The following is a 62,576-nucleotide window of genomic DNA, read 5'->3' as shown; positions in this document are numbered from 1 at the left end:
ACTTGTCGTGGTTTAACCCGGCCGGCAGCTAAACACCACGCAGCCGTTCTCTCACCCTTCCCCCTCCCTCTCTGGGACGGGGGAGAGAAATGGAAAGTGAAGCCCGTGAGTTGTGATAAAGACAGTTTAATAAGACAGGAAAATAATAATAACAATAACAATAACAATAACAATAACAATAACAATAATAATAATAATAATAATAATACAATGATGATAATAGGAAAGTAATAATAATATGTACAAACAAGTGATGCACAATGCAATTGCTCACCACTCGCTGACCAATGCCCAGCCTAACCCTGAGCAGTCCGGCCCCCTCCCCCCGGCTAGCCACCCCTTTATATTGTTTAGCATGACGTCAGATGGTATGGAATACCCCTTTGGCTAGTTTGGGTCACCTGTCCTGGGTCTGTCCCCTCCCAGCTCTTACTGCACCCCCAGCCTGCCCATTGGCAGGACAGAGCAAAAGGCTGAGATGACCTTGGCTTGGTATAAGCACTGCTCTGCAACAATTAAAGCATCGGGGTGTTATCAGAACTCTTCTCATCCTAAACCAAAACACAGCATTCCACCAGCTACTAGGAAGAAAATTAATTCTGTTCTAACTGAAACCAGGACAAGACTGCAGACATCTCATTTGCCTGTAGAATCCGAGATACCAAAAAGACACTATGAGAGAGTCAGCTCAGTCCCAGTGGCACACATATTTTATCAAGGCTACAGAGAAAGAGAGCAGGTTGATGTTTCAGATGAAATGAGACAAAACCAAATGTGTGTCAGAACATCACAATGGTACTTAACAACAACAACAACAATATAATAATAATAATAATAATAATAATAATAATAATAATAATAATAATAAATAAAAAATGAACAGGACTGTCATGAGTATACTGTGAGTCATTTGTGGAGACAGATGAGAAGTTTACTAGCAGTGAAAAATGTCAATGAAATCACTTTGTTCAGTGCAAATTTCAGCTCCTTGTTTCTCATGCTGTAGATGAAGGGGTTCACTGCTGGGGGCACCACTGAGTACAGAATTGCCACAACCAGGTCATGGGATGGGGATGAGATAGACAGGGGCTTCATGTAGGTAAACGTGACAGTGCTAATAAAGAGGGAGACAACAGCCAGGTGAGGGAGGCAAGTGGAAAAGGCTTTGTGCCGTCCCTGCTCAGAGGGCATCCTCAGTACAGCCCTGATAATCTGAACATAGGAGAGCACAATGAATACAAAACACCCAAAGTCAACAAAAATATTACCCACAAGAGCCCAAACTTCCCTGAGGTAGGAGTCTGTACAGGAGAGCTTGAGGATCTGGGGGATTTCACAGAAGAACTGGTTCACAGCATTGCCTTGACAGAGGGGCAGGGAAAATGTATTGGCAGTGTGCAGCAGAGCAGTGAGAATCCCACTGCCCCAGGCAGCTGCTGCCATCTGGGCACAAGCTCTGCTGCCCAGGAGGCTCCCGTAGTGCAGGGGCTTGCAGATGGCAACGTAACGATCATAGGCCATGATGGTGAGAAGAGAATACTCTGCTGAAAACAAGAAGACAATGAGAAAGACCTGTGCAGCACATCCTGAATAGGAAATGGCCCTGGTGTCCCAGAGGGAATTGGCCATGGCTTTGGGGATAGTGGTGGAGATGCATCCCAGGTCAAGGAGGGCGAGGTTGAGGAGGAAGAAGTACATGGGAGTGTGGAGGCGGTGGTCACAGGCTACGGCGGTGAGGATGAGGCCGTTGCCCAGGAGGGCAGCCAGGTAGATGCCCAGGAAGAGCGTGAAGTGCAGGATCTGCAGCTCCCGTGTGTCTGCGAATGCCAGCAGGAGGAACTCAGTGATGGAGCTGCTGTTGGGCATTTGCTAGTTCTAGGCATGGGGTCCTGGCCACAGAGGTAAAAGGCAGTAAGGAAGTACAACAGAATTATCTGATAAGAACTAATTCAATTTCAGAGTATTAATCATATATTTTGCAGGTCCCTTTCTTGAGTTGTGACTGATGCTGCCTGAGGGTGACCCTGGGAGTAGGACATTCTACTGTGGGCAGTGTTGTAGTCAGTCCTCACCTATAATAATAAGGAAAGGGGAATGTGGTAATCACAAATAAAATTCACTCCTCATATCAGGTTATTATCCATGTTGCCTTTCCAAATTCACCCAACTGCAGAGCAGGGCTCTCTGGATTTAATTTCTGTATACGGTCATTCCTGCTCCACTCCAAGTGAAACCTTGTGGCTCCACAGAAACAAATGGACTGTCCCTTTAGTGCAGAGTGTTCCTTCAGAGGGGACAGCAAGTCTGTCCATAAAGGCTGCTCTCTTCTGCTGGCATTTCTATGAGCTGTGGGATAATTACACTCACATGTTCACCTGAAAAGGAGCAGGGCACTGCTGAATCCATGCACAAAATGAACATCTCCAGACCCCTCAGCCTGTCCCCATACTCCCCTTCCCCCAAGCACACTGAGGGCTCACTCCATATCCATGTGAAACCCTCATCCCCAGCCAGCCTGGAAACAAGAACAGCAGCAGCACAGCCACGTGGAGAAGCCAGAAGGAACGGCACCATGGTGCTGTCAGAGGAGGCAAGGCTAGGGAGGGACAGGCATTAACATGACATTACCTGACAACCCATTACCATGAAGCCTGCCTGCCTTCCACTGCAAGAATCTGCAAGCACAGACTACAGAAAAATTCTTACCCTTCGGGTAGCCCCTGCTTTGGTCTTCCTCTTGAAAAATCCAATCATCAATGTCCTTCTCTACAGCATCTTCTACTCTGTGCTGGAGAAACAGAAAGAGCCATCCTGAGAGAAGCTATCAGCCATCAGATGTGCCAGCTGTAGAAAACCCATCTGGCAACCCCATCTGCATTACCCTGCTGCCAGAGACTCACGGTGTCAAGAGTCTGCAGATCTGTCCTGCCACACGCTGCCCTCTGTTGTTGCACTCCTCGCTGCCTCCAATCACTCCCTCCTTCTCTCCCTGTGCCACCTGTGGTCAGGGCCTGCGCTGTGCAGAGGAGCTGCTCCTGGGCAGAGCTGTCTCTTTGCCACACTGCCCGCTTGCCAGGAGCTCCCCTTGGGCCCAGGAGCCCAGCCCAGCTCAGCAGCACAGCACCTGACCATGGCATCACTTGCTCTGTGCCATTGGGCTCCCTCGAGGTGTCCCCAAGGCCTCAGGGCTGACAGCTCCTGAAGTCATCGGGGTCTCTCCTGGGGTGTGGTGTTTGAAGCAGACTGAAGTCAGCAGTGACTGCTCCTCTCTGAACATGGTAAAGACTGATGTTAGAAGTGTGATTTGTGCTATTGATGTGCAGTTGTCAAACATGACGTTGTGGTTTAACCCAGCCGGCAGCTGAGCACCACACAGCTGTTAGCTCACTGCCCCTGCAGCTCCACAACTGTAAAGCTCATGGGTTGAGATGAAGACAGTTTAAAAGGACAGATAAGGTAGAGTTTAATAATAATAATAACAACAACAATAACAACAATAATAATTGTGTACAAAGCAAGTGATGCACAATACAATTGCTCACCACCCAATGACCGATGCCCAGCCTGTCCTCGATCAGCGGTCCCCCCAGCCCTGGCCAGCCTGCATGGGAATCAAGTGTTGCGGTCCTTTGACATTTGTTTTAGGGTAAAACCAGCTTTCAGAAGGATTTGGATTCTTTCCTTCCCTTTCTCAAATACTTCTGCTCTGTTGCCCCACATGATGATGTCACCAAGGTATTGCAGGTGTTCAGGAGCTTCCCCCATTGCAGGGCAGTCTGGGTCAGTCCATGGAAAATGGTAGGGCCAATTGCTTTGTCAATCACCCCTTCCCTAGAGGGGGATCCCAGCTGCTTGGCTTCTCTGCCCTCTAATTCCAGGCTATTGGCCCTGTTCTCCCAGCACTGGAGCAGCCAAGTGACAATGTGTTCACCTAAATGATGACTGAATTTTTTTCACAAATCCCATAGCTCGCCCTGGGATAGGGGTCTTGTGGTTACTGATGCTGCTCTGATCTCTTCCTCTTTGCCCTTCTTCATCCTTGATGGCCCAACTTTGTTGAAGCATTCCTTGTGTTCTTCCTCCTTTCTTGTCTGCATAGGAGTTTCTTTCCTTTCTAAGAAAAAGAAAATAAATGCTTTTTACATCCATTGTTTTCAGGTCACCGGATGCAGGGAGTGTCTGAGCCTGTTCCTGCCATTGGCGGGAGGCAGAGAAACTGCGTGCATGAGGTGCGAGCAGGTGGATGACCTGATCCGCATGGCGGCAGAGCTCAAGGAGGAGGTGGAGTGGTTGAGGGATATCAGGGAGTGTGAGCGGGAGATAGACTTGTGGAGTAACTCCCTGCAGGGCCTCAAGGAGAGGTACCGAGTTGAGACACCCCAAATGGGGGTGGACCCCCTGCCCTGTCGCCGTCGGGCAGAGGGAGGGGATCTGGGAATTGAGGAGGAATGGAAACAGGTCCTTGCTCGACATCGCAGGCAATGCCCTCCCCTTCCGGCCCCACCTTCCCATGTGCCCTTACGCAACAGGTTTGAGGCCCTAGAGCTCGAGAGACCAGTAGCTTAGGAAGAGGTAGCAAGTGTTCCCAGGAGGATGCCTAGGGCGAGGAGGTCAACTCCATGCCTCAGGACTGCCTCCACCAAGAAAGACAGGAGGGTTGTTGTTGTGGGAGACTCTCTTCTTAGGGAAACAGAGGGCCCTATTTGTCAGCCTGACCCTACCCGTAGGGAAGTCTGCTGCCTCCCTGGGGCCAGGGTCAGGGACGTTACCAGGAAGCTTCCCAACCTGGTACGCCCCTCTGATTATTATCCTCTTGTGATAGTCCAGGCAAGTAGTGACAACATTGAAGAGAAAAGCCTGAAGGCTATCAAAAGAGACTTTAGGGGGCTGGGACAGTTAGTGGATGGAGCGGGGGTGCAGGTGGTGTTTTCATCCATCCCTATGGTGGCAGGGAGGGGTACAGAGAGGACACGGAAAGCCCACCTGTTAAACAGGTGGCTCCGGGGCTGGTGCCAACGCAGAAATCTTGGGTTTTTCGACCATGGGGCACTTTACTCGGCACCTGGCCTGACAGCCGCAGACGGGTCCCTATCTTTTAGGGGAAAAAGTATCCTGGGCCAGGAGCTGGCAGAGCTCATTGAGAGGGCTTTAAACTAGGTAAGAAGGGGGATGGGGCTGAAGCAAGGATTGTTGGGGCTGTGCCAGGGGGAGCAATGGCAAGGCCGGAGGATAAGGTAAAGGCCCAGCTGAAGTGCATCTACACCAATGCACGCAGCATGGGTAACAAACAGGAGGAGCTGGAAGCCATTGTTCTGCAGGCAGGCTACGACTTGGTTGCCATCATGGAAACGTGGTGGGACCAGTCTCATGACTGGAGTGCTGTGATGCCTGGCTATAGGCTCTTCAGAAGGGACAGGCAGCACAGAAGGGGTGGCGGTGTGGCTCTCTATATTAGAGAGTCTTTCGATGTTGTAGAACTCGAGGCTAGGAATGACAAGGTCAAGTCCCTTTGGGTTAGGATCGGCAGGGACAACAAGGCTAGTGTCCTGGTCGGGGTCTGCTATAGACCGCCGAACCAGGGTGAGGAGACGGATGAGGAGTTCTACAGGTAGCTGACAGAAGTTGCGAAATCTTCAGCGCTTGTACTCGTGGGGGACTTCAACTTCCCTGACATATCCTGGAAGCACAACACAGCCCAGAGAAAGCAGTCTAGGAGGTTTCTGGAGAAAGTGGAAGATAGCTTCCTGACGCAGCTGATTAGTGAACCTACCAGGGGTGGTGCCCCGCTAGACCTTCTCTTCACAAACAGAGAAGGACTGGTGGAGGATGTGATTGTTGGGAGCTGTCTTGGGCAGAGTGACCACGAAATCGTGGAGTTCACTATTCTTGGCGGGGCCAGGAAGGGAATCAGTAAAACCATTGTATTGGACTTTCAGAGGGCTGACTTTGGGCTGCTCAGGACACTAGTTGGTGGAATCCCCTGGGAAGCAGTTCTGAAGGGCAGAGGGGTCCAGGAAGGCTGGGCGCTCTTCAAGAGGGAAATCTTAATGGCGCAGGAGCGGTCTGTTCCCATGCGCCCAAAGATGAGCCAGCGGGGAAGAAGACCAGCCTGGCTCAACAGAGAATTGTGGCTTGAGCTTAGGAGAAAAAAGAGGGTTTATAATCTTTGGAAAATTGGGCAGGCCACTAGGGAGGACTATAAGGATGTAGCGAGGCTGTGCAGGGACAAGATTAGGAAGGCTAAAGCTCATCTGGAGCTCAATCTGGCTACTGCCGTTAAAGACAACAAAAAACATTTTTATAAATACATCAACACAAAAAGGAGGACTAAGGAGAATCTCCATCCTTTACTGGATGCAGGGGGAAACTTAGTTACAAGAGATGAGGAAAAGGCGGAGGTGCTTAATGCCTTCTTTGCCTCAGTCTTTAGTGGCAATACCAGTTGTTCTCTGGATAGCTGGTGGAAGGGGATGGGGAGCAGGACGTGGCCCTCACTATCTACAAAGAAATGTTTGGTGACCTGCTACGGCACTTGGATGTGCACAAGTCGATGGGGCCGGATGGGATCCACCCAAGGGTACTGAGAGAATCACAGAATCACAGAATCACAGAATTTTCTAGGTTGGAAGAGACCTCAAGATCATCGAGTCCAACCTCTGACCTAACACTAACAGTCCCCACTAAACCATATCCCTAAGCTCTACATCTAAACGTCTTTTGAAGACTTCCAGGGATGGTGACTCCACCACCTCCCTGGGCAGCCCGTTCCAATGCCTCACAACCCTTTCAGTAAAGAAATTCTTCCTAACATCTAACCTAAAACTCCCCTGGCGTAACTTTAGCCCATTCCCCCTCGTCCTGTCACCAGGCACATGGGAGAACAGGCCAACCCCCACCTCTCTACAGCCTCCTTTAATGTACTTATACAGAGCAATAAGGTCACCCCTGAGCCTCCTCTTCTCTAGGCTGAACAAGCCCAGCTCCTTCAGCCGCTCCTCATAGGACTTGCTCTCCAGGCCCCTCACCAGCTTCGTCGCCCTTCTTTGGACCCGCTCAAGCACCTCGATGTCCTTCTTGTAGCGAGGGGCCCAAAACTGAACACTGTACTCGAGGTGCGGCCTCACCAGAGCCGAGTACAGAGGAGCTGGCCAAGCCCCTATCCATCATTTATCAGCAGTCCTGGCTATTGGGGGAGGTCCCAGCTGACTGGCAGCTAGCAAAAGTGACGCCCATCACATGAGAAGGGCCGGAGGGCAGACCCAGGAAACTACAGGCCTGTCAGTTTGACCTCAGTACCAGGGAAGCTCATGGAGCAGATTTTCTTGAGAGCCATCATGCATCACTTGCAGGGCAAGCAGGCGATCAGGCCCAGTCAGCATGGGTTTATGGAAAGCAGATCCTGCTTGACGAACTTGATCTCCTTCTATGACAAAGTGACGCGCTGGGTGGATGAGGGAAAGGCTGTGGATGTGGTCTACCTTGACTTCAGCAAGGCTTTTGACACCATCTCCCACAGCATTCTCCTCAAGAAACTGGCTGCTCTTGGCTTGGACTGGCACACGCTTCGTTGGGTTAGAAACTGGCTGGATAGCCGGGCCCAAAGAGTCGTGGTAAATGGAGTCAAGTCCAGTTGGAGGCCAGTCCCTAGTGGCGTCCCCCAGGGCTTGGTGCTGGGGCCAGTCCTCTTTAATATCTTCATCAATGATCTGGACGAGGGCATTGAGTACACCCTCAGTAAGTTTGCAGATGACACCAAGTTAGGTGAGTGTGTCGATCTGCTCAAGGGTAGGAAAGCTCTGCAGGAGGATCTGGATAGGCTGCACCGATGGGCTGAGGTCAACTGCATGAAGTTCAACAAGGCCAAGTGCTGGGTCCTGCACCTGGGGCGCAATAACCCCAAGCAGAGCTACAGGCTGGGAGATGAGTGGTTGGAGAGCTGCCAGGCAGAGAAGGACCTGGGAGTGATGGTGGACAGTCAGCTGAATATGAGCCAGCAGTGTGCTCAGGTGGCCAAGAAGGCCAACAGCATCCTGGCTTGTATCAGAAACAGTGTGGCCAGCAGGGCTAGGGAGGTGATCGTCCCCCTGTACTCGGCTCTGGTGAGGCCGCACCTTGAGTACTGTGTTCAGTTTTGGGCCCCTCGCTACAAGAAGGACATGGAGGTGCTTGAGCGGGTCCAGAGAAGGGCGATGAAGCTGGTGAGGGCCCTGGAGAACAAGTCCTACGAGGAGCGGCTAAAGGAGCTGGGCTTGTTCAGCCTGGAGAAGAGGAGGCTCAGGGGCGACCTTATTGCTCTCTACAGGTACCTTAAAGGAGGCTGTAGTGAGGTGGGGGTTGGCTTGTTCTCCCATGTGCCTGGTCACAGGATGAGGGGGAACTGGCTAAAGTTGCACCAGGGGTGTTTTAGGTTAGATGTTAGGAAGAACTTTACTGAGAGGGTTGTTACGCATTGGAACAGGCTGCCCAGGGAGATGGTGGAGTCACCATCCCTGGAAGTCTTTAAAAGACGTTTAGATGTAGAGCTTAGGGATATGGTTTAGTGGGGACTGTTAGTGTTAGGTCAGAGGTTGGACTCGATGATCTTGAGGTCTCTTCCAACCTCGAAATCCTGTGATTCTGTGATTCTGTGATTTGCCATGGGCTGGTCCAGACTGCCCTGGAACAGGGGGAAGCTTCTGAACACCTGCAATATATTGATGTTGTCATCTCATGGGGCAACACCGCTCAAGAGAATTTGAGAAAGGGAAGAAAATAGTCCTAATCATTCTGAAAACTTGCATTGCCCTAAAACTAAGTAAGCTCAAGGGACCTGCACAGGAGATTCTAATGCAGTGTGGCCAGGTTCAAGGGGACTGCTGGACCGTGGTTGATGAGCAGTTGCATTGTGCATCACATGCTTTACACATAATAATAATAATAATAAAAATTATTATTATTTATTATTGTTGTTACTGTTATTCTTATATCGCCATTTTCTGTCCTTTTAAACTGTCTATATTTCAAATAATAAGATTTTGAGTGGTGGGAGTGAGCCAACAGCTCTGTGGAGCTTCAGTGCCCGACAGGTTAAAAGCACAACATGTTTCACAACCACACTCTAACAGCACAAATCACACTTCTAAAATCAGTCTCTCCCATGTTCAGAGAGGAGCAGTCGGTGATGACTTCAGTCTGCTTCAAACACCACATCCCAGGAGAGACCCTGAATGTGCTTCATCTTTTGTTTAAGGTTAAACAAGGACTTGAGAGTGCCATCCAGAAGTCTGCCTCAAGGCAGGAGATTTAGTAGAGGCTAGGAGTATGGGAGGATACTAGCAGGCACCTAGAGCAGTGAGCACATCCAGTGCTTTGGAACTTCACCCCTGAGCAAGTGCAGAATCCTAAAAAAAATGGTGAAATGCATGAAAAAGGGTTGTGAAAAGATACAAATTGCTGCAAAGAGCTGGGGCTTTTCCTATGTTTAGAAGACACAGTCAATGCTACTCCAAGTCCAGTAACAGGCCGTCCCGCAACTCCACCCTGTGTGACGGTCCCTGCTGCCACTCCAATTCCTCCGAAAGGCCCTGCAGCCACAGCAAATCCTGCGATGGGCCCTGCAGACACTCCAACCCCTGTGACAGGCCCTGCAGCCACTCCAGCCCCTCTGATCCTCTGATGGGCCCCATAGCTGGGCCAGAGAACCAACCTGTGCCACTATTGGTTACACCTATATGCAAGAGAAAAAAATGGATGAAAAAAAACTTTTTTTTTTTTTTTAGAAAGGAAACTCCTATGCAGACAAGAAAGGAATGCTTCGACAAAGTTGGGCCATCAAGGAAGAAGGAGGGCAAAGAGGAAGAGATCAGAACAGCATCAGTAACCTATCCCAGATTTGTGAAAAAATGTCAGTCATCATTTAGGTGAGCACATTGTCACTTGGCTGCTCCAGTGCTGGGAGAACAGGGCCAATAGCCTGGAATTAGAGGGCAGAGAAGCCAAGCAGCTGGGATCCCCCTCTAGGGAAGGGGTGATTGACAAAGCAATTGGCCCTACCATTTAGCATGGACTGACCCAGACTGCCCTGCAATGGGGGAAGCTCCTGAACACCTGCAATACCTTGGTGACATCATCATGTGGGGCAACAGAGCAGAAGTATTTGAGAAAGGGAAGGAAAGAATCCAAATCCTTCTGAAAGCTGGTTTTACCCTAAAACAAATGTCAAGGGACCGCAACACTTGATTGCCATGCAGGCTGGCCAGGGCTGGGGGGACCGCTGATCGAGGACAGGCTGGGCATCGATCATTGGGTGGTGAGCAATTGTATTGTGCATCACTTGCTTTGTACACCTAATTATTATTGTTGTTATTGTTGCTGTTATTATTATTATTAATCTCTTCCTTTTCTGTCCTTTTAAACTGTCTTCATCTCAACCCATGAGCTTTACAGGTGTGGAGCTGTAGGGGCAGTGAGCTAACAGCTGTGTGGTGCTCAGCTGCCAGCTGTGTTAAACCACAACATATTGACAACTGCACATCAATAGCACAAATCACTCTTCTAACATCAGTCTCTCCCATGTTCGGCAAGGAGCAGTCGCTGCTGACTTCAGTCTGCTTCAAACACCACACCCCAGGAGAGACCCCGATGACTTCAGGAGCTGTCAGCCCTGAGGCCTTTGGGACACCTGGAGGGAGCCCAATGGCACAGAGCAAGTGATGCCATGGTCAGATGCTGTGCTGCTGAGCTGGGCTGGGCTCCTGGGCCCAAGGGGAGCTCCTGGCAAACAGGCAGCACTGCAGAGCTCTGCCCAGGAGCAGCTCCTCTGCACAGCACAGCAGGGCTGGCGGCTCTGACTGCAGGTGGCATGAGGAGAGGAGAGGAGAGGAGAGGAGAGGAGAGGAGAGGAGAGGAGAGGAGAGGAGAGGAGAGGAGAGGAGAGGAGAGGAGAGGAGAGGAGAGGAGAGGAGAGGAGAGGAGAGGAGAGGAGAGGAGAGGAGAGGAGAGGAGAGGAGAGGAGAGGAGAGGAGAGGAGAGGAGAGGAGAGGAGAGGAGAGGAGAGGAGAGGAGAGGAGAGGAGAGGAGAGGAGAGGAGAGGAGAGGAGAGGAGAGGAGAGGAGAGGGCAGCGTGTGGCAGGACACATCTGCAGACTCCTGACACCGTGAGTCTCTGGTAGCAGGGTAATGCAGGTGGAGTTGCCAGAGGGGTCTCCTACAGCTGGCACATCCGATGACTTACAGCATCTGTCAGGATGGGTCTCTCTTTCTCCAGCAAAATATAGAAGATGCTTTAGAGAATGGCATTTACAATTGGAGTTCTCAAAAGGAAGACCAAGGCTTGGTTTACCTGAAGGGCTTTTTCTGCAGTCTGTGCTTTCAGATTCCTGCTGTGGAGAGGAGGCAGTGGTAACTGATTGTCAGGGTTGTTCAGGAGACTGAGCCTCCTAGAACATTGTACTGAGAGATCGATATGTCAGTGATTAAGTTTGTGAAGTACCTTCCCACAACTCAGCCCATGGACTGCACAAACATCAGATTTGTGGTCTCATCAGGTTTTATCCAAGCAGATCTTTAGAAGCTGCAAATACTCTTGCCCTGTCTTTGGGAGGTGTCTGCAGGCCAGAGCGGAGCATACAGTATTTGAAATGAGGCAGGATTGCAGCAGAGGAGGCTCTGCTGAGTATCCGTCTGTCCCTCCCTGGCTTTGCCTCCCCTGGCAGCAGCACGGTGCCATTCCTCCTGGCTTCTCCACCTGGCCATGCTGCTGCTGTTCTTGTTTCCAGGCTGGCTGGAGATGGGGGTTTCACATGCCCATGGAGTGAGCCCTCGGTGTGCTTGGGCGATGGGGAGTACAGGGACAGGGTGAGGGGTCTGGAGATGTGCACTTTGAGCCTGGATTCCTCTGCTCTCATCAGTGTTCAGGTTCTTTTCAGATGAGTATAACTTTCAGATGAGTATAACTTTCTTGCAGCTCTCAGAGGGCAGCTGAGACCAGCACTGATGGACAGATTATCTGTCTTCACTAAAGGACACTGCACAGTAGGGACAGTCCCTTTTTCTCTAATGATCCACAAAGTTTCCCTTCAGCTGCAGAAAAAATGCCCAGGATTTCTGTTTTAGAAAAACTCATCAAGTGTGGTAGGCTAGCAACAACAAAAAATCTGACTCCATAAAAGAAAAATACACATATGTATATCTGCCCTGAAGTTGGGTGACCTGGGAGCAACACTGGGGCAAAGTTCTTTGATATCAGGAGTGAAGTGAGTCTGAGATTACCCAATGTTCCTCTTTACCTCTGGCTATAGGGCATAACTCTTCCATTGCCAACAGAGGAGTCCCCTGCTCCCAGGGATACCCACAGGCAGCATCAGGAAGCATTTATGAAAGGGACCTGCCAAATGTCTTCCTGGGAGTAGACAACTATTTGGTGATTTTAAACGAGAAATGGGATGAGTTTTTCTCTGATAAGTCTGTTGTAAATTATTACTGTTCTTTCTCTTCTATGTGCAGGACCACATCCCCCAAAAAAGCAGATGTCCAACAGCAGCTCCATCACCGAGTTCCTCCTCCTGCCATTTGCAGACACACGCGAGCTGCAGCTCCTGCACTTCGCGCTCTTCCTGGGCATCTACCTGGCTGCCCTCCTGGGCAACGGCCTCATCCTCACTGCCGTAGCCTGCGACCACCGCCTCCACACCCCCATGTACTTCTTCCTCCTCAACCTCGCCCTCCTCGACCTGGGCTGCATCTCCACCACTGTCCCCAAAGCCATGGCCAATGCCCTCTGGGACACCAGGGCCATTTCCTATCAAGGGTGTGCTGCTCAGGTCTTTCTATTTGTCTTCTTGATTGCATCAGAATTTTATGTTCTCACCATCATGGCCTATGACCGCTACGTTGCCATCTGCAAGCCCCTGCACTATGGGACCCTCCTGGGCAACAGAGCTTGTGCCCAGATGGCAGCAGCTGCCTGGAGCAGTGGCTTTCTCAATGCTGTCCTGCACACAGCCAGTACATTTTCCCTGCCCCTCTGCCAAGGCAATGCCATGGACCAGTTCTTCTGTGAAATCCCCCAGATCCTCAAGCTCTCCTGCTCAGATGCCTACCTCAGGGAAGTTGGGCTTACTGCAATCAGCTTCTGTTTAGGTATTGGTTGTTTTGTTTTCATTGTTTTCTCCTACATGCGGATCTTCAGGGCTGTGCTGAGGATGCCCTCTGAGCAGGGACGACACAAAGCCTTTTCCATGTGCTTCCCTCACCTGGCCGTGGTCTCCTTGTTTGTTAGCACTGTCCTGTTTGCCTACCTGAAGCTCCCCTCCCTTTCCTCACCACCCCTGGACCTGATGATGGCAGTTCTATACTCGGTGTTGCCTCCAGCAGTGAACCCCCTCATCTATGGCATGAGGAACCAGGATCTCAAGCATGCACTGAGGAAGCTCTTTCAGTTGTCTTCCAGAAGCAATTAGCTGCTTTTCTGCTGCTGCAATGCAAAAAGCTCACCAAAAAAATACGTTGTGAGACACAACCTTTCAGTGCCAGGTACCAGGTCAACCAATGCTGGCCCCAAACTGTGAGAAGTAAAGTAAAAGTGTTACGTACAGAAGGAGAAAAGATGGATCTCAGGATACAGGACTGCAGGCAACTGTGGGCAGTACAGACACTAACCTGTGGTCTGAATACTCCTTGGGTGGGGAATAGGCGAAAGAGGCCAGTGCCTGTCCTGTGCCACCTCCCCACCATCCTTGCCCTTCCACAGGTGGAGTATTTCTCCCTTACTTGGGCACCAGTGGAGATTTCCCTCCTACTTCTCTACTGGGAGATGAGCCACAGGCCTAGCTGTGTGCGAGGGAGCAGCAGAACTGAGCAGAAAAAAAAAAAACCAGTTTCATGTCACTCAGGCATCTGAATGGTCCAGCCCCTGTGGTTGGGTCTGTTCTCTGCAGCAAAGGGCCGTCACCAAGCCCCAGGTCTGTGGTTGCTCCTGCAGCTCTGAGGACCACTCCAAGGGGCATCACAGTATCAATGGTGAGGACCTATGGGGATCAGCCCACGCATGGATCGCAGCAGTAGGTTGGTAGGATTCCATAGTACAAAAGGACATGGGTACCTCATTGCTTTGTTTTAATGAATGTCTTTATTACAAATTGCTATAAATTCCTACCTGTAAAGCAACTACATATTAAAAAAAAAAAAAAAAAAAAAAAAAAAAAAAAAAAAAACACCAAATTGCCGCTAGGAAAGCAAATATGGGCTTGTGATGCTTTCCCCAAATCTGCACAATTAACATTATTTGAGGTGCTACTGGTACACTACTCATGAATCCACCTGGTGGAGGGAACAAGGCATGGCACTTCACCCTTTCTTTCTTTCTGGCCCCATTCCAGGCCAGTCATGATAGCTCTTGAGTAATTTGAACATCAAGGGGTAACCCTAATGACATGCCTCCAGACTGTGTTTCTGGGTTTTTCCAAGGGCAAACAACTAAACAAATGGGTACGAGTGGGCTGTTGGCATAATGGCCTTGAATACAGAGAACGCCAAATAGTTGTCTACCTTGCCTGGTCTCGCACAGGACCCTTCTGTTGTGGGGCTGCTGAGAGCCAAAGAAGAGCAGGTGTCGACAGCTGCCACAACGGTGCACCGGCAGCAATAGCACACTGACCTCCAAGTCCTCCAAGGTCAAGAGCTATGTATTCCTGTGAGCAAAAAGTCAGACAAAGGGAGCAGGAGACCTGCTTGTATGATCAAGGAGATCCTGGAATGACTGAAATGGAAGAAAGACATGTACATAATGTGGAAAAGGGGACAAGCCACTTGGGAAGAATATAGGGACACTGTCCGAGGATGTAGGGAAGTGACGGAAATCCAAGGCCCATTTGGAGTTAAATCTTGCAAGGGGTGTCAAGGACAACAAAAAGAGCTTTTTCAAATATATCAAGAACAGAAAGAAGATGAAGGAAAATGTGGTCCCACTGCTTAATGAGGTGGGTGCCCTGGTGACAAAGGATACAGAGAAGGCAGAATTACTGAATGCCTTCTTTGCTTCAGTCTTCACTGCTAAGACCAGCCCTCTGGAATCTCTGACCTTCAGGACAAGGGAGGAAATCTGGAGAAATGAGGACTTTCCCTTGGTTGAAGACGATCGGGTCAGAGATCTTTTATGCAAACTTGACACCAGAAATCCATGGACCCTGATGCATACATCCATAAGTGCTGAGGGAGCTGGTGGATGTTACTGCTAGACCAATCTCCATCATCTTTGTAAGGTCACGGAGAACAGGAGAGGTGCCTGAAGACTGGAAGAAACCTCATGTCATGCTGGTCTTCAAAAAGGGCAAGAAGGAGGACCCAGGCAACTACAGGCCTGAAGGGATGAAAGACACAGACTCCTGATGGCTCTTTAACAGGAGACATTTATTGCCCTTTTTCACTACAATATATACTTTCCCCGTAGCACAAGCACTGAATATGTATAATATAATTAATATATATAATATATATCGTATATATTATATAATATATAATATAAATAAATAATATATATATAATATATATAATATATGTAATGTATATATAATGAATATATACTCTCCCCTTAGCCCACGCACCTGAATCTGTCATACAATTGGTTAGAGACCTTCAGACACGCACCTCGAGTCAGCCAGCAACTAGCCACTGCCCAAAGCTCATCTTTAACACTGTAGCCAATTTACTTTATCTCGACCTTGCTCAAGTTTTTGTTTCTACTGCTTGTTTCCTCATTATCTCTGATTCAGGGACATGTGAAACAGCACAAAGCCACCTGCAAATTCCTTTCCCACACAGGCCAGTCAGCATCACCTCCATCCCTGGAAAGGCAATGGAACAGCTCATCCTGGTGGTCATCTCCAAGTACATGGAGGAGAAGAAGGTCATCAGGAGTAGTCAGCATAGGTTCACCAAGGGAAACCATGCTTTACCAATTTGATAGCCTTCTATGATGGAATGACTAGCTGAGTGGGGGAGGGGAAAGCAGTGGATGTTGTCTACTTTGACTTCAGCAAGGTTTTCAACACTGTCTCCCATAACACCCTCACAGGCAAGCTCAGGAAGTGTGGGTTGGATGAGTGGTCAGTGAGGTGGATTGTGAACTAGCTGGATGGCAGAGTTCAGAGGGTTGTGCTTAGTGGAACAGAGTCTAGCTGGAGGCCTGTAGCCAGCAGTGTCCCCCAGGGATCTACACTGGGTCCAGTCCTGTTCAACTTATTCGTCAATGACCTGGCAGATGGAATGGGGTACATCCTCAGCAAGCGTAAATTGTGCTGTGTTTTGTGTCAAAGTGCTGTGCTTCAAGTCAAAGCTCTCCTCAGGCTCTCCTCAAAGCTCAACTCAAACTCTCCTGCTCAGATCCCTACCTCAGGGAAAGTGGGGTACTTATGTTTAGTGTCTGTTTAACATTTGGTTGTTTTGTTTTCATTGTGCTGTCCTATCTGCAGATTTTCAGGGCCGTGCTGAAGAGCAGAGCCAGCACAAAATCTTTTCCACATGCCTCCCTCACCTGGCCGTGGTCTCCCTGCATAGCATCACTACCACGGTTGCCTACCTGAAGCCTTCCTCTACCACCTCCCCATCCTTGGGCCTGGTAGTTTCAGTTCTGTATTCAGTGTTGCCTCCAGCAGTGAAACCCTTACCTACAGCATGAGGAACAAGGAGCTAAAAGAGGTACTGAGGACGTTATTCTAATATACAGTATTTCCCCATTAATGAGGTACCTGCACATCTTCCTCACATATACCCGGGAAGGCAGAAATGCCTTTGTTCACATATTTTAAAGTTACTTTTCATTATTTGCAAAATTACTCCAATAAAAATATTTTTTCTTAATCTCACTTTTTTTTGGTTTGTTTATTTTTTTAACCCCAAGACCTCATGTACACGTGCTGGTAAACTCTTTGTAATTAACCAAATAAAATAACCAAGTAACCATTTTCCGTGACTCTTGTTTCTCAGAATTTCTCTTCAGGTAGAGCAGAGGTTGTGGGATGAAGAGGCCAGCTGCAATGTGGAGGAAAAGCAGAGATGTGGTTGAGGAACTTGATGTTTTTTTTCTGCAGTAGTCTGTACCAAGAAGTTCTCCTAGGCCTCTGCATTCAGTAAAAGAGATAACGAATGAGAAGAGCATGTACTGAGATGAAGGCCATGAAAAGCTACCAGGACAAGAGCCATTTTCTGCCCCTGCGGGGGACTAACCCTGGGCAAGGCCCAGCTTGGGAAGCAGCCACGTTGGACGTTTGTGGTGGGCAGTGAGCTGGGAATAAGGCAGTCGTGTGCCCTGGGAAAACAGGAGGGAAGGCTGAGGGGCACCTCATTGCAGACTGCCAGGAGGTGCAGGGACATCAGGAAGAGTCCGGGGCCAGGCTCTGCCCCGTGGCCACAAGCCCTGCCTGCCCTCTTCCTGCCATGCTCTGTGCGGTGGCTGCAGCAGAGGGGACCCCCAGCCAGCCCCTGCATGGGCTCTATCAACTGCCTCACTTTGGCCCTTTCTGGCACCCTCCTTGCTGCTCTCTGATGCATGCCAGGACCTCTCAGTGCATGCCAGCCAACACATCTGTTGAGGGCCAGTGTGGCTGCTGCAGGGGCAGGGAGCTCAGCATGGTCCTTGCAGCCCCCCTGCCCTGGGCCTGCCTCTCCCCTTGCCCTCGGCCCTGGCCTTGTTTCTGCTGGCAGGAGCGCTCTTGGCATGCACTTCCTGGCCTCCCCTCGCCTGCGCACAGCTGCTGCCCACTCAGGCTGCTGGCACAAACGTGTCCTCACAAGCAGCACCACCCCTTGGCTGCTTCTCCTGGCCTCCCTCACTGCAGTGCCTTGACTCCTTGTCTCTGCTGGGCCCCACTGTTCACACCCAAATGTGTCCCTTTGATGTCAGCTCCATTCCCTGCCCCATGGGATGAGAAAGCCATGGGACATATGACCTTTAGGTGTTGTGGTGCTTGCGTAATCTAGATTGGTTATGGCACAAAAAGATACTTCCTTCACCAATGATTTACATCCCTCTTCATGTTAGGCTGCAATTGAACATCCTTCACAATTCTTCGAGTGTTTGCTTTATCTCACAGATGAACTGGATTGGGTCTCCTTTATTAGTCTGAGGCACAATGCAATGCTTTTTGCCTTCTGCCACTCCAGCACAATACCTGTGAGTTTACCTTACTGTGTGCATTGACCTGATGGGTCATTTCACATTTTTTATTTTCATGTCCCTGATGGAAGGGGACAATTACGCAAACTGAGATACACAGATGGGTTCCGCCTCAGCCATTTGAAGTGTCCTGCTCTTGAGTCTTTCAGCCTGAGTTTGCCACAGATGACCCATGATGCTAAATGGATGTACAACTGTCAACTAGGAATAAGGGAGAGTATCTTGGGTTTTCCAGTGGCCATTTCAACTTTAGGTGAATCCCAAGAACCCACTGAACTAGGGTGTTGTCTTTGAAGGGGTTTCATGTGTACAGCTGGGCTAGAGTTATTGGGATAAATACCACTGCTGGCAGTGGAGGTGCTCTGTTATCTCCACCTGGCTCCATATGAATCTTCCAAAGGGCTCTGGTCTCTTGCATGTTCTGCTTGCTTATTGTCTGACAGCTCTGTCTGAATACCCAGTAATTTCTTTAGTACTTAAGTAAAAGAGCAACTACTCATTACCTCAAATGTTTCAATACTTTCTATAAAATGCTACACGCTGCGGTGGTTTTACTCAGGTGGGTGGCTGAGCTCCACCACAACCACTCTCTCACTCCCCCTCCTCAAAGAGGAACAGGAGAAAATATGATGAAAAGGGCTCAAGGGTTGAGATACGGACAGGGACATAGCACAGTAATTACGATGGGCAAAACAGACTCAGCATAGTAAGATTTATTGCTTATTACTAACAAGCTAGAGAAGCAAGAAACAAAGGAAAGAAACCAGAAGCACCTTCCCCCCATCCACCCACTTCCACTTCCTCCCCCCGAGCGGTGCAGGGGAATGGGGGAATGGAGGTTTTGGTCAGTCTATAGCGCTTCTTCTCCACCGCTCCTTCTCAGTAACTCTCATCCCTGTGCTGTGGGGACCCTCCCATGGGATGCAGTCGTTGCTGAACTGATCTGCTGCTGTGGGCTGCCCGCAGGCACGGCGGGCCTTCAAGAACAGCTCCAGATATGGGTACGGGGGACCATCCCTCAAGAGCAAACTGCTCCAACCTGGGTCCCCCACGGGCAGCAGCTCCTGCCAGGTCACCTACTCTTGCATGGTCTCCTCTCCACAGGCTACACGTCCGGTCTGGAATCTGCTCCGGCAGGGGTCTTCCACAGGCCGCAGCCTCTGTTAGCGCAGGTCACCCTGATCCACCGTGGTCTCCTCCACGGGCTGCAGTGTGGAAACCTGCTCCCCCATGGTACTCCATGGGCTGCAGGGGGACAGCCTGCTTCACCATGGTCCCCACCACAGGCCTCAGGCCTCATCTAAACGGCTTTTAAAGACTTCCAGGGATGGTGACTCCACCACTTCCTGGGCAGCCTGTTCCAATGTCTAACAACCCTTTCAGTAAAGAAGTTCTTCCTAACATCCATCCTAAAACTCCCCTGGCGCAACTTAAGCCCATTCCCCCTCGTCCTGTCACCAGGCACGTGGGAGAACAGACCAACCCCCACCTCTCTACAGCCTCCTTTAAGGTACCTATAGAGAGCAATAAGGTCGCCCCTGAGCCTCCTCTTCTCTAGGCTGAACAAGCCCAGCTCCTTCAGCCGCTCCTCGTAGCACTTGTTCTCCAGGCCCCTCACCAGCTTCGTCGCCCTTCTCTGGACCCGCTCAAGCACCTCCATGTCCTTCTTGCAGCGAGGGGCCCAAAACTGAACACAGTACTCGAGGTGCGGCCTCACCAGAGCCGAGTACAGGGGGACGATCACCTCCCTAGCCCTGCTGGTCACACTGTTTCTGATCCAAGCCAGGATGCCGTTGGCCTTCTTGGCCACCTGAGCACACTGCTGGCTCATATTCAGCCAACTGTCCACCATCACTCCCAGGTCCTTCTCTGCCTGGCAGCTCTCCAACCACTCATCTCCCAGCCTGTAGCTCTGCTTGGGGTTATTGCGCCCCAGGTGCAGGACCCGGCACTTGGCCTTGTTGAACTTCATGCAGTTGACCTCAGCCCATCGGTGCAGCCTATCCAGATCCTCCTGCAGAGCTTTCCTACCCTCGAGCAGATTGACACACGCACCTAACTTGGTGTCATCTGCAAACTTACTGAGGGTGTACTCAATGCCCTCGTCCAGATCATTGATGAAGATATTAAAGAGGACCGGCCCCAGCACCAAGCCCTGGGGAACACCACTTAGTGACTGGCCTCCAACTGGACTTGACTCCATTTACCACGACTCTTTGGGCCTGGCTGTCCAGCCAGTTTTTAACACAACGAAGTGTGCGCCAGTCCAAGCCAAGAGCAGCCAGTTTCTTGAGGAGAATGCTGTGGGAGATGGTGTCAAATGCCTTGCTGAAGTCAAGGTAGACCACATCCACAGCCTTTCCCTCATCCACCCAGCGCATCACTTTGTCGTAGAAGGAGATCAAGTTCGTCAAGCAGGATCTGCTTTCCATAAACCCATGTTGACTGGGCCTGATCGCCTGCTTGCCCTGCAAGTGCTGCGTGATGACACTCAAGATAATCTGCTCCATGAGCTTCCCTGGCACTGAGGTCAAACTGACTGGCCTGTAGTTCCCCGGGTCTACCCTCTGGCCCTTCGCATCATGTTTGCTAGCCTCCAGTCTACTGGGACCTCTCCTGATAGCCAGGACTGTTGATAAATGTTAGAAAGCGGCTTAGCCACCTCCTCTGTCATCCTTATATTTCTCCCAAGTGGCCTGCCCCCTTTTCCAAAGATTAAAAACCCTCTTTTTTTCTCCAAAGCTCAAGCTTCAACTCTCTGTTCAGCCAGGCTGGTCTTCTTCCCCGCTGGCTCGTCTTTGGGCACGAGGGGGCAGAGCGCTCCTGCACCATTAAGATTTCCTTCTTGAAGAGTGCCCAGCCTTCCTGGATTCCTCTTCCTTTCAGAACCACCTCCCAATGGACTCTGCCAACCAGTGTCCTGAACAGCTCAAAGTCAGCCCTACAGAAGTCCAATACAGCAGTTTTACTGGTCCCCTTCCTGGCTTCTCCAAGAATGGAGAACTCTACCATTTCATGGTCACTCTGCCCAAGACAGTTTACAACCACCACATCTCCCACCAGCCCTTCTCTATTTGTGAAGAGAAAGTCTAGCGGGCACCTCCCCTGGTATGCTCACTAACAAGCTGCATCAGGAAGCTATCTTCCACGCTCTCCAGAAACCTCCTAGACTGCTTTCTCTGGCCTGTGTTGTGTTTCCAGGATATATCTGGGAAGTTGAAGTCCCCCACGAGAAAAAACACTGATGATTTCGCAACTTCTGTCAGCTGCCTATAGAATTCCTTATCAGTCTCCTCATCCTGGTTCTACGACATCAAAACAATCTCTGATATAGAGAGCCACACCACCACCCCTTCTGTGCTGCCTGTCCCTTCTGAAGAGCCTGTAGCCAGACATTGCAGCACTCCAGTCATGAGAGTGGTCCCACCACATTTCCGTGATGGCAACCAAGTCGTAGCCTGCCTGCCGCATGATGGCTTCCAGCTCCTCCTGTTTGTTACCCATGCTGCGTGCATTAGTGTAGATGTACTTCAGCTGGGCTGTTGTCTTCTCTCCCAGCCTTGCCATTGCTACCCCCTGGCACAGCCCCAACTATCCTTGCTTCAGCCCCGTCCCCCTTCTTACCTAGTTTAAAGCCCTCTCAATGAGCCCTGCCAGCTCCTGGCCTAGGATCCATTTTCCCCTTAGAGATAGGACTCATCTGTGGCCATCAGGACGGGTGCCGAGTAAAGCGCCCCATTGTCAAAAAAAACAAAATTTCTGTGTTGGCACCAGCCTCTGAGCCACGTGTTTACCAGGTGGGCTTTCCGTGTCCTGTCTGTACCCCTCCCTGCCACCGTAGGGATAGACGAAAACACCACCTGTACTGCCGCTCCATCCACTAACCGTCCCAGTCCCCTAAAGCCCCCTTTGATAGTCTACAGGTTTCTCTCTTAATGTCATCACTGCCAGCCTGGACTATCAAAAGAGGATAATAGTCAGAGGGGCAAACCAGGTTGAGAAGCTTTCTGGCAATGTCCCTGACCCTGGCCCAGGGAGGCAGCAGACTTCCTACGGGTAGATTCAGGCTGACAAATAGAGCCCTCTGCTCCCCTGAGAAGGGAAGTCGTCCACCACAATCACCCTGCTTTCTGTCTTGGTGGAGGCAGCCCTGAGGCGTTGGGTCAACTTCCTCGCCCTAGGCATCCTCCTGGGTAGACTTTCTACCTCTTCCTCAGCTACTGGTCTCTGAAGCTCCAGGGCATCAAATCTGTTGCGTAAGGGTACCTGAGAAGGCAGGGCCAGTGGGGGGGGGGGGGGGGGGAGGTATTGCCTGAGATGTTGAGCAGGGACCTCACTGTTCAGGTGCTAAGTGTTCTAGGAGCCTGCCCATATTCTCCCACACTCCCTGCCACTATGAAAAGTTTCCAGGAGAAGGGTCCTCAAGTATGGAGGTGACAACAATGCTGAGTAGAACTACCAATTTGTCTCATGGCCAGTAATTTTATCATAACTTAAGGCAGTGTTAGGCAGTAGGGTAAACTAATAACCATAAACCAGCCCCCACAAAGGATGAACAGCACAACAGGGAACACACACAGTATGTAATGTGCTATCCAACACAGTGCTGAGACCAAACACAACTACTACACTGAGATAAAACCAAAATGAAGACTGTGGTCAGCAACTATAAAGCTGACATACTGCTTGTATGCCCGTGATGATAATTGGTGCCCATGACGAGATTTGGTGGGTGACCTCCTGTTTTACCTCAACCCTTAAGCTCTTTTCATCATATTTTCTCCCCCTTTTCCTTGTAGGTGGGGAAGTGAAAGAGCAGTTGCTGTGGAGTTTGCCTGCATAGCTGGGTAAAACCACCACATTAGGCATGTGGAAAGAATTCAGCACCACGACTGTGGCCATCCAGAGATGGCATCTTGGCACCGATGACATACTCTGCCAGCCTGGTGGCACAGGAGGGGCTGGTTCCCCTGAAGGAGAGCAGTACAAAGGGAAGGGTTTCTGGCACACTCCTGAGAGGCCTGTGGGAGCTGCAGGCCACACCAGTCTCTGAGACACTAGACAACTTTCCACCAAGATCCAGATCCCAGAGAGGCACCAGCTCCCAGGGAAACATGGCCCTGATTTGTCCCCCATTATGAGGACACATTGAGCCATGCCCAGACAAGCTCTACAGCTCAGGGCAGCCCTAGAATGAGGACCCACGAGTCACAAGCTCCCACAGCAGCCACAAGCCCTGTTCAGCCTCCCCCACAGCCCAGGACTTGCACCTTTGGACAGCTGACAGCCCCTGTGTCACCCCTTGAGAAGGAGCTCCTGACAACCTTACCTTTCAAGGAGAGCTGCAGGAGCCCTGAGAACATGGCAGTAAGGGTGGAAGTAATGGTCACTCTCTAGGAGCCCTTCAGGCTGCTGGCCCTCAGCTCAGGACAAGGGATGCCCGCCCTGGCTCCTCAACCACAACTCCTCTGTAAGGTGCCCCTGCTCCTCTGCCCATCAGCAAGGGTTGGGCAACGAGGGTTTTGTCACATCAGGGCTCCATGCACAACAGAAAATTGTCATTTTATTGGTGTAAGCATGAAGATTGCCTACATATTTTTTAAGAATTTCAAAAATTTCACTTCAATCAGCTGAAATGACTGAACACTTCTAATACAATATTTGAGGTGTCCCATGAAATCAAAATGATCATATTTAATGATGATTATTACAGCAGGAGAAAAAATGCTGATCTTCCTCTGTAGTGCCATTGCCAGAACTCTGTCTCTTGAGCACTGCATTTCATCTTCCCCATCAGAGAATCATAGAATCATAAGTCAACGTTGGAAAATGCCTCCAAGATCAGCTGGTCTAACTGATGCCCTACTGCCAATGTCACCCACTAAACCGCGTTCCTAAGCACCATGTCCAGCTTTTCCTTAAACACCCCAGAGACAGTGACTCCACCACTTCCCTGGGCAACCCATCCCAATGCCTGACTACTCTTTCTGAGAAGAAATGTCTCCTAATTTCTAACCTAATCCCACCCACAGTAAAATTTGAGGCCCTTCCCTCTAGTCCTATCACTCGTTTACTGTGAGAAGAGGCCAACACTCAGCTTCTCACCACTTCCTTTCAGGTAGCTGTAGAGAGCAACAAGGTCTCCTCTGAGCCTCCTCTTCACCAGACTAAACAACCTCAGTTCCCTCAGCTGCTCCTCATAGCACTTGCTTTCCAGGCCCTTCACCAGGTTTGTGTGTCCCTTCTCTGGACACACTCCAGCACCTGGATGTCCTTCTGGAAGTGAGGGGCCCAAAACTAAACAGAGTACATGAGGTACGGCCTCACCAGAGTAGAGTACAGGGGGATGAACATCTCCCTGGTCCTGCTGGCTACACTACTGATACAAGCCAGGATGCTGCTGGCCTTTTTCGCTACCTTGGCACACTGACAGCTCATGTTCAGGCAAGCTTTGACCACACCCCCAGATCCCTTTCCTCTGCACAGCTTTTGAGCCACTCTGCCCCAAGCCTGTAGCCTTTCATTGGAGTTATTGTGAGCAAAGGGCAGGACCTGGCACTTAGCCATGGTGAACCTCATCCCACTGGCCTCTGCCCATTGATCCAACCTGTCCATCTCCCTCTACTGGGCCTTCCTACCCTCTGGCAGTTTGACACTTCCCCCCAACTTGGTGTCACCTGCAAACTTACTGAGGGTGCACTCAATTCCCACATCCAAATCATCCATAAAGATATTAAAGAAGATGGGCTCCAATACCAACCCTTGGGGAACACCACTGGTGATTGCTCGTCAGCTGGATTTCACTTCATTCACCACTGCTCTCTGGGCCTGGCCATCCAGCCAGCTTTTAACCCAGCATAGAGTGTACCTGTCCAAGCCATGGGCTGCCAGCTTCTCCAGGAGAATACTGTGGGAGACTGTATCAAAGGCCTTGCTGAAGTCTAGGTAGACTACATCAACAGGCTTTCCCTCATCCCCCAGGGAGGTCACTGGTCATAGAAAGAGATGACGCTGGTCTGGCAGGACTTTCAGGTATTTCCAGCTGGTCTGATTAAAGAGACCATATCAGAAGTCACCTTTCCAGCAGACTATCTGGACATGTGCAGTTTCTGTTCTGCAGAGTTTTCTTCCACTTGCTCTTTGGTCATTCAGATCCTTCTGATACATCAAGTTGCTTCTTGGGACTTGAGGGGAATTCAACTTGCCCGTCCTTTGGTAGCCTCTCTCGTCATCCATGTAGACAACTCTGTAGCTGTATTTCTCATTTACCATTTCCCATCTATTTGAGTCAGATGTTTTTCTGTACACTTATCCCCTGTGCATGGTTCAACTTGGAAATGGCTCATTGCTGTGGACTTTTTTTTACTTTTTTTTTTTTAACGTGTGTTTCTTTGCTGATTTTTTTTTTTTGTTAAGTATTAATAGCAAAGACACACACATACATAACAAGAAAAAACTGTTTGCATCTACTTTTCTCAGAGAAGGAGGCAGCAGCTGGTGGAAAGGGGCTGTAACATCCACCTGCAGATGTCAGTGGAGAAGTCTGATGTAATTAAAAGTGATGCAAGTCACGCTGTCTGATGTGAGAAGTGGTGGGGATGGAGAGCTGAGCAGCAAGGTTGTCCATACAGTCTAGGACTTCAAGGGACTGCTTTTCCTATCCATCCAGACCTCCTTAGGAGACACTTTAGATCCACGTCAACTACTGAATGCTACTAAGTTAAATAAGCTTACATATGAAAATGTTATTTTGTAAAGTGGTCATTGAAAACTTCCTCTTTAGCAACACTCTTGAAAACTTATTAATTAACTGTACAAGTCTGGAAGACTGGATGAAAATGGCTGAATTGTAATGAGCCCCATGCTGCATTTGGTTCTGAGCCCATGGACCTCAGGTAGTGAGAAGAGAATGATGTAACTGCAGGAGAAGTAAAAGTCAGAAGGAAACTTTGAAGTGTCTAGGAGTATTAATGGGCCCCAGTGAGGGTCATTACTGACAAAGCCTCCCCATGGACTTGTTAGAGCAGACAATGTGAGGCCATGATTGCAGGTAGGCAAAAGCACTGGGCAGGAGACTCTGCTGCTGAGTAAAGGCCTTGGTTTGTTTGGTGAAGCAGAAAGGCCAAGCCCTGGCCCCCAGCCCCTGGGCAGGGAGATCCTGTCCCTCACCCATGGCTCAGGGCTCTTCCTGGGGCAGTGGGATGTGGGGTGTGTGATGTTGTGTGAAGGACAATGCTATGACACCTGCTGGCCTCCCCACTGGATTGCAAGGAGGCAACAAGGCCTCAGTGTCATGAGCACAGCACGTGTCCTTGTCAGCCTCAGTAGCAGAGACAACTGCCATAGCCAGGGGGACAAAGACCTTGGTGCTGCTGGGGCCTTCCAGCCTTGCCAGTGCTCTCGTTTTTTTCCACCACAGGCTGTCCTGCACTGTCCTATCCCTTCCCACTTTTCCCTGCAGGCTGTAGGCACCCACCTTGGTTCTCCACCTTGCTCTCATCCAGATTTTTCCTTACTTTCACTGATGTCTCCCCCCCCTCCATGGCAGTTGCTTGAAACACACTAGTATGAGCTGACCACAGACTCCTTCTGGGTGATGTCAGGCACCACAGCACTACCCTTTCAGTGACATTTCCTCCTCCAGGAGAACTTTGCAGTACAAATGACAAGTGGGCCAGATTGTCCAGCAGAATTCCCACCCACAGCCTCATCCATTTGATAAGTCCACATAGCACCAATCAGGCTATGAGGAGTCTCTGGGAGACAAAGACACAGGCCAAGGTGCAGGTAGACAGTGTCCCTTTCGTTCCCCTCCCCTATGGGTTCAGCAATCCTGTTTTTGTCCTTCAAGTGCCTGGAGCTGGCTGTGGAAAAGCTTGCCCCATCACCTTCCCAGGGACTGAGGTGAGGCTGACCAGCCTTAATTCTTCCCACCCTATTTTCTCTTCTTCTGGAAGACAGATTTGATGTCATTCTAAGTCTCCAGAAAGTTCTCCGATCCCTCTGGCACATTTGCTGACATAGTCCAGGAAGGCAGGGAAAGGTGATGGAGGCAGGAGACAGGCCAGAACACACAAGTCTTTCTCTTGCACACCAAAAGGCAGGGCATTGCAGTGGTTGTGGTGTCCCGCTGGCTCCTGCTGCCTCTCCCAGATGCTGGGAGGCACCCCAGCCCTGTAGTGCATTGCCCTGCTCTGCACTCATCTGAGACACTGCATGGCATGAGGAATGGACACAGGCTGAAGGCATTTGTGCTCACTCAGGTTTGGCTAAGTACATGAACAAAATGTACACACTGAAGCCTCATCTATACAGGGCACACATACGGACTTCTGACTTAGCCATTCAGTGTCCCTCTGGGGGGGAACAAACCACCTCTCTGAGCTGGGTTCAGAGCCTAAAAAGTCACCCAAGATGTAACCAGGACAATATCCACCTCTTATTCTCTACTGTATATACAGTGACAGGTTCAAGACTTTCCAATAAGTCTTCATTAATCAACACCCTGCAATTAAAACACAAATATAATTCCCTTAGTCTATGGGCCTACTTAATGAAATGTCCATAAAATATTCAGTGATTCCATTTAGTCCACAAGTTGGGTTCTATCTGTTGTTGTGACCCCAAAGGACAGGAGAAGACATATGTTACATGGAGTGAGAGGGCACCAATGCCAGCTCAGGTTAAGTCACTGCTGCACTTGCCCTGCTCCTTGTGAGGCTCCTCTGCTATTGGTTTGAGTGTTTCCTGCTGTGGAACATGGCTGTGTGGTGCTTATCTGCCTGCTGGGTTAAACCACAGCACAGACCAGGCCGCAGAATCTGACATTGCAACGAGCTCCTCCCCTCACCCCTGCTCCAGACTGGGCTCATCCACCAGCCACAGTCCTTTAGAGGTGTACCTGTTCCAACACAGCCTTATTCAGGAGTCTTATTCCCTTCAGAGCTTTACCTACTGTGTCATGGAATTACCAGCGGTCACGGATGCTTGCAGGCATACCTTCTGTGTTGTACACTTATCCATGTGCCACACTCTCTTCAGAGGTGTACCTGCTCTAGTGTGGCCTTTTCCATCGCAGAAGGATGATGAGGAGTTCTGGGCTGCAATGTAGAGATTCAGTGCAGAGATGATTCAGGCGAATATAGGTCTGGGACATATTGGCTGATAGAGGACCAACAGGGTCAGGCTTTGGAAGAAGCCTGATGTGTTGTGAGGAAACCACGGGTATTGGTAAATCCTCAGAAAAATAAAGGGTTCTATTTCAAGATAAAGCCAGAAAGGATGGAGAGAAATTAGGACAGCTTTGACAATCATGGGGTCAGAGTGAGCTGGGAAAGTGAATGTGTGGTAATAGGATGCAGGGATGCAAGCACAGGTAGAGGAAAAGTTGGGACAGGCTGTGGAGGGGGATGGCAAAGGGCCATTGTGGGGCTGGTGCCCCCAGTGGAACTGATGTCCTTAGGGCTACAGCTGCAGCCTCTTCCACTGAGGCTTACCAGCAGACACTGGTCCCTTACTGCCCCAGGGCCTTGTTACCTCCTCAACCCCACAGAGCCTGGCAAGTGTCCTACCAGTGTCCTACACTCGGAATTACACACCCCCACATCACACTGCCCTTGCCAGAGCCCCGAGCAGCCCAGGAAGTGCACGATCCCCCTTCCCAGGGGATGCGCTCAGGCCTTGGCCATCCCCCTTGGTGAAACACATCAAGGGCTTTCAGAGTAACTTCTCCATTTGATTTTCCACCTGTAACCAGTGCTTCTGATTTCCTCCTCCCCCCATCTCCCATGGACAGGCACCTTGTCTGGTTATTTCCCTCGTGGTCTCTTCTGGGATGGCCCTCATCAGGGTTGGCCAACACCCTCAAACATTTGGGGGCTTGGTTCTGTCCTTTACTTCTTCAGAGACTTGCTTCAGGATCTGCAGTTCAGGAACTTGGCAGCAGAGGGCGAATCAACATGCAAAACTCCCTCACAAGCCAAGGCTTTGGGCATAATTCTCCCGAAGTCCTCAATTCCTATGGGGTTCATTAGGGAGATGCCAGGAATCTCCTTAAAGGGACTGACTTCAATAATAATAATAATAATAATAATAATAATAATAATAATAATAATAATAATAATAATAATAATAATAATAACAACACTTATAGGAAAGAATCTAAGAATCCCTTCTTTCTGCTGTGTGTTTTTTTTTTTAGTTGTCTACCTACAGATAAAATGATACCAGCAACCTCAAACTGATATTAATTCTGAATGTCTTCTAAGGGACTTTGAACATGTTTTTTTAAAGACAGAAGGTCCTGTGTATCTCCTAGTCCCAAATGGGTGCTTCAGCTGTTCCACAACATCCTTGAGGCAGCAGCAACATCTTTGTGGGCAACTGAATCAAGTCCTGAAGGACATTGTAGGCCAAATTGAATGTATGTGGAAAATTCCTTAATTTAATGTAATAAATTTGTAAGAAGACTTCAGCTTCAGAACTTTTTATGATTGTCCACAAATTCTCACCTTTTTTTTGTTTTTTTTTTTTAAATAGGTCATGTACATGTACCAGCAAGATGATAACATCCCCCTATATGTAAAGAAAAAAAAAGGCAACTCTTTCCAAAAATATATTTCTTCCCAGCACTTGGAAGGGAGATTAAGTTCCCAGGACATGCACATATTGGCACATTTCACCTTTACATCTCAGGTCTAAGCAGAGCAGAGAGCAAGGTTAGAGAAGTTGGATACACCCTGCTTTTATCTCTTTGCTGTCAAGCAATGGCCAGTCCTGTGCTAGGAATTCCCTCACACATGCTTCCTGTTTATGAGCCAGCCAAATCTTTATGGCACAAGTGGCAGACTCCAACCAATACCCAAAAGGCCAGAGCACAGACTTGTCAGTGAATCATAGAATCATTTAGGTTTTAAGTTTATCCAGTCCTACCTTTAACCTAGCACTGCCCAGTCCACCATTAAAACATGTCATGAAGCCCTACATCTTCATGTTTTTTAAAGACCTCCAAGGATGATGAGTCAACTACTTCCCTTGGCAGCCTGTTCCAATACTTCACAACTCTTTCAGAGAACAAATTGTTCCTAATATCCAATCTAAACCTCCTCTGGCAGAACTTAGGTCTTATCACTTTTGTCTTATCACTTGATGCTTGGGAAAACAGACCCACCCCAACTTCACTATAGCCCCATTTACAGTGATTGTAGAGTATGATAAGGTCTCCCCTGAACCTCCCTTTTAAGCCCAGAGCAGAGCCGAGGAAGGCAAATACGACCCCTGTCTTCAAGGAAGGCAAGAAGGAGGACATGGGAAACTAGAGGCCAGACAGCCCCTCCGCAGTTCCTGGGAAGGTGATGGAGCAGATAATCCTGGAAAACATTTCCAAGCACATGGAGGACAATAAAGTGATCAGGAGTGGTCAACATGGATTCACCAAGGGTTTCTTATGACTTACCAACTTGATAGCCTTCTCCAATGAAAAGGCTGCCTTGGTAAGTGAGGGGAGAGAAGGGGATATTGTCTGCCTTGTCTTCAGAAAGGCTCTTGAGATGTCTCTCATAAGATCCTGATAGAGAAGCTGATGACGTCTGAGTAGAATGAGGAGGCAGTGAGGTGAACTGAAAAGTGCCTGGATAGCTGGGCTCACAGCCCTGGGGCACACAGTGTAGGTGGAGGTCAGTCACGAGCAGAGCAATGTGGAGTCGATATTGCATCCTTCCAGACCTCAACCATTTTGTAATTTTGTGATTCTGTGATATCTTTCCTGGCAAATCAGAATTGCTGGGCATCTCCCTGAAGTGCCAGGGCACTGATGTGTACAGTGTGTAGAAGAGAAGGAGTAACCAGAGTTCTGTGTGTGGTTACAGAGGTCTCATTTTGGATAGCAGAGATGGTGTGACAGCCCACAACAGGAGTGCAGACAGGAGTGGACAGGCTTGTAAGGCACGGAGGGGGAGCAGACATTTCTATAGGAGAGCAGCAGCAATGCAAGGAGCTCTGCCCTGGTGTTGTTGATGAGAGTTCATGGCTTTGAATGAGCAGGCACACCAACATGGGTGACCTTGTAGTTGCTGTCACCTGGAGACCTCCTGTAAGGAAGAAGCAGCAGCTATGGCCTTCCTCGGAAAACTGGAAAATGCCTCATGTTTGCAGGTGCCATTCCTCACAGGGGAAGTCGAAATAACCAGATTTCTGCTAGAATACCAGCACAGCAGGGAACAAGCCATGTAAAGGGTTTCTCTAGGTCATCAATGTTAAATTTACGAGCACTGTTATTCTTAGGCCAGCCAAAGGCCTCCTGGAGTTGAATCTGGCAAGGGACATGAAGAACAACAAGAAAGACTTCTACAGGAAGTGAATCAGTACATCAGGAGTGAAAGCAAGGCTAGAGAAAAGGCAGACCCACTGCTAAATGAAGGGAGGGCCCTGGTGGCAAAGGCCATAGGGAGAGCTGAGGCACTGCTCACTGCCCTCTTTGCTGCACTCTTTCCAACCTTGCCTTCTGGAATGGCAAGTCCGTGAGATCCGTGAGAGGGGTCTTATCCATCTTAGATAAAGACAAGGCAGCCCAAGTCTTTTCTCTGGCACCCAGTGAGACAGTGGGCACCAAATGAAACATTGGTAATACCATGTGAACACAGGAAAGCACTTCTGTACTGTGACTTTGGTTGATGAGTGGCACGGGTTGCTCAGAGAAACTGTGGAAGCTACATCCCTGGGGGCAGTCAGAACCCATTTGGACATGGAGTTGGACAACCTGCTCAGGCTGATTCTGCTTGGGGTTGGCCTAGGAAACCTCCAGAGCTCCCTTCCAACCTCAAATGTTCTGTAGTTATGTGATACCTGGCAGTATTTCTGAGAACTTTTCTGTGGTACCTTAAATCAGTCTGAGTCCTCGTGTCCATGGAACAGAGCTTGTTTTTAGGATGACTTCACTCACTAGGTAACCCTGATGAGCAGAGGTTACAAAAGCAGGCAATGTCTCAACCCACAGCAGTGTCCCCAGCCACTGGGCCCACTGTACAGCACCTTATTCCTTGAGGATTATGAGTTGGAAGGAACCTTTTGAGGTCTTGGCCTGCCCTCAGATGGAGTAACTTGATGGTTAGATCACATTGGACTGTGCTTGGTTCAGCTCTCATGTTCAGAGGTGATTTTTTTTCTTAACCTCATTTGAAATTTAAAATTGCCAGTGCTGAGCAGAGAAGCGCTCCAGAAGCTCCTTTCCACACCCAGGAAGGGAATAATGCACCCAGCAGTGCTCCTGAGAGAGGTCGGAACACAGGACAGGAGGCACTGTGAGCTGCAGCTCCAGGCACTGATGCTGAGCCCTGGCTTTGGGGTCTCCTAGCAGGTGCTGCCAGTGCCTGCAGCCTCCAGAGTCCCCCAGCCCTGTGGGCGGCATTGGGTCCGGTCCTGACCTATGGGAGCTGCTCTGGCTGCAGAGGGGCTGCCAGGAGCGCTGGGGCTGGTGCTGCCCATCCTCACATCCTGCCCCAGGTGTCTCTTGGTCCCTGGGATCATTGCTGTGACTGAGGGGAGAGGCCGGCCTGGCTGGGGCCTGGCAGTAGTTTTGGGGTGGTGGCCTTGTGGGAACTTGCCGCAGTGCTGTGGCTCCTGTCCAGAGGCCTGACTCTGGGCTGGCCCAGCACCACTGCCCCACACACAGCCGCACATCCCAACAGGAGGAAGGAGCCAGACATCTCCAAGACCAGCTCCCACCTGGGATTTTGTACTTTCCCTTTGGTTGATGCCACCAATACTGAGCTTTAAACAGAAAGCTCAGCCATCAAGAAGTGAAAAAGTCCCATTTAATTCATATACAGCTATTACATTGCTACAAGAAAGTCCACATTGATACACACTTTTAAACAGGCTTGGACGGGCTTCATCTGACACAATGCATGTTCATTCCTCGATATCAGTGGTAGGAGTGAAAGGATTTGGGGGTGGGGGGGCTGAAAAGCAGAAGCACCAACAGTTAAAAATAATGAAATACGAAAACAAGACAAAATATAATAATGCAAAAGAAGGCAACACAAGTTTGAATGGATACAGAGGGTCACCTGTGGAGAGATATGGGACATTTATGATTCCTGAAAAATGTCCATAAAAGCACTTTCAAAATAGCATCCTTTAGTGCTTGCGTCCTCATGCTGTAGATGAGGGGGTTCAGTGCTGGGGGAACCACAGAGTAAAGAACTGCCACCACCAGGTCCAGGGCTGGAGAAAAGATAGAAGGGGGCTTCAGGTAGGCAAACGCACCAGTGGTGACTAACAAAGAGACCACGACCAAATGAGGGACACATGTGGAAAAGGCTTTGTGCCGTCCCTGCTCAGAGGGCATCCTCTGCACAGTCCTGAAGATCTGAACATAGGAGAGAACAATGAAAACAAAACAACCCAAGAACAGAAAACTACTAAATGTGAGAAGTCCAAGATCCCTATGGTAGGAATGCGAGCAGGAGAGCTTGAGGATCTTGGGGATTTCACAGAAGAACTGGTCCACAGCATTTTCTCCGCAGAGGGGCAGTGAAAATGTATTGGCAGTGTACAGGACAGCATTGAGAAAGCCACTGCCCCAGGCAGCTGCTGCCATCTGGGCACAAGCTCTGCTGCTCAGGAGGATCCTATAGTGCAGGGGCTTGCAGATGGCAACGTAGCGGTCATAGGCCATGATGGTGAGAAGAGAATAGTCCGATGACATCAAAAAGACAAACAGAAATTCCTGTGCAACACATCCTGCATAGGAAATGGTCCTGGTGTCCCAGAGGGAATTGGCCATGGCTTTGGGGAAAGTGGTAGAGATGCAGCCCAGGTCGAGGAGGGCAAGGTTGAGGAGGAAGAAGTACATGGGGGTGTGGAGGCGGTGGTCACAGGCTACGGCAGTGAGGATGAGGCCATTGCCCAAGAGGGCAGCCAGGTAGATGCCCAGGAAGAGCACGAAGTGCAGGAGCTGCAGCTCCCGTGTGTCTGCAAATGGCAGGAGGAGGAACTCAGTGATGGAGCTGCTGTTGGACATGTGCTGCCTGTTGGGTATGGAGATCTGTACAGGTAGTAAAAGACAACGACATGTTAGGACAGGTTTCTCTGAGTGAAGCCTATGCCATTCCTTTTAGACCTCCCCTGCCATACTCAAATGCTTTTTGCTTCTCTGCTGGAATCTTTGGTTTAGCTCCATGACATGAGCTTCCTTTTTAAGGTTCAGTCTCCAATGAGGAACAGGGGGCTCTGGTCTGGTCTCGCAAGGGAATCAGTCCTGACCAGTGCAGGGAATACAAAGGAACATGGCAGGAGGGCAAGGTTTTATTTTCAGATTTTGTCATATGAAATCCCTTCTTACACAAAAAGGAATAGAATCACAGAATGGCTCAGGTTGGAAGAGACCTTACAGATAATCTAGTTCCAGACACCTTGCCATGGGCAGGGATGCTACCCACTAGATCATGATGCCCAGGAACTCATCCAACATGGTCCTGAACACCTCTAGGAACAGGACATTCACAGCCTATCTGGGCAATATGTTTCAGTACCTTGCCTCCCTCTGAGTGAAAAATTTCCTCCGAATCTCTAATATAAATCTCCCCTCTTTTAGTTTAAAGCCATTCCCCTGAACCTGTCATTATCTGATTGATCAAAAAGTAGCTCTCCATCTTTTTTCATAAGACCCCTTTAAGTACGGAAAAGCTGCAGCGAGGTCACCCTGCTCAGCCCCAGCTCTCTCAGCCGTTCTTCGAAGGAGAGGTATGCTGATCATCTTCATGTCAGCATGTTAACATCTGCATTCCAGTGCTACATAATGTAGTTGGCAGAAAGGAGTTTTAGGGACAATTTTTAATACACATTCTCTTCCCACTCTTCATGCCCAAACAGTGTTCTCTGAAGTCAGAAATCCTGAGCATTTCTGCTGCACTCACAGTGAATGGCTGTGAGACCTGTGAGGCAAAGGGATTCCCTGTGGCTCAGAGCAGAGCAAGGGAGCTGGCTGGACTTGTCCCCAGCTGCCTGAGCTTTTGTAGATGGAGGGCAATCACATTTATGTTACCCTGAAAAGAAGCCAAATGCTGCTGAGACCAGATGAATCCACGGCCAATCTGTCAATGCCCAGCCTTTCTCAAGGTATCTGAACCACCAGCACCACACCTCTAGTCAAGGACACCAATCATTCATTTCACCAACCCAACAGTTGCATGTAGCATCTCTCTTCTTCTTCCCCGGGTTTCACATAACACAGAGATGCTATGGAAAAGATTTGCAGCCTGCAGGACAGCTCACAGATTGAAAGGACACCCAAGGAGATATCCAAATGACCTGGTGATGGTCTTTCATGAAGGGAAAGTCAAGTCTCTCCTCAGCCTCACAGATTGCATTGCCCACAACCCCCAGGCAGCTGACCCCCTCTGCAGTTGCAGCACAGGTGGAAATGGGCAAGTGGCTGGAGAGATGAACCTCTGCTCTGCTGGAGCTCTGGCTGCAGAAGATATGCTCCATGTCTTGGACTCATGGCCGTGAGGGCAGAGCCTTTTCTGGGTGGGAGAGGAGGCAAGGGGGCATGCTCAGAGGAAGGGGTCTGCACTGAGTGGAAAAAAAATACGGAGTATTCTGATTAATTCTCCCTCTGACAAGACTTCTTATTTAACTTCCCCTCATTCCCTCATCATATCCCTGATACCTGAAGGTTTTCTTTCTGGGAGCTGTTTCCCTGTCTTGTTCCTGTTTCTGCTCACAGCCTCATCCAAATCTGTGCACAGTAATCTTTGCCCTTCAGAAACTTACCAATATGCAAGAGACTGCTTAGCTGCTTGTGCATCTTTGCAGGTGGAAAAGGACCTGTCAGAAAGCCCAGATGGGGTCAGCAAAGTTGATGCTGTTTCTTTCAATATGAAGAGGAGAGAGTGAAGGTACATTTGGGGCAGCTCACAAACATACTGATCATCAAAGTTCCAGTTCAGGAGTCTCAGCAATGCGCTCATATTTACAGCTCCTCTTCGATTTCTTCCTGCTTCCCTTCCCTTCCAGTAGAGTAGGTAACTGAAAAGAGGGCAGAAAATCCCTATTTTGACCTTGCTTGCTTAGAAAAATTGTTTGGGAAATGCCCTTGATGTACAACGAAGCTGTGAGCTGCCTGCCCCAGGCAGCAGCCTCCCGCCAGCAGCAGGACCCTGCCCTACCGGGGGGCTCCTTCCACCCACAGCTTCTCCCCGCAGCGCCCTGGGCAGCTCCCCGGGCAGGCTGAGTGCTGAGCCTGGCAGGCGGCAGAGGCCCTGCCCCGGCACACAGCCCCTGGGGCACAGCAGGGACCCTGCTCTGCACCACAGCCCTGGACACCCCTGCCTGCACCCCCGGCTTCTCCTGCCTCCAGGAACTGCGGCTGCATTGCCCTCCAGCCAGACACTTACCGGGTGCAGGGCTGGGAAGTCTTCTCCCGCAGTGAGCTCTGGGCATGCTGCCACTGCTGCCTGCCTTTAAGCACTGTGTCTCTGCAGGCAGTGCCCCCAGCCCTGCTGCGCTGTGCAGAGGAGCTGCTCCTGGGCAGAGCTGTCTCTCTGTAGCGCTGCCCGCTTGCCAGGAGCTCCCCTTGGGCCCAGGAGCCCGGCCCAGCTCAGCAGCAGAGGCCCAGCCCAAGGCCTCCCTTGCTCTGCCCCCCACCAGGCTCCCTGCACATGGCCCTGGGGCTGCAGGGGAACCTGCTGGGAAACAGCCTGAAAGGATCCCTGGGCTTCCCTCCCTCCCCTGGGCACACGCACTTCTTGACAGCAGAATCACCTCTCCTAAAATAAAAATAAAGTTAATAAAATCTGTATAAGATTCACCATCCTTTGTCCTGTCCATGGAACTGGCAGAATGCTGGGGAAGTCCTTATGGGTGAAAGTCAGAGGAGAGACAGTCAGGGGCACAGTGTGATCATGCTGAATGGGTGCAGATTCTTCAGAAGAGACAAGCGAGGATGATCAATGAGAGGTTGCTCTCCACATGAAGAATCTGTCTGGATGCATGGATCTCTTCTATGGACTGGGCAGCAGACTGGGGGAGCCCTTACGGTTTAGGGACAAAAGCCAGTCAGGGTGACAGCATGGCAGGAGGTAAATGTCTGCAGCCAGGCTGACGAAGTGGGCAAAGTCTTGTGGAAAGCATTGGAGTAAGTTGAGTTCAATGACTCCATGTCACTGTGGGGAACTTTATTCACTCTGACAACCACAGGAAAGGGACACTGCAGGGTTCAAACATTCCCCATGGTTTCTATGGGTTCTTGGAGAGAGCTTCTGTGCACAGCTGCCAGATGGGCCAGCCTAGGTGATGTTCACCAGGATCTGGCACTTGCAAACAGGAAAACCTGTGTCTTGACACTCCTCTTGCACAAGGCATGATGTAGTCCAGCTGCTTTTCAGCACCTGGAAAGAGATGAGCTGCACAGGCTCAGCCTTATGTTTCCCTGCAGCCCACTTGACATGGTCCAGCTGACACGGGACCAGTATATCTGTGTACAGTAGGGTCAGGGGCTGTAGTCCTGCCTTCAGCATGCCACAGGTCTCCTGAAATGAGAGAGTTTAGATCCTAAATCAGGATGGCTTCCTCCTCCATTGTGGACACAGAGACACAAGTGGTCTCCTGCAGGCAGATCTGGCAGCCCAGCTGCAAGGGGCAGGCTGCCCCCCCACTTCAGCCTCTTCTGTGGTCTCCACCTCCTCTGAAGGTCCAAAGCCGTGGGCCATGGGGAGGCTGTGGCAGCCTACAGGGGAGCATGGCATCCATCCTAGACCATTCTCCCCACTCCCCTTTTTGTCTGCAGCGCTGCCCTACTCCTCTCTCTCATCATGACATGTTGAGGGTACGTCTGCCCTTCCCTCGTGTACCACCTCTGCCTCCTGCATGGCAGACTGGGGGATGGTGCTGAGGCCCTGGCATGTACTCCAATTCACTCTGTAAAACCCATCCTTCTTTCAGAAGTGAGTTACATGCAGTGAAGAGTTCCGGCACACCAAGGGGCTGTTCCATCCCAGGTGCCTTTGCTCCCATCTTTTGAAAAATCCAGGCCCCAGGACAAGCCTCAAACCCAACCAGTGTGGGAGGGCTCCCAACAGCAGAAGCATGTTGGTAAAAGGGGGCAGTAGTGGTATCTCCAGGGCTCCACTGCCTTTATTCCATGGCCTTTGCCACCATTTGGAGATGTCCCTGATCTGTTCCTGATCCCGAAAAGAACTGGGCAGAAGGGAAGTGCATCTCTTATCTCTCTCCTGAGCTGTGCCATCTCCATGCTGCTGACCTCAGAGGCCTTCAAATGTCACAGGCTGATGTCACAGAGGGGGCACTGCATCACCAGGATATCGTCACTGGAGCAGCGGCAGTGCCGGCACTTCCCTGCAAGGCCTGGTCCCTGCTGGGCACTGCTTGGGTGCTCTCCACCGCTGTCCTTGTGTGGCCAGGAGTGGGGTCAGCAGGCTGCAAGCTTGCACTGGGCGACCCTCGCTGACGGGCAGAGGAGCAGGGGCACCTTGCAGAGGAGCTGTGGTTGAGGAGCCAGGGCGGGCATCCCTTGTCCTGAGCTGAGGGCCAGCAGCAAACGAGATAGAGTGCTGCTGGAGGGTGACCATCACCTCTGGCCTGATTTCCCTGTTTCCAGTGCTCTTTCAGCTCTCCTCCAAAGGTGAGGGTGTCAGGAGCCCCTTCCCAAGACGTATCACAGGGGCTGTCAGCTGTCCAAAGCTGCAAGTCCTGGGCTTTGGAGGGAGGTTGGACAAGGCTGTTGGCTGCTGTGAGAGCCCTGCCTGAGTGTTCCTCTGAGCTCAGGGGATAATGTGGCAGTAAGGACTTCTGGGTCCTGATGCTAGGGATGCCCTTACCCTAGGGCTTCTCTAGGAATGCCTCCTTGCTATGGGGGACAATCCAGGGCCAGGTGTCCCTGGAAGCTGACGCCTCTCTGGGATGTGACGCTGGGAGGAAAAACATTATAGAATCATGGGATGTCCTGGGTTGAACAGGACCTTAAAAACCATCTACTTTCAATCCCCCTGCTCTGGGCAGGGTTGCCAACCACTAGAGCAGGATGCCCAGAGCTGCATCCAGGTGGCCTTGAATGCCTCCAGGGATGGGGCATCCACAACCTCTCTGGGCAACATGTTCCAGTGCCTCACCACCCTCTGAGTGAAAAAAGCTCTCCTAATTTCTAGTCTAAACCTTCCCTGTCTTACTTTAAAACCATTCCCCCTTGTTCAGTTACTACCAACACATATGAACACGCATTTCCCCCTCCTGTTTATACACTCCTTTCAAGTACTGGAAGGCTGCAGTGAGGTCTCGGCGGAGCCTTCTCTTCTTCAAGCTAAACAAGACCAGTTCCCTCAATCTTTCTGCATAAGAGAGGTGCTCCAGCCCTCTGATCATCTGTGTGGCCCTCCTCTGGACCCGTTCCAAGCGCTCCACATTTTTCTTGTGCTGGGGGCCTATGGCTTGTATGCAGTATTCCAGGTGGGGTCTCACAAGAGCAGAGGAGAGGGGGACAGTCACCTCCCTCTTCCTGCTGGCCATTTTAAATGTGGCCCAGGACACAGTTGGCCTTCTGGGCTGCAAGTACACACTGCTGGCGCTGGCTCATGTGCAGCTTCTTGTCCAGCAGGGCCCTCGAGTTCTTCTCCACAGGGCTGCTCTCAAGTCCTTCTTTGCCCAGTCTATATAAAGACCTGGGATTGCCCAAGCCAAATGCAACGTCTTACACTTGGCATTTTTGAACCTCATTAGGTTCTCATGTGCCCAGTACTCCAGTCTGTCCAGGTCCTTCTGGATGGCATCCGTTCCCTCTATTGTATAAACTGCACCACTCAGCCTGGTGTCATCTGCAAACTTGCTGAGGATTCACTGGATTCCATCACCTATGTCATTGATAAAGATGTTGAAGAGTACCCGTCCAAATACTGACCCCTGAGGGACACCACTTGTGACCGGCCTCCACCCAGACATAGAACCGTTGACCACAACACTTCGGCTGCAACCAGCCAACCAATTCTTGATCCACCTAACAGTCCATCCTTCAAATCCATTCCTCTCCACTTTAGAGAGAAAAATGTGGTGAGGGACCATATCAAAGGCTTTGCTCAAGTCCAGGTAGATGATATTCGTAACCCTTCCTTTGTCCACTGATGCCATCACTCCATCATAGAAGGCCACCAGATTGGTTAGGCAAGATCTGCCTTTGGTGAAGCCATGCTGCCTGCCTCAGAACACCTCTTTATCACATGCGTGCCTTCAGATGTGTTCCAGGAGGGACTGCTCCGTGACCTTCCCAGGCACAGAGGTGAGGATCACCAGCCTGTAGTTCCCCAGCTCTTCCTTTCTCCCTTTCTTAAAAATGGGAGTCATGTTTCCCTTTTTCCAGTCACTGGGGGCTTCACCCAACAGCCATGATTTTTCGAATATGATGGAGAGCGGCTCAGCAACCACATCAGCCATCTCTCTCATCACCCTGGGATGTATACCCTCTGGCCCCATGGACTTGTACACATCCACTTTCATTAGGCAGTCCCGGACTTGTTCCACTGTCACAGTGGGACAGAATCCGCTACTCTCACCCTCTCCTCAAGGTTCAGGGTCCTGACAGACACAGGAAACTTGACCACGAGTGAAGACTGAGGCAAAGCACTTACTGAGTACCTCAGCTTTTTCCATGTCTGAGGAAGCCAGTTCTCCCATCTCGTTTATCAGAGGGGGAACACTCTCCTTGGGCTGTCTCCTCCTGCCTATGTATCCGTAGAACCCCTTCTTGTTATTCTTCACGTCCCTTGCCAAGTTCAGCTCCGTCTGTGCCTTGGCTTTCCTGGTCCCATCTCTACACATCTAGTTGACACCCCGGTATTCCTCCCAGGCAATATAACCCTCCTTCCACTTCTTGTACATTTTCCTATTTTTCCCTCAGTTTAAGCAGCAGGTCCTTGCTCAGCCATGCCAGTTGCCCATCTCCTCTGCTCGAAGTGTCCTTCACTCTGCTCACAGTGTTTGTCTTAGCTCATGGATGAACTGCATTAGATGTCCTTGAGTCTTCTGAGGCTCAATCCAAGGCTTATTGCCTTCTGCACCTACAGCACAATAACTATTACTTCCCCTTACTATGCTGACTGACCTGATGGGTCTGTTCATATTAATGCCTTATAATTTCCATAGTTGGACAGGGGCATATTCCCAGACTGGGGCAAGCTTCTGGGCTGTGCCACAGCCATTCAGAGTTACCTGTTCTTGAGTCTTTCCACCTGAGTTTATCACACGTGGCCCAACACAAATTTTTAGGGTGTTGTCTGTGTTGTCTTTCCACCAGACATTTGGGACGTTGAAGTCCCCCACCAGAGTATTTTCCATAACCAACACACTATAGGCCAGTGTGTGATTGGCTCTAAGATATTCCAGGCTTTGATTCAATAACCTGCAATGTTCTAGGACCAAAGTCATTGAGCACAAGCTAAAATATCAAAGCTCTTTTGTATTTGTATAGAGAATTCCCATACTCCAAAGTCACCTCTAGAAGAGTCCGTAATAATGTAGGCAATCACGATTGACATAAGCAATGGCAGAATTACTGAAGCCAGTTGCAAGGAGTCCCAGAGGTGCCTTTCCATGATGACCAGCTGTGGTGAAGACCTTGGGTTGCTTTGCGTTGACTGAATGCCAGAGGATGTTGGAAAGCAAGAGAACCAAGACTTTGCACATCTCTGGGCCCCAATGGCAGATGCCACTCACAGAAGGAGTCCAGGCAACAGCGATATGCTTTGCTGAGAGGCAAAACCCCTCTCACAACAGAAGGGACAGGAACAAATCCTTCATCCCATTTGGCTGATCTCACAGGAATACCCAGACACAAGGCTGCCAGGCTGTCACCATGACTGTGGCAGTGTGCTGCTCTGTCAAGCACCAAGTTGCATTTCTGGAGAATCCATCCCTATTGCTTCTTCTGCAAATAAATGGCCACTTTTCTGACCCTGTCAGGCTTCTCATGCATTTGACATCACAAAGAAAAGGTGGTGTCTCCTTCCTAGGGAGGAATAACTCCGAGCACCAATACAGGCTGAGGAGAGGGGGAGGATCACCTCTCTTCAGCCTGCTGGCAACACTTTTCCAAATGCAGTCCAGGATCCCGTTGGCCTTCTTGGCCACAAGGGCACACTGCTGACTCATGCTCAGCGTACTGTCCACCAGGACTCCCAGGTCTCTCTCTGCAGAGTTCCTCTCCTGCTGGTTAGTCCCCAGCCTCAACTTCGAAAATTGTGCCAGGGGAGTTTTTGGTTGGATGTTAGGAAGAACTTCTTTACCAAAAGGGTTTTTAGGCATTGGAATGGGCTGCCCAGGGAAGTGGTTGAGTCACCATCCCTCGAGGTCTTTAAAAGACGTTTAGATGTAGAGCTTAGGGATATGGTTTAGTGGAGGACTTGTTAGTGTTAGGTCAGAGGTTGGACTCGATGATCTTGACGTCTCTTCCAACCTAGAAATTCTGTGATTCTGTGATCTCTCCACCCTGCCAAGGTCCCTCTGAATGGCAGCACAGCCTTCTGGGGTATCAGCCACTCCTCCCAGCTTTGTGTCATCAGCAAAGTTTGTGAGGGTGCGTATCATCCACTGCATTGATGAATAATTTGAACAAGAAAGAGGAAATTTGGCACATCCTGTAGATCTGCACACCTAAGTAGGGCAATTGCTGCCTAAGGAATCAGTCAATACAGTGTTCAGAGAGGGCCAATTAGTTTTTTGTGTGGTCTGCATCCAAGTGTGTTCCCCAGGAGAGATCCTACAGCCTTCCAGGAGTTGTGAGCCCTGCCTGCAGAGACACAGTGCTTAAAGGCAGGCAGAAGTGGCAGCATGCCCAGAGCTTGCTGGGGGAGAAGACTTCCCAGCCCTGCAGCTGGTAAGTCTCTGGCTGGAGGGCAATGCAGCCGCAGTTCCTGGAGGCAGGAGAAGCCAGGGGTGCAGGCAGGGGTGTCCAGGGCTGTGGTGCAGAGCAGGGTCCCTGCTGTGCCCCAGGGGCTGTGTGCCAGGGCAGGGCCTCTGCCGCCTGCCAGGCTCAGCACTCAGCCTGCCCGGGGAGCTGCCCAGGGCGCTGCGGGGAGAAGCTGCAGGTGGAAGGAGCCCCCTGGCAGGGCAGGGTCCTGCTGCTGGTGGGAGGCTGCTGCCTGGGGCAGCCTGCTCACAGCTCCACAGCACAACCAGGGTGTATCCAAGGGGACTTTAAAAGAACTGGAAGAAGGAAGGGGATTTTGGCTTCAGTCTTTTCTTTCCTGAGCTTCATGAGATTTCAGTCTTCTCTGCTTTGGCTCAATGAGTGTAGAAATAGATGCTGTTATTTCTAAGAAGAGTCTGAGACTCGCAATCTGTCAGAGTGAGGGTTACAAGGACACTTTCCTTGTAACCACCACCACCCTTGCAATGTCAGTAGGGTCTGTGTGACCTGGGCTCTAGGACAATACCCCAGCACGCTGCCCCTGGGCAGAGCCCTGCTGCCAGGAGGTGTCTGCAGGGCAGAGCTGAGCACCCAGCAGGTGGGATGGGGGCTGTGAGCTGCAGGCAGGAGGTGTGGGGACAGAGACCCAGCTGCAGGCAGGGACAGCTGCAGGCAGCACAGCCATGGTCAGAGGGTGGGAGGGAGCTTCTCCCAGCAGCAACATGGGAGGGGGGATTTGGGCACCTCCCTGCCATCCCTGCAGTGCAGACCCCTTCCCCTTAGCAATCTCCTGGTCTCCTTTCTCATCGAGCGTAGATCTCCAGCCGTAATATCATTGAAATTTTATAAGCTGCTTTGTACTCACTGCAGTTTTGGGGACGAGAATTCAGGTGCAGCTCAAATACTGATGATGTTCCTGTCGCTCAGGTATGTCCATGAAAAAAGCATCAATGTTTCTTCCAAACTTTTGGGCCTCTGGGAAGTGATTGTGTGGCTGGAAATGAGCTGGCTCTCTGTTCAGGACATCACATCTAACGACGTTTGACTCTACGTGGGGCTTCTGCTGGGCTGCAGGCTGCCATGCAGAAGGGCACAACTCTGCCCTAGCAGCTCTGTGTTATCTAACAGCCCCATGGAGAAGACACGTCAGTCCTGAGGCCATACAAATGCTGCTGAATGGTTGTATATGGGCAGCTGCTGTGATCCCTGTGTGTCCCTTGGGAAAAGCAGAGTGCTGAGATCCTCCTCAGATATGATGAGGTGGGTGAGGGGTTTGGAGATGCGCACTTTGAACCTGGATTCCTCTGCTGTCAGTAGCATTAAGGGTCTATTCAGAGGAACACCTAAGTGTGACCAACCTCCCGAGGTGCCTGCATGGGGCAGCTGAGACCAGGACTGATTGATACAACTTCTGTCTGCACACTGCCCTGAGGGACAGTCCCTTTGCCTTGCAGGACCCCCAAGATTTTACTTGGTGGGCAGTACACCAAGGATTTCTACCTTTAAGGACTTCTCAGGTGTGTAGGACAAGTACAAAAAAAATACACGAAACATACACAATACACCAAGCCCTATTCTGCAGTTGAGTGAATTTCTGCAACAATGATGAAAAGTTCCTTTATATATCATGTCTACAGAAATGTTGTTTTTTCTTCCTTTTAGATGAGCCTCAAGGTCAAGAGACATCAAATGTCCAACAGCAGCTCCATCACCGAGTTCCTCCTCCTGCCATTTGCAGACACACGCGAGCTGCAGCTCCTGCACTTCGCGCTCTTCCTGGGCATCTACCTGGCTGCCCTCCTGGGCAACGGCCTCATCCTCACCGCTGTAGCCTGCGACCACCGCCTCCACACCCCCATGTACTTCTTCCTCCTCAACCTCGCCCTCCTCGACCTGGGCTGCATCTCCACCACTGTCCCCAAAGCCATGGCCAATTCACTCTGTGACTCCAGGGCCATTTCCTATGCAGGGTGTGCTGCCCAGGTCTTTCTCTTTCTATTCTTCCTCTCTGCAGACTATTCCCTTCTCACCATCATGTCCTATGACCGCTACGTTGCCATCTGCAAGCCCCTGCACTACGGGACCCTCCTGGGCAGCAGAGCTTGTGCCCAGATGGCAGCAGCTGCCTGGGGCAGTGGGGTTCTCTATGCTCTGCTGGTCACTGCCAATACATTTTCACTGCCACTGGGCCGAAGCAATGCTGTGGACCAGTTTTTCTGTGAAATCCCCCAGATCCTCAAGCTCTCCTGCTCAAATTCCTACCTCAGGAATGTTTGGGTACTTATGATTGGTGCTTTTTTAGCATCCATGTGCTTTTTTTTCATTTTTTTTTCCTACGTGCAGGTCTTCAGGGCTGTACTGAGGATGCCCTCTGAGCAGGGCCGGCACAAAGCCTTCTCCACGTGCCTCCCTCACCTGTTTGTGGTCTCTCTGTTTGTCATCACTGGACTTTTTGCCTACATGAAGCCCTTCTCAGCCTCCTTTCCAGCCCGGGACCTGATGGTGTCATTTCTGTACTCCGTGATGCCTCCAGCACTGAACCCCCTCATCTACAGCATGAGGAACCAGGAGCTCAAGGGTGCCATTAGGAAAATGATTTCAGGAATGTTTCTGAAAAGTGATAAATTACCCCTCTTTCTCCACAAATGACTTCCTGGGTATTTGTTTCATGATCATTAATGTTACTTTTATCTTCATTGACATTCCCATTCATTAGTTTCTTAGGAAAATGGTTTTTATATATCTACTGTCCACTGAGGAATGAAACTGCTCTGTCAGTTCTCTCTCTTTGCATCTGCTTAATAAAACAGGGTCTCCCCAACTGACTGCCTGAAGTCATGCTTCTTCTCTCAAAGCTCGTGCCAATAACATGTCTGAGGAGTGTGGTGGTTTCACACTGATGGGCAGCTGAACTCCACCACACCGCGCTTTCGCCCACTCCTCAAAGGAACAGCCAGAGAAAACACAGTGGAAAAGGACTCCAGTTTTTTTTTTAAGGACAGGCAGAACACTTACCAATTGCAGTCATGGGCAAAACAGACTCAGTGTAGGGAGATTAGGATAATTTATTGAGCTTTAACTAACAGAGTGGTGCAGTGAGGATCTAAAAACAAAATAAAAACAGCTTCCCTCCTCCCCACCCTTTTGTACTTTCTTTCCTGCCTGGAGCAGTGCAGGGGAACAGGGCCTGTGGTCACTCCATGATGCTTTGTATCTGCTGCTCCTTCACGGTCACTCAGTGCCCCTGCTCTGCATGGGCTCCTCTCCACAAGCTGCAGCTCCAGCCCCGGGCCTGCTCCTGCAGGGGCTTGCCATGGTCCACAGCCTCCTTCAGGCCACATCCACCTGCTCCACGGGCTCCAGCATGGAGATCTGCTTTGCTGTGGGACCCATGGGCTGCAGGGGCACAGCCTGCTCCACGAGGGGCCTCTTCATGGGCTGCATGGGAAATTCTGCTCCGGCACCTGGAGCACCTCCTGTCCTCCTTCTGCACTGACCTTGGTGTCTGTAGGGCTGATCCTATTTACAGGTTCTCACTCCTCTCTCCCAGCTGCTGTTGTGCAGTAGAATTTCTCCTTTCTTTAATATCCTGTCACAGAGACACAACCAGCATTGCTCGTTGGCTCAGCTTTGGCCAATGGCTGGTCCTTTTTCAGCCAGCTGGAACTGAAGACAAGTAGCTTATTGCCATTCTGTGAGCCAGGGTGGGCAGTGACTGAAGCCCCACAAAGTGAGAGATCACCCAAGGTGGAACCTTCCACAGGGATACTGCCAACTTTAGATGTCCACAGCAAAAGAAGTACTCTACAGTGTGGGATTCTGGGGGAGACCAATCTGCTCAAGGAAGGGATGATGGAGAAGGATTCCTGTGGCCCTCAGCAAAGTACCACCAGCTGGACCTAGAAGGAGACACCTGGAAACATCTAGTGTCCTTGGAAATGTTCCCTAGCCTTTCTGAGCACCTGCCACAGCCACTGACCCCTCAGAAGGGCATTAGCAGCAGTGATCCTGATCCAGCTGGGTCTATCCTGTGCAGCACAGCCAGTGTGCAGTCATCTCTTGGGTACCACAGCATGCTTGGTCTACTCATACCACCACCAGCTCAAGGCCCTATGGGGAACATGGGGAGGTGGAGACATGGAAGTGCTGGAGATGTGAGAGGAGGGATAGGGAGAGATCAGATGGGAGCTGACCTTGGCTAGAAGTTGCTTCAAATACTGGTGTTCACCTAATGCAAGACAAGGTCTGGATTGTGGGTACCCGAACTCATGCTCATCATGTAGAGCCATAAGGTCATTCCCCAATGCACCACTGTGCCTGGGAAGTGGCTGAAGAAGGACTGGTGACCTAAACTCCCCATCTCTTAATGCCATTGCCTCCTGAAGGGGAGGCTTGAATCCTCTGTCAGATCTTGCATTGATGGAAGCACGACCCAGCAGCCATGTGAGCTTGCTGCTGTCCTTCAGTACTTGAGTGCAGCACATGTCCTCGAGACAGTCTCCCCCAACCTACGTGCTGTCCCTTACCCAAATGTCACCCCACACAGGGTTCCTCAGCTTCGGTCCATCTGTAAGATTGGAAGGAAGCTGAGACCAGTGGAAAAAGCCCCACAGGAAAAAGAAGCATGCTGAGGATGTCCTGATGCTCTGGTCACCAGCTTATTGTCAATAGGGCTCTCAAGAATGGTCCAAAGCTCTAGCCCACATTCTTAATGTATCAGCAACCTGGAGAAATTGGCCTTGAATTCCCAACCCATGTGCACACACAAACACAGTCTCATACAGACGCACAGATGCACAGAAGGCACGGACACAGCCAAGCATGTACAAACCAACTCCAACAGGGAACAGCACCTTCACAGCCACCACACCACTGCCAGCACACACAGAGCCTTGGGCAACACACCTGGCCCCATCCTATTCCCACCTCAGCCTGTTCTGCTGTGAAGGTCACCAGTGTTCTGTGCTTCCCTTGCAGCACTTACCCATGGGCACAGACACACCCACGGCCCCCTGAGTGTGGGCCTGGGCTTTGGGAACACCCTGATGCCCTGCCCAGGCTATAGGCTGTTCCCCATTTGGCAGCTCCGACCCTGGCTGTCTCAAGAGCCTTCCCTCTTCATCCATCGAGCCCCACCTGAACTTAGCCAGCAAACCCATCATTGCTGGGTTGGTTTCCTGATAATTCAGGTGATGAAAAATTGTAGAATCACAGCCACTTGCCTGCCTCTCTCCCAGTTATCCATGTGTACACGTGTAACTCTGTATATACATTTACCTTTACTTGCACATATAGCTGTAGTTACAGCTGTAGCTATACAAATATATATATCACTACACAGACAGAAAATGTGAATATTCCCACCAAGAAAGGCAGATAGTACAGGTATGATTGTCACAAATTTACCCATTCAAAGATGGAGCATTTCAGGGAACAATCTTAACTCTGTTTTTCTCTGCTCTAACAGGCAGGAGAGGTCAACAAACCACAGATTTTCTCTGTGCCAGGAGTGAGGGGTGGCATGAACAGTCCTGGGCAGGGAGGGTTTTGTGGCATCACAGCTCCATGCAGGACAGAAAATTGTCAGTTTATTGCTGTAGGCCTGAGTACTACCTACTTGTTTTTAAAGCATTTCAAACATTTCACCACCAGCAGCACATTACAGTCAGCTGAAATCACTGAATAGCTTTAATACAATGTGAAAGGTTTCCCATGACATCAAAATTATCATATTTCAGAATGCATATTACAGCAGGAGACAAATACTGATCTTCCCCTGTACTTGCATTGCCAGAATTTCTCTTATGCACTGCACTTCATCTCCTCAGTCTTTGAGGTATTTCTATGTGGTCTTACGAAACAGACCATGATGGAAGTCACCTTTCCAGCAGAGTGTGTGAACATGTGCATTTTCCACTCTTCTGCAGAGTTCCCCTCCACTTGCTCTTGCTCTTTGCTCATTTAAATGCTTCTCATATACCCAGTTGCTCCTAGGGATTTTGGGGAGGTTGAGCTTGCCTGTATTTCAGTAGTCCTTCTCATCATCCCTGCAGTCAACTCTGTATTTCTTTTTTACCATTTTCTATCTCTCTATGTCAAAAATTTCTTGTACAGTCATCCCTTGTGGATGGTGCACCTCGTTGGAGGCAACTTGGAGTTGGCTCACCATTGTGGGCTCTGGTTTCTGTTTATTTCTTTTCATTTTGTTGGTGTTTGTTTCTTTTTTATATATTTTTTATAAATACTGAAACCAAATTTTTCACCTATATAGACCTCCTTTGGACGCACATTGGATCCATGACCCCTAGAGAATGATGCTAGCACTTCTTTGCAAAACTCAAAACTAATGGAAACTAATCTTAAATAAAGAAAATGCTTTCTGTAAAGTGGTCATTGAAAACTTCCTCTTTAAATGCAGGATTGAAACCTCACTAATTAACTGTATAAGTCTGGAAGACAGGATGAAAATGGCTGAATGGTAATGAGCCCCATGGTGCACTTGATGCTGAGTCCATAAACTTCAGGTAGTGAGAAGAGAATGATGTAACTGCAGGAGAAGTAAAAGTCAGAAGGAAACTTTGAAGAGTCTAGGAGCATTAATGGCCCCAGTGAGGGTCATTACTGACAAAGCCTCCCCATGGACTTGTTAGAGCAGACAATTGGAGGCCATGATTGCAGGTAGGCAAAGGCACTGGGCAGGAGACTCTGATGCTGAGTAAAGGCCTTGGTTTGTTTGGTGAAGCAGAAAGGCCAAGCCCTGGCCCCCAGCCCCTGGGCAGGGAGGTCCTGTCCCTCACCCATGGCTCAGGGCTCTTTCAGGGGCAGTGGGATGTGGGGTTTCTGATGCTGTGTGAAGGACAATGCTACGACACCTGCTGGCCTCCCCACTGGGTTGCAAGGAGGCATCAAGGCCCCAGTGTCATGAGCACAGCATCTGTCCTCATGAGCCTCAGTAGCAGAGACAACTGCCATAGCCAAGGGGACAAAGCCCTTGGTTGTGCTGGGGCCTTACAGCCTTGCCAGTGTAGTCAGTGTTCTCCACCACAGGCTGTCCTGCACTGTCCAATTCTTGCCCTATTCTCCCTGCAGACTCTAGGCACACACTTTAATTCTCCCCCTTGCTCTCACCCTGGCATTTTCTTACTTTCACTGATATCTGCCCACCCTCCCTGGCTGTCCTTTGAAACACAGTGGCACGGGCTGACCACAGACTCCTTCTGGGTGATGTCAGGTCCCACAGCACTACCCCTTCAGTGACATTTCCTCCTCCCCATGCCCACTCTTCTCCTTCCAAGCAGCACTTTATCCCACTTTTGGCTCTCTCCTGCTATTTCCCACCACCAGAGAATCCTCAGCAGGACCTTCAAAGCCACATCCCTGCTGCTGGCCTTCCAGCTTCTCAAGTAGACATAACCAAGTTGTGTGCCCATTGCTGTCCGACCACGTGCTCAGGCAGAAGGGACTTGAAAACCTACACCCAAGGCCTCTTCCTGCATGGGGCCTGTCAGGCTCTCAGACAGAGGGCATCTCACAACCAGTGTGCCAAGCAGGTATGTTCTGCTGCCTTATCAGGGATGCTGGCAGGTGTGAGCTGAAAAGCACAGATGTCAGCCAGGAGGCAAGGGCTGAGACATCAGCTGCTTCAGGAAGAAGTCACCTCATAGGCCCTGTCCCCAGCCCTATTACTGCTGCTGGTCTGTCAGCTCCAGAGATTGAGCTGACCAGAGGCTTCCTACTGGTTGTTAAGTTCCTACCCTTAGTTTATGAATTGAATTTTCTACCACTGCTTCAAATATAGAATCATTCTTTGCAGGATCTACTGTGGTCATAGGAACACAAGATGTATCTCTGCCTCTCCCTATCTCTCTTTTCTTCTTCCTCTGCCTGTTATGTCTTGAGAGAGCTCTCTGAAAGAAAAGTCACTGAATCACAGAATCACAGAATTTCTAGGTGGGAAGAGACCTCAAGATCATCGAGTCCAACCTCTGACCTAACGCTAACAGTCCCCACTAAACCATATCCCTAAGCTCTACATCTAAACATCTTTTAAAGACTTCCAGGGATGGTGACTCCACCACTTCCCTGGGCAGCCTGTTCCAGTGTCTAACAACCCTTTCGGTAAAGAAGTTCTTCCTAAGGTCCAACCTAAAACTCCCCTGGTGCAACTTTAGCCCATTCCCCCTCGTCCTGTTGAACTGGTATTGATCCTGAATATCTCCTATGGGACTCCAAACACGTGTTTTGAAGACAGAAGGTCCTGTGTCATATCCTAGCCCCAAATAGGGGTTCCAGCTATGCCAGAGTATACTTGAGGCAGCAGCAATATCTGTGTGGGCAGCTGAATCAAGCCCTGAAGGACATGGTTAGGCCAAATTGAAATGTATGTGGAAAAGTCCTTAATGGAATAAATTTGTAAGATGACTTCAATTTCAGATTTTTTTTAATACTCATCTACAAGTTATTATCATTTTTTAAGAGGTGATATACATGGAGCAGTGAGATATGACACTCCCCCCCCCCTCCCCCCCCCCCCTTTATGTAAAGGAAAAAAAATTGCAACACTTTACAAAAATTAATTTCTTCCTAACACTTTACAGGAAGATTATATTACCAGGATATGCACGTGTTGGCACATTGCACATCTCAGGTCTAAGCAGAGCAGAGAGCAGTGAAGGTTAGAGAGGTTGGATATGTCCTGCTTTTATCTCTTTGCTGTCAAGCAATGGCCACACCTGTGCTAGGACTTCCCTCTCATCCTTCCTGTTTATGAGCCAGCCAAACCTTTATGGCACAAGTGGCAGACTCCAAACAATACCCAAAAGCCCAGAGCACAGACTTATCAGTGAATCATAGAATCATTTAGGTTGGAAATGACCTCTAAGATTATCCAGTCTAACCTTTAACCTAGCACTGCTCAGTCCACCATTAAAACTTGTCATGAAGCCCTACATCTTCATGTTTTTTTATAGACCTCCAAGGATGATGAGTCAACTATTTCCTTTGGCAGCCTGTTCCAATACTTCACAACTCTTTCAGAGAAGAAATTGTTCCTAATATCCAACCTAAACCTCATCTGGCACAACTTAAAGACATTTCCTCTTATAACTTGGTGCTTGGAGAAGAGACTGATCCCCACTTCACTGTAGCCCCTTTACAGTGATTGCAGAGTGTGGTAAAGTCTCCCCTGAACCTCCTTTCCGAGGACAAGAGCAGAGCTGAGGAAGGCAAATGTGACCCCTGCCTTCAAAGAAGACCCAGGAAAATAGAGGCTAGACAACCTTTCCTTGGTTCCTGGGAAGGTGATGGAGCAGCTAATCCTGGAAAACATTTCCAAGTACATGGAAGATCAGGAGTCAGCATGGATTCACCAAGGCTTTGTAGTGACTTAACAACTTGATAGCCTTCTCCAATGAAAAGACCGTGTTGGTAAATGAGGGGAGAGCAGGCAATATTGTCTGTCTTGTCTTCAGAAAGGCTTTTCACCTGTCTCCCATAAGATTCTGACAGAGATGCTGATGAAGCCTGGGCAGAATGAGGAGCCAGTGAGGCGGAATGGAACATGCCCAGACAGCTGGGCTCACAGCCTTGTGGTTCACAGTCTATTTGGAGGTCTGTCACTGTATGGATCAATACTGTCTCCAAACCTGTCCTTTCAGACCTCAATTATTCTATAATTTTGTGATCCTTTTTGGGAAATCAGAATTCCTGGGCATCTCCCTGAAGTGCCAGTGCACTGATGGGTACAGGATGTAGAAGAGAAGAAGGAACCAGAGGTCTGTGTGTGGTTACAGAAATCTCATTTTGGATAGCAGAGTGGCAGCCAGCAACAGGAGTGCAGCCAGGGTTGGACAAGCTTGTAAGGCACGGAGGGGAGCAGACATTACTGTGTGAGAGCAGCAGCAACGCAAGGAGCTCTGCCCTGGTGTTGGTGATGAGAGCTCAGGGGTGTGGATTTAGCAGGCAGACCAATACACATGACCTTGTGTCGCGTTAAAGGGGTGTAGCTGATTAACCGTCACGGGCCCGTTTGAATTCAGAGTACTGAACCAGTCGGACATTCACCAAAACTGGGGGTCCGTTCGGACATTCACCAAAAACGTAATAACCGCCTGGGGGTCCACTCAGACATTCACCAAAAACGTATTAACCACCTGGGGGTCCACTCAGACATTCACCAACAATGCATTAACCGTCTGGGGGTCTGGTTAGATTCAGAACACTGAATTATCACGGATAATCACCCTCACCCAAGTCGCATTAATGAAAGCTATCACAATGCAATCAAGTATGGTTTATTACAGCAACAGATAATCAGGTTCTTTTGGATTGCCGGCGATAGTGACTGTCTGCAAAAGCAAGCTAATATGCATGAAATACACAGGCGTTATAGGTGTTATAGATGTGACAGGTGTTATAGGTGTTGCAGATGTTATAGGTGTTATAGGTGTTACAGATGTTATAGATGTTATAGATGGTATAGATGTTACAGGTGTTACAGGTGTTATAGGTGTTATGGGTGCACAGCCTAGAAATAAACGCGTTGAAAGGATCAAAGACTCTATATAGAGATTTATAAGCAAATATTCAGATCTCACCCAAAGGCGTCCCAATGGGGGGGGAAGAGAGGCTCAGCCCGTCGACTGATCCCAGGAGTCAGGAGGTCCTAAGGATGCTGTATGTCCTCGGGATGGTATCTCCCCTGACGATGGTATCTTCCCTAACATCCCCTCTCTCTTGGGCCAATTTATATTATTTTCTATCTTTTAGGTGGAGCTTGAGTGGCTCTAGTCAAGCATATCTTAGTTATGATTGGTGTAAAGTTTTCCCGTCTCCGTTTAAAGTAATAGGCTCCGAGAAATTCAGAGCGCATGCTCAGTGAGGGGTGGTCGTACCTTGGAGGCGGGTAGCTTTTGGGATGGAGGTGTGTTTTGGTATTATAATGATATTATAATGAGCAAAAAGAACACTAGGGTACAGCATTTGTCAAAACATGACAGGTCTTTGGCTTAGGGTGGCAAAAAGTGCTGCTTTGTGCACAAGAACAATCGAGGTCCCACCTGATCACAGAGCCTAGCCGTGGTGTCTCCACTCCACTCCACGCTCCGTGGTGTTCCTTAGAGCTAGCACACCAAGTTTCCCCAGCGCGATAGCATCTAAGGTTGGGAGCCTAGGGAACGCTCAGATAATGCAGTTATGTCCTACCCTGAAAGCCTCTTCAAAGCTGTACCTTTTCCCTAAAAACGTGAATGTTAGTTTTATTTTCCTAGTTACTTCAGGCATTTACACCACATAATCCACCCCGTGACTATAGTCACTCAAGCTTCACGACAGTTGAAATATGTCGGGGATATCACATACATTCTCGGTTTGAGGTTTATCGAGTGTATGTACATTGTGTAGGGATGCTAAACGTTTCATCATAAACCAGAGTTTAACATACAAACTAATTGTCAGTATAAAACACAATACAGTGAGTATTAGCAGAACAATAACAGGGTGAAGCATCTTGTTGAAGATTCCTTTGGCAGCTGGCGACCATCCAAACAAAGTGTCCCACCAACGGTGTCTCTCATCTCTCTTCACTCTTTCCATCACTCGATGTATTTCTTGTGCATCATGGTGGACAGTAATCAGAGTCTTTTGTCCATTTTCTCGGACTTGTGTCATCAGCTGCTTCAGGTCCTCATGTACCAGCAATTTCTTCACCAAGGTGAGGTTCATTCCAATAGGAGTAGGCAGCAGTTCATGAAGCAAAATATAATTAGATGCAATAAGTTGATAAGAAGTGACAGGAGCTGAGTATTTAAAATCACATCCTAGAATTCTGGTAAAATTGCAAACACAAATATTAGAGTGATTACTGGTATCTACCACTGTATCATCTACGACTATAGAATCACAATGAGTTCTCATACAAACACAACCTTTCCCAATATATATAAGTACAGTTTCAAGGGTTTCATTAGGATGTATCTCAAAGTGGCAAATATTTTGCTCAGTGTCAAGACAAATGTCTTGAGATTCCAGTGTGTTACTTTCACAGATGAAACCTTTTTGTTCACGCACAATGCATGCATTTACATCAATTGTTTGCCACTTTCCTCCCTTTTGATGGGCCCATACTTTATGCTCTTTAGGATAAAGTATAGTTCCATTATGATTGAGTCCTAATGCAATGATTGGATATACATTGTATACGGTGGCATTACTTATAGTAAGTATAAAGGCAACAATTTTATCATTTTCTGCATAATGGGTAAAGTTGACTAATTGCCACCAAGCTTGAAATTCTTTTTCAAATTCTGAAGCATTATCCCAAATCAATTTTCGAATTTCAGTGGGCAAAGTTCCTCCTTCTCCTTCTCTAATAATAGCTGCTGCTACAGATTGTATCCATAACTGCGCTTGGATACAGCTCAAGGCAAGGGAGGTATTGCCTTGGGCTTTTCCAAGGGCATTTACAATTAATTGATGATCATTTTCCTCAATTTGTTCCCAATGGGGTAAAATATCTGATAGAAGCCATTGATTTGCTCCTAAAGCCAATAAAGATGATTTTATTGGTTGTTCCAATTTCCTTAGGTCATCTGTAGTAGCAGTTACTCTACTCATTAAAACCTCAGCATCAATGCTGTTTAATATACCTAATCCTGTCCCTAATAACCCAGTTGCATCCCGTGGCACGCGCTGAGATTGTTTTAGAGAACGTCCATGTAACCATGCTAACCAGCCGGTGTAGGCAGTTCTCAGAAAGGTGGTACATTTCGAGTTAATTTCGGAGATATTAATGTGCAGCGCTAGCTCTACCCTTTTTAGGGACCAACTAGGGTTAAAGAGAATTTGTTGTTGTCCCACATTTTTAATTATGTAAGGACCTGTTTTGAAGATGGAGGGAGTTAGACCAATGGGGGGCTGAGTTGGTTCATTTTCAAATATCTGCGGAGGCAGAGGCTTCTTATCCTTTGTAGTCGATGATGTTTCTGTATTAACCATGAATTCAAATAATATTTCTGTGCCTCTGTAACCCCAAAGACAGTACACAATTATAGGTTTAGTGAAAGTAAAATTGTACCAGCAATCAAAATTTGGTTCTGTTATTTTAGTGCAATCAGTACTATAATTTTGTGGTCTAGTAGAATCAGTGTATACTGTCTTAATTTCAGTAGGCCGATTATAAGTGGATCCATTAGTTATTCGACAACCAATTTGTATTAGCTGGCCAGATGTGGCTTGAAGTTCAGCCATTTTTAGAGAATCATTCCAACTCCATTCATCTTTTGAAAATATTTTGTTTCCCTGTAAAACTAAGGTAGATAAATTTAGGCTCCTTTTGTTCTGAGGTGTTATGGTGTCACTGGGTATATTTCTACTTCCATACTGCAGTATATCAAATGTAATGTATGGTGTTAGGTCAGGTGGTGTAGTTGGATCAGGTTCAATCACATCTATTTTGAATCTAAATAGTAGTCCTGTACACCGTGACTGCGACAGGCCTGAACCTGAGCAGTGTTGTTGCCATATACAAGTTACAATAGTGGGTTCTATCAGGGTAAAATTATACCAACAATCCCACTCATCCGTAGCACAGGACTTTGTAGTCACTTGATTTCCAGATATTGTTATTAATGTGGCTTTCTCGTGAGTTGAGCCATTAACCATTCTACACCCCACTCGGATTTCTTCTCCTGTTCTCCCCTTTAGAAGCGGAAGCCATCTCTCATCCCAGCCCCATTCGTGTCTCGAAAACACCTCAGTTCCATGCATAACCACGGTAGCTAAGTTTAATTTTTCCTTTAAGGCTTGCGTTCCCAAAATACCAGTGTATTTAACATAGGCTTGGGACCACAGCCAGCCTGGTTCTCCTTGGCTGTAAACCAGAAGTGATTGCATCCAGGTCAGGGCGGAGCAAAGTATTATTAATCCAAACTGTTGATTCATCATCTTCCAGCTGTCCATATGCTGTTCGCTCAGGGTTCCTGTAAACATAAAAAGAAAGAAAAGCATGCTCGGTTGTATTCAACCGGCAGGGTCAGAAAGAAGGTGATATCCACCGGGTGCTGATCCGGTGTGTTTTTCCTGAACAATCTTTAGCTTCCCATGCATAGGGATTTTTGGGAGTAGTTAGTGTCATGGGTACTATTCCAATCTGAGGCATTTTTACCAGCACAGGCTGTCCAGGAGAAAATCCTACAGTGTGCTTTTCCATTTTGGTATGATGCTTTTCTGTTTCAGTGTAGTGCTTTGGAGTGATGGTGGTAGAAGATGTACAGAAGGCTTTCATTTTGGGGCAGCCATCTCCACTCCATCTATTATTTATTTGATAGATGGCGTCATGTAACCGCAAATGCCATCCAGATTTGTGAGTATTTGCGAAACGTTTGACCAAACCATTAGTGCGTTCTACAATACCATTCGCTTGAGGATAATAGGGGGTGTGGAATACCCATCGGATTCCTTCCTCTCTGGCCCAGTCCTGTACCACTGCAGCTGTAAAATGTGAACCATTATCACTTTGAATTTCTTCAGGTAGGGGGAGTGTACTGAACCATCCTTTTAATCCTTTTACTGTGTTTTCCCCAGTAGCTGATGCAAAAGCAGTAGCCATAGTGAGACCAGATATTACCTCTACTCCTACTAGAACATACTTCTTCCCTCCTGATGATCGCAATGGGCCGATGTAATCAATCTGCCAGGAGTGCCACAATGTTTTCCTGTCCCGAATGTGCAAGGGAGGTGCCTTACTCGGATGGTCCTTGTTAAGCCGCAAGCGACATTGGGAACAGGCAGTCACCACTTGTTCACACAGTTTGACTGATACAGGCCATCCTCGAGCTATACCTTCCCGGTATAAGTCAGCCCGTCCGGTGTGGCCACGCTTAACATGTAACCATTCGAGCAACCGTTCCCATTCTTGGTTATCATTAGTGAGATCAACTTGACGCAACCGTGTGAGGCTATCTACCTGCTGATTGAATTGGGCAGCTACAGTGTTCGACTGATCATGTCCTTTTACCCATCCTATATGTAGTGTTCGCTGTTTTCCTATCTCTAACAGTTGTTTCCAACTTTCGGTTTGCCAGACTGGAACTCTATTTACCTGCCAATCATTAACTGCCCAGTGACCGATCCACTCAGTAGCTCCTTTAAAAACAGCATATGAGTCAGTATAAATATGGGTAGCACCATGTTGTGCGGCTAATAAAACTGCTCTGAGTTCCCCTACCTGTGCACTGCCTTCACCGGTTTCAATCAGTTTCTCTCCTGTGGCTACTTCCAATGCCACAGCCTTGTATTTCCACTTATTGTTTTCCCTATGAGACGAGGCATCTGTAAACCACACTCCTGTAAGATCACTGTCTTCCTTTAAAGGAGGTGCTTCCTGGATTGGAGATGGTTTGGTCGGTGGAAGCTGAAACAGGAGGGTACTATCTATGTCTTTTTGTAGTTTGGATATTTTAGTATTACCCTCAGTGATTGGCATAATCTCATTAATACCTTCTAAATAGGCATACCATTTACGAACCGTGGGTTTCTGGGCAATGCCAGCAGGTGGTATTGTTCCTTTACGGACTACATCCAGGATACGGAAAGGTCCTCGAACAATCACATTCTGTTTTCTCCTTAATTGCTCTGTCTGTTTCACCGCTCGCACTAAAGACAATAATCCCTTCTCCAGATCCGAATATCTTCTTTCAGTATCACTGAAAGAGTGGGAGCTGAATTCTAGTGGTCTCTCGGGTCCCTCTGGCCCCCTTTGCCATAAGTTACAATGAGAGCCATGTTCACTGAACCCCCATTCCACATGGATAGGGTCAGTAGGGTGTATAGGACCAAGCTGTTGGAACAACCTCAATTCCTTTATTAATAATTCTATTGCATTAGTATGCTGTTCTGTCCACTCCCATGATTTTCCTTTCCTAAGCAAGTTATAGAGAGGACGCGCAATGATAGCAAAACCTGGAATATGTTTACGCCAGTAACTTAAAGCACCCAATACTTGTTGTAATTCCTTTACACTAGAAGGTCTTTGTCCATGTTCTATTTTTTCCAGCGTGTCCTGAGGAATAGAGGCAGCTCCATTAACCCACCATACTCCTAGGAATTTAACTTCCTGAGCAGGCCCTTGGCACTTTGAGTCAGGGATTTCCAATCCTAAATCAGTCAGTGTCTTCCGGATATTTTCCATTGTGCCTTTTACGCTTTCCTGATCCTTTCCCCCTATCAGGATATCATCTATATACTGATATACTGTGTTGTCCGGTGGAATAGGAATTTCTGCTAGAATTTTAGCCAAAGTATTGTGGGCAATCGTGGGAGAATGCTTGTATCCTTGTGGAAGCCTATTAAAAGTATATTGGATTCCTTTCCAGGTGAAAGCAAACTGAGCTTTGTCCTGCTCAAGGAGAGGAATCATAAAAAACATATCTTTAACATCCAAAGCAGCCATCCAAGGATGGGCAGCGCCTTGTATTAATGTCACTATTTCTGCTATGTTTGGGACTGCAGCAGTTAAAGGTGCGGTGTTAGCATTTAACTGTCTGTAGTCCACGGTGAAGCGCCACTGCCCAGTTGATTTCTTTACTGGCCACACTGGTGAATTATAAGGTGAATGGGTCCTTTTAATAATGCCTCTTTCTTCCAATTCTGTTACCACCCCGTCAATCCCCATAAGTGCTGCTGCTGGCAACGGATATTGCCGAACATTAGTAATTTTAGAGGGAGGTAAGGGTATAGATGTTTGTAGCAGGCTCAATTTTACTGTGTCCGAATCCCTTTGATATGTCGCGAAACTCCACACTGTTCCATCAGGGAGTTTCCACGCACGACCACGCAGTACGTCAAATCCTAAAATATTAGTGTATGCAGCACCAACTAATACTTCTACCCTGGTTAATTTTTGTTCCTCTGGCAACCAGAGTGAAATTTTTGCGGTAGGGCATTGTTTTTCCACACCATCGATTCCTGTAAATTTAACCCTGCGTCGACCAGGTGTTATACCCAGGGTCTGTGCGGTCTCATGTGTGATTACTGACATTTGAGCCCCAGTATCAATAAGAAAATTTACCAATATTTTTCGGGGTCCAACAGGAATGGCAATGATAGGGTCAGATTGTTCATTAGAGAGCCATTGAATTGCTAATACCCGCCGAGCAGGGTGGCTCACTGCCCTCCCCGGGGATAGGAGTTTTTTTGCTGAGATTCTGTTTTGTCACTTAAGCTTGGTGCCGAAGGTGTACATTCTTTACGGACGGGATTTTTTCCTGTTAAGCAATCCCCTCCATCTGGTATATTTTTCTTACCCAGAGATTGGACTAATGTACGGAGGTCATCTAGAGAAGCACCACGCAAGAGTGGTCGGGATGCACCCAAAGCTAGGGCCTTACGCCAGAGCTCATCCCGTTCTTTATTAAATTTGAACCTGTTTTTAAAATTAGGGTATCTAGGATTTTTAGTGTGTATTTGGCGGACTCGCCGAGAGTGGTCTTGGGGCTTAATACTGGATGAATTAATCCAGCCCATTCGGCGTCCGTATTTATCTAGGTCTTGGACAAATTCACTCCATGTGGGAATAGGAAAGTTTGGATTTCGCCTACGACCACGATCACCATCCCTATGAGCAGCTTGTATACGATCCTGGGTGTTTGCTACAAACATTTTAAGACAATCAGGGAGCCCACGGATAAGAGGGGTTAACCGAACCGGATCAATAGGAGCTAACATCGGGGATTTCCTAAATTCATCTCTTTCATATATCGCCTGAATACAGGCTGCTTTTTGTACTGCTACTGCCAGGTCAGAATAGCCTGTAGCTCTAATTTCCAGAGGTTCCCCTCTCTCTTGGGGATCTATACCACCTGCCCAATATGCTGCCCGTGCAGTGATAGAATAACTATGGTCTCCTGGTGTGGTAGTTAAAAATACTCCAGGTCCCCAAAAGCCACCTGCTTCTTCCTCACTCAACATAATTCGATCTCCTCCTTCAAGAGAAACTCGCCACACATATTCCACTTCCGATTCCCCTGGTCGCCTTGAGAACTTCTCCTGTATTTTAATCAACTCCGCCGGCGACCACGGGATCGTTCGCACAGTAGTGCGGATTTCATCATTGTCATCAACAGTAGTCTCAGTCTTAACCAAAGGTCTCAAGGAAATCGATTGAGGTTCAGGGTCAGAAACCTCTTCAACACCATCATCATCGTCAGACCAGATATCACCATCCCAACTTTCAGGGTCTGCATTATACAACAGTCTACGAATCTGCTTAACCGGAGCGCAAGGCTGTATTTTAGTTAACAGATGACTAACCCTTTCCAGCAATTGTTTAAGATAATTATTTTCACTCACGAGTTTATCCACTCTAACTCCTAATGCCTTTCCTGTCTCCCTTTCAAAGGCCAATGATGACTTCAATATTTCATTCTCTGATTTCAAAGCGGTATGTTCCGCATCAGAGATCAGTTTGGGAGCAGGAGTTTCCTTAGCTTCTTGCTGAGCACAAGTCAAACAAGCTCCTAACACAGCACAAATCGCACTTTTACCCTTTCTTAGACCAATCTTTCGTGAAGCCTGACACTGCTCAATGCGCTCCACCACCTTTTCTTCATCTTTCCAAAACTTTTGGGCCCATTCCTTCCCCGCCTGGGAAGGGGCACATTTGTATTTTTGCAGAAGTTTATCCATAGCAATCCTGCCGACTACGCCAATTTTACTGTCGCGTTAAAGGGGTGTAGCTGATTAACCGTCACGGGCCCGTTTGAATTCAGAGTACTGAACCAGTCGGACATTCACCAAAACTGGGGGTCCGTTCGGACATTCACCAAAAACGTAATAACCGCCTGGGGGTCCACTCAGACATTCACCAAAAACGTATTAACCACCTGGGGGTCCACTCAGACATTCACCAACAATGCATTAACCGTCTGGGGGTCTGGTTAGATTCAGAACACTGAATTATCACGGATAATCACCCTCACCCAAGTCGCATTAATGAAAGCTATCACAATGCAATCAAGTATGGTTTATTACAGCAACAGATAATCAGGTTCTTTTGGATTGCCGGCGATAGTGACTGTCTGCAAAAGCAAGCTAATATGCATGAAATACACAGGCGTTATAGGTGTTATAGATGTGACAGGTGTTATAGGTGTTGCAGATGTTATAGGTGTTATAGGTGTTACAGATGTTATAGATGTTATAGATGGTATAGATGTTACAGGTGTTACAGGTGTTATAGGTGTTATGGGTGCACAGCCTAGAAATAAACGCGTTGAAAGGATCAAAGACTCTATATAGAGATTTATAAGCAAATATTCAGATCTCACCCAAAGGCGTCCCAATGGGGGGGGAAGAGAGGCTCAGCCCGTCGACTGATCCCAGGAGTCAGGAGGTCCTAAGGATGCTGTATGTCCTCGGGATGGTATCTCCCCTGACGATGGTATCTTCCCTAACATCCCCTCTCTCTTGGGCCAATTTATATTATTTTCTATCTTTTAGGTGGAGCTTGAGTGGCTC

At 48.9% G+C, this 62,576-nt stretch overlaps 5 protein-coding genes across 5 annotated transcripts; 2 read left to right on the top strand and 3 right to left on the bottom strand.

The window, feature by feature from the left end:
* Positions 1-906: 906 nt before the first annotated feature.
* Positions 907-1,866, bottom strand: LOC137847528 (olfactory receptor 14C36-like). The gene has a single exon (XM_068665809.1). It carries the CDS (start codon positions 1,864-1,866, stop codon positions 907-909), a length of 960 nt encoding a protein of 319 aa, XP_068521910.1.
* A 10,640-nt stretch (positions 1,867-12,506) lies between these two features.
* LOC137847291 (olfactory receptor 14C36-like) lies at positions 12,507-13,439 on the top strand. Its single transcript, XM_068665580.1, has one exon. The coding sequence runs from the start codon at positions 12,507-12,509 to the stop codon at positions 13,437-13,439; it is 933 nt and encodes a 310-aa protein (XP_068521681.1).
* Positions 13,440-33,212: 19,773 nt separating this feature from the next.
* LOC137846753 (olfactory receptor 14A16-like) lies at positions 33,213-34,172 on the bottom strand. Its single transcript, XM_068664862.1, has one exon. It carries the CDS (start codon positions 34,170-34,172, stop codon positions 33,213-33,215), a length of 960 nt encoding a protein of 319 aa, XP_068520963.1.
* Positions 34,173-44,120: 9,948 nt separating this feature from the next.
* On the top strand, positions 44,121-45,750 carry LOC137847209 (olfactory receptor 14C36-like). Its single transcript, XM_068665490.1, has one exon. The coding sequence runs from the start codon at positions 44,727-44,729 to the stop codon at positions 45,711-45,713; it is 987 nt and encodes a 328-aa protein (XP_068521591.1). The 5' UTR covers positions 44,121-44,726; the 3' UTR covers positions 45,714-45,750.
* A 7,492-nt stretch (positions 45,751-53,242) lies between these two features.
* LOC137847266 (uncharacterized) lies at positions 53,243-56,359 on the bottom strand. Its single transcript, XM_068665560.1, has one exon. It carries the CDS (start codon positions 56,307-56,309, stop codon positions 54,387-54,389), a length of 1,923 nt encoding a protein of 640 aa, XP_068521661.1. The 5' UTR covers positions 56,310-56,359; the 3' UTR covers positions 53,243-54,386.
* Between the last annotated feature and the right edge of the window lie 6,217 nt (positions 56,360-62,576).

Source organism: Anas acuta, chromosome W (genome assembly GCF_963932015.1).
Source record: "Anas acuta chromosome W, bAnaAcu1.1, whole genome shotgun sequence".
Taxonomy (NCBI): domain Eukaryota; kingdom Metazoa; phylum Chordata; class Aves; order Anseriformes; family Anatidae; genus Anas; species Anas acuta.
Note: the sequence above shows the minus strand (reverse complement) of the source record. Positions and strands in the feature narration are given on the sequence as shown.

Coding starts and splice junctions, on each gene's coding strand:
- LOC137847528 (XM_068665809.1), bottom strand. CDS start 1,866: ATGCCCAACAGCAGCTCCATCACTGAGTTCCTCCTGCTGGCATTCGCA.
- LOC137847209 (XM_068665490.1), top strand. CDS start 44,727: ATGAGCCTCAAGGTCAAGAGACATCAAATGTCCAACAGCAGCTCCATC.
- LOC137846753 (XM_068664862.1), bottom strand. CDS start 34,172: ATGTCCAACAGCAGCTCCATCACTGAGTTCCTCCTCCTGCCATTTGCA.
- LOC137847266 (XM_068665560.1), bottom strand. CDS start 56,309: ATGGCTGAACTTCAAGCCACATCTGGCCAGCTAATACAAATTGGTTGT.
- LOC137847291 (XM_068665580.1), top strand. CDS start 12,507: ATGTCCAACAGCAGCTCCATCACCGAGTTCCTCCTCCTGCCATTTGCA.